Here is a 71718-nt window from a genome sequence, read left to right as displayed (position 1 = left end):
CCACATGCTCTGAAATATTGAGAAAAGTGATTTGGAACATCATTGAAGAAGCTTTTATTTTGTCAGTTTCAAACTTGCAAAAGCCCCCGGGGCAGTTATTATTCCGCTACTGTTTAGTTTTCAATAGACACGTTCGCATTGCGTTATTTTGACGCAACAATGCCCATTGTTCTTGCCGAACATTGCAACAAACGTAGTAACTTTGAATGGCAACAAATAAATATATAAAAATTGTCTAAAGTTGGGGAAACAGTAGACTAGCAGTTTTCAACTGTGTTACACCTATACTTTACTACTTGGTACTCGAGCAGGTTTAGATTTTTGCTGAGATTAGGAAATGTACAGCAACTTTAATATTATTTGGACTGGCTTTTTTTGCCACATTAATCTGCCTATTATCTAAAAAATGTGGCTAGCCCTGAGAGCGTGTTTTGATTCCCTTTTTTGGTGTTAATTATCACAGATAATTTTGAGAAAAAGAGCTTTTGAATTCAGTTTGTAGGCCTTAAATTACCACTAATTGTGACAATGATGTTAAATGGTCTTGTCAGACGTTCGCGTCGCTGTAATGTGCTACCTTTAAAAAAGTGGGAAAACGTGCGTAAATCGAAGTCAAGTTTGTTTCAGACACACCAATTTAAAACGTCCAATAAGCACTGCTCAATACAAGTGGCGTTTAAGCAGGCTCAATGACGTCAAGTCTCCGAGAGCAGCTTGTATTCACAACATAAGGCGCTTGGAAGTCAAGCAGCTGGCGCTTGCACAAACATATCGGTTCAACTTGGCCACTTTGAATGGCTCGAGGCGCGAGATTCAACGCAGAGGTCGCGGGGTCACGTGCTTGCGTCACGCACGCGCGTGCGCTCGCAATCACGTGGTTGATTTGTTGCGACGTGATGCATAGCAGAATGACATTAGGTACAGTAGCAAATCATTGGGTAAATAGTTGTTGCAGGTACAGTAGCAAAACCTTAGGCAAATGGTTTTGGTATGTACAGTACAAAAACATGTGTTGAATAGTCGTTGCAGGTACAGTGACAAATTGTGATGGTGGAAAGTAAGGTAGCAAAGCAGCTCTTAAAACTAAATTTAGGTACAGTGGCAAACCCATTGTGTGTCTAAGAGCGAAACAATCCGTAAGTCCTGGTTGTAGGTTCGGTTGCAAACTTGTATCGGCCGAAAGTGACCTCATCACAATAGTAGGATTGTTACTGTTTGATAAATCAGTAATGGTAGTTTTAGCTTAACTACGACGCATTATTTATCACAGCAACCTTTTTATAAAATAATTTAATTTACCAGACCTGAAGTAAGAATCCTTTTACATTCTATCGTCTGCGGCTAATTACTGGCACACGTAAGTGTTTAAACTATATTTTGATGTTAGCTAAGTTAAAGAATAATGAGTTGTGCTTGCAAGTTTTCAGTTCACTTTGTAATTTTCCAGCGCCATTTTTGCTGGTTTATTAATATTTTTAAGCTCTATTTATTTATTGTTTTACCCGAAGCCATTTAAACAGATGTAATTTAATTTACACAGACAGGCGAACGTTGATAATTGTCCTTGTAAATTTTCTCTGGCAAGCCTAGCTACGTTCATACGCCCAAGCAAACCAATACGACTTGCGTCACTGCATAGGTCAACATTGTAAATCACGCTTTCTTACGCTTGACGTTTTCATCGTTTAAATAAAACACTGCTGTGCAATTACGGATGAAGTCAGCTAAGGTGGAACGTAAACGTTGGATAGGTTTAGATTTATATATGATCCGAAAATTATTTAGTTACAAAAAGTATTTGTAGCACAGGAATAAGAAAATTCGAAACTACATTCATTTTTCAAAAAGAAAACACTTATGGTATAGTTTTATCAAAAAGTGTAATTTGTCGTTGTAACTAGCATAACGTTTCGTCATTAATGAATTTTTTACGAGTGACTCTTGGCAAATCAATTAGTAAATAACAAACAGCATTATTTATCGAAAAACATTGAATGATTGAAAAGAGCGCTAATCATTGAAATTCATATGAAGTTAAACACTTCTTATTAGCTATTTGAACGGATGACACACTAGTATCGGACGATAACCGATACTACAATATGGTATCGGACAAGTACGGATACTACCACATGGTATCAGTTTTTGCAAAAAAGATCTGGTTATATCAGACATGATCTTAGTTTCAAGTGGGACCTTGTGTCGCAGTAATATGGTTTACCACTTCTGGTTGATTGTCCAAAACCAAGAGAGTAAAAACAACGGCTTGCTTCCAATCCTGTTGTTGGTTGAAAGGTGCTCCAGAATTTCTTAGTAAGAAGTTTCCTCGAAACATCTCAACACAACGACAGGACCGTTGACTTTACATTGGATAGTTTACTTAAACACAGATTCTAGCTTGCATTATATCATGGCGGGATGTTTGTTGTACAAGTTTGGACGACAGTCTCCTAAATGTGCACAGATAAAGACGTTTTTTCCAGATACTTTATACAGGCGGTGAGCAAAGTACGGCCCTGACCCGCGAGGTTAATTCACCCGATTCTTGTAAAATTTCGTTGATTTAACACGGTTAATAGTAATCAGCGAAAATGTTTATTATTAATTTTAAAAAATTGTTAGATTTCAATTTTTTATTAAATTGTATGTTTAGTTAGTTTAATAGTATGTAGGTCAATAAAATGCAGCACAAATATTCGTCCCTTTATGAAAAGTTGGTGCTTTGCTTTATTGTAAAATTCTTTCATAAACCATTTTAAGGAAATATACGCCTTTATTAAGCTTATTCCTTATATTTTAAAATGTATTTTTGAACAAGTTAGTCTTGTAAGGCACCGTCACCTATTCCTACTCTTGCCAGCTTGTCAGAACAAGGATATCTAAAGCTGTCTTTTATACGATATCATATCTTGTTTTATTGAATATTTCTGATCCCCTTTCAAGACACGGCCCATCAAAACAATTTCTTTTGCACCCCCTGTCAAAAATAATTGCCCACTCCTTGCCAAGCACGTCACAGTTTTCATGGCCTTTGCCCAACATTCAGCCTTCAGCCAGTGTTGCCTAATGTCAAAATGTGTCGCGTTATTTCGATTGAATTTCGCGACATATTCACTTAATGCCAGTGCTTGTGCTGTAGGCGGCCTGTTGCAGCTTATGTAAGGATGGTGACACATTCTTTGCTGTAGCAATAATAAACGACCGAATGTATACGAGTGCGTTAGTTGTGACCCACGCTACATGCAGGTTACCACTAAGAGCTACATTAGCAGTGATTATGTTAGCTTTCCTGTAGCCACACGATAGTTTATGTAGGCCCACTTAGTGTTAAGAAGTTTTATTCCATGCGTGCGCTTTTACAGATAAAGGTCTCTTTAATTCCAAATAAGTTTAATTTTAATTAAAAAACACCGGAATCTTAATTTAAAACCAGTTTTCGTTAATCATAACCAAAAATCAAAGTCAATTTACATGGCAAGAAAGCAATATTCGCGTGTTTTTAACCGATGTTAATACAAGGCTTATCACGCTAAGTTAACAAGCGAACCACGACTTTTTAAGCAATAACCTCCTAATTTGGTACCGTTTCCCAATTTTGCGTTGAGATATTACGAAGTAAACGTACTAGGTTAACATGCCAAACGTGTCTAAAAATAGAATTCGCTCCACCAGGTAAATAGTTAGAATTCGCTCTTCTGGTGTAAACGAAATTATTAACCCGCGTTTTGGCAGCAGGTATCAGCTCACGTCATCAGGGTTGATAATTGAATTAATTATTCCACTTCAGAAAAGAATAACCAAAAGGTTTCACTGTATATACTTGGCACATCTACCCTGTGAGCTCGCTTGTTCATTGGATAAAAATAGCTCTTGGTATAACGAAGTATTGAACGGCGTTTCGGCAGCAGATACCAGCTGACCTCATCAGGATTAACAATTAAAACAAGAATGAATTAGCCAGCTTATATACTGTAGAAATAGTTTGTTTATAACCTCATTTCCACCAGAAGAGCGATTTTAGTTTACTGGTGCCAACTGTCTTCTAGTTGCATTTTGTGTGGTTGGTTTTAATGCTGCTCGTTGTTTTGCAAAGCTCGCCTCCACTGTGGCTTCTAAGTAAGATTTCCGATCAGGATGCTGCTGGACTGTCGCTGCTCACATTTCTTTGCAAAATCGAAGCCAGTCATTTGCATTTTATAAACGCACGCCTCAGGAAATCTGAAGAAGTTTGCTTAAACAGAGAGAATAGTTGAGGATAGTTTTAAAAAAAAAGTTTCTAAAATAGCTGGCTATAATTACTAGATGACTGCAGGATGTTTATTGTTACTGTTCGGATTAGTTTGTTACATATTTAAGCAAGATTGTTTGAATCTCGTTGATCAAATGTTAAGTGTGTATAAAATCGTTACTCAAAAACTTTATAATTCAACCAGCTAAAATCCCGCCTTGTATAAGACGTTTTGGTGCGGTTTTTAGTGTGGAACAAATTAGAATGTACAAAGATTTAGTGCAAAAATAGACAAATAGGGCAGCCGATTATTTAGACAGATATTCAGCTGGCTGGTAAGATTAAAAAAAACAATTTATATGCTTTATAACCTTGGCGTTGAAAAAAAAGTTTGATTGGAAGCTAAAATGTTTGGCGACTCAATTATACCACTAAGCTTTTTATAACCCAAAGTGAACAAAACACGAAAAAGATGTGTTTGAATTAAAGAACCGCAAGCGTATCATTGTGCTTCTGAAATTGTGTCGAGTTTGAAGCCATATAGCCCCAGATCAACCCCAATACATTTGTATCCACTTACAACCTTCCACAAAGGGCGATCCAACCACATCAAAAGGCAGGCAACATTTGGGGTAACAAGGCATGTGTTGTGGAGCAATGTACGTGGTTTTAGCGAGGGTGGTGAGGGGTGAATGTCACCTGATGCGAGCACTTAGCGCGTCTCATACCACCGGTGAGTTAAACTAGGTTGGCGCTTGTAAAACGACGAGGCCTTCTGCCAAGCAAAGCATTTCCTTCCGTCTATTCACGCACACACACTAACGCACACGCGCACACATGCACACACACACGCGCTGGTCGGACTTCTAACGGCTTGGCCGACCTTAGCACTTAGACCGATATGCGAGCGATGGAAGTTTTCCTCAGGGTATTGCAGGCCAGGTTAATCTATTAGCGCAAGTCGTTGCTGATGAAGTCCGCGCCCTAAATGATTCTTCTACCTTTGAACTCTATTTCCAGTTAAACTGAGGGTATTATACTTAACTTATAGGTAGGATGGAAAGTTTCAAAATCTTAGTGTTGTGTTACAGCGGTCTCTTGCTGCTCTGGAAAGATTTGAAATGAGCTGATTGATGAGTTTTGATGATTTGCGTTGCGGCACTTTGCAGTTATCATTATCAAACTTTGTACAACAGCACATTAGTGTTTCGTGGAACTTTTTGTAATTTGAAACCAGGCATGTAAGGCTTAATTGCGCTATTCATATGATATACACACATTAATCTTCTTGTAATAAGGATGAGTTATATAATTGTGAAAAGTTCCACTGCATTGCAGTGTTGCAGTTGAGACTAGCTTTGGCATAAACCTTGCCGTACCGTATTTAGCGATTCGGAACATTTTAGAAGACTTTTTTTGAAATCTTGAATGAAACCACTCCAATTATCCGTAATATACCCTTGTGACATTTAGCAATATGTTTATTGAATGCATTTTGCCTCCGGCCCGCGGTCTACTTCCTTAATATTCATAAAATTTATTTAAGTAAAACTTTGTCAACTGAAACATTTGTCGGATGTGAATCTAAGCTGTATTTTGATAAAATTTCAAATTAAATTACAAAGTTCCTACTTAAACACTTACGCCCGCACACACACACATACACAAACGCGCAAAAACGCACACGCACACACAATATGTGTATTCAATACGTAAGTATTTTACGCCATGCAAAGTAATCCATTCCCTTGACTTAGATGCCAGCGGCGATTTCTAATCCACGCCACCGAAGCGATAGGCGTGTCCCTGGCCCATTAACATGGCCGCTTTCAAGGCCAACTTATCCAACTACAACGAACACATGTAAAGGGATCCGGCTGCTTTTAAAACGGCCGAAAAACTTGGCTGTAATGTTGAGGTGGGGATTTAGTTTGACGAAGGCGTTGTAAATCCAATATAATCCAACAATGTGTGATCTTCTTATTGGAATCGCAATCCGCATATTAAAGACGTGCTGCTTAATGCTGTGATATTTACTTTCTACCCGTGAGCATCAAAGGCTGAGGTTGTTCAATGCTTATTCTTTAGTAAAAACGTGTATCAGATAGACAGCTCTGTAGGTACTTTATACTGCAGTGTGAGTTTGCTTCAGAATATAACGCGGCTTTAAGCAATTTTGTTTGGATACACTATGATCGGTTGTGTAAAATTTAGCAGAATATGAAGTGATAAAGTCAGTCTGGTGTGTAACGCTGCCCTACTATACAGGTTTTATTATAATTTGTAAGACTCAACTCATTGCTGAATACGCTATATTAGTGTTTCTCAACCTGTGGGTCGCGGCACAAATTGGGTGGCCGACTGCAGTAACTCGCATGAGATTTATTGAAAATGGTGCTGATCAAGATTTGTTTAAAATTTTTTTAAATTCCGAAAGCAATGTGAAGACCCATCTTTTAAATTAAAACTTTTTACCTCTTATATGTCAAACCACAATTACCCTCTTAAGTGTCCTTGAGTGTGTTTAAATTTATTCCATACAAATATGTAGCGACCCTGAATAATGGTACAAGCAACAATCGAAGCTTTATTAGGTCATTATCTCGGCCTATCTATTTTTGTCTATGATGTATTTCAACTAATGGCGACATAGCGGCTTTTTTGCTGAGTAATGCGCGTTTTTTGCGCAACAATCACTTGTTCCACGGCGTGCACCTTTGTTCATTGTTACGTCACGAGGTCGACAATGCATCGCGAAGTTTGCTGCGTCACAGCTTTTATAAGGCATCCTGCCAAAAATGGTTGCTTGTATAGATAGTTGTGTGGTTTACATTTTGCTTAAAAATATTTTTCACTTCGGTATCGACAAAAATGTGTCTTGCGAATGTTTGTTTGGCTAAATTAAAAAATCCCTTTTTTTGGCATCGTTCGATTTTATAATCTTCATTTTTTGCGGCATTTACTTTATTACTATCGACAAATTAGCAATGGTAATAACATTAAACGGTTCAAACTTCTATCTTGTTAAGCAAAGAAACTTAGTACCTTTCATTTTATTAATAGTTTTTCCCAAAAAAAGTTGCTGTTTAAGATAAAAATCCATTATATTTTATCGTAACATCATCTCTAATAAACGTTATCAAAACATTTAATGTCTGATTTTCGGTTGAACACCATTCAATGTCCAGTTATCAACGAAACCAAACTGTAGTATCGGCAACCGTGGTGAGAAACAAGCAGATGTCTTATGTAGCATCATAGTTGTAGGTAGTAGATAGACGCAGAATGATTGTTATCAAATCCATAATGGTCATATGGGCTTTGGAATTCAATCAACAGTTATCTTACGTTTGTGCATTCAGTTTTGTCCGACATTGAATCAAACCAAATAAGTTGATGGTTCAATTCAAGGCCTGACACTTCCAAGAAGTTTGTGCCAAGCAATCATATCAATAGGATGGGTTTGATTGAATATGCACCCAATAAATGCTCAAGTTTCTTGCGTTTGTACGAACTAAATGCTGCTTGTGTCGTAATTACGGTCTTGGTGAAATGACTTAATTTCCAGTCAAGGCATTTCTAAAACAACTTGTATTTTTGAATAATTAACAGGTCAACTCCCAGTCAAGTTATAAGTAGAGCAAGCCAAGCTCTTGTTATAAAATTAAACGTCTAACTATTAAAATTGATAAACTCGTCAGATTAGAATTATTAACTCAAAAAAATACCAAAAACGCCATATACAGCGAGAAAAGTTGTTTTGCGTGCAGAAATTAGGATAATATTTTTTTTCTAAAAAAAATACCCATGAAAACACTCAAGTCATTTATCCAAAATACTCAAGTCAAATCATTTGAAAATAGTGACTTAAATACACCACTGCTTAATTCACAGCGTTGCCAAGAGTCGTCTTGTTGACGCGAAAACCCCCGTTTGTTAAGGAGATAGGTATTTAGTTGGAAACTTCCTTCCGTGGTTTTAGTTGCAGAATAAGTAAGCAGGTTTAAGTCAGATCACGTTTTGTCATTCGTGTGACCAAAACACTTCGGGTAGGCGCCAAGAAATGCAAAGTTTGATCGAAACCGCGGCGGAAAAGCTTGTTGGCTGTTAATTTAAGTGTCTTCATACACTCAGCTGACCAACAGATGGGAAATGAATCCGGTTAATTAAGGAAGACAAGCATTTCGTGTAGATATTTATTTTGTTGCTGTGATTGGGCGAATGTTTAGAACAAAATTGTAAATTTGAATTTGTTTCGTGAAACGCGCAATACTACGGCGCAAAAAAGCTTGTGCTAAACCATTGGTAAAAATTGATATTCGGTTTATTACAAATCCGTTATGTTGACTGCGTAACGGCACACGCACGTCGCATACACACACACACACGCACGCACGCACACACACACACACACACACGCGTGACCTTGTAGAGTTTAATAGTGGAATCACACAGCCAACTATAAGAGGTCAGTTCAGGCATTTAACAGGAGGGGCTGCATTTAAGCCTTTTGTTTGGGACAAAAAAGGAAAACTTGTTTGGGAAGTGGCCTTCAAAAAAATTGAGGAATGAGGTCTTAAAGTTACGTCAAAACTACTTTTTGTATTAAAACGGCGAGAAACAGTCGTGATCAGCGCAAACATTGCCACTAGTATATTGTAAAAGTTAAAAAAAAAAAAACTTTCATTTTCGAATGTTCGATAAGACGCACGACGTCTTGGGTTAAAACCGTTTTCTCAAAATCTGCTAAGACTTGTAATAGAAACATAAAACATTACAAATTTTGTGGAAGGATGGTCACGTGTTATGCGGGTTGTCCTGAACACTTGGCAGCGATGCGGTGATGCGTGTTTGACTTTCTCGTAGCGTCAGAATAACTTCCGAGTTCGTTTCCATTCAGTCGTGCGTGTTCACCCGTGCGTGACGGATTCGAAATCGATATGTGGCCAAGTCGTAGTTTTGGTCAGACATCGCTGTTGGCTCGATCCTAATTTAGAAGCAGCTGAGAGTTTATGTGTTCAGCATGTTTTTCAATCATGCTTGGTTGTTGGTTTTAGGTGACTCATTTTTTTACGACAAAGGATTTATTGGAAGGAACTTTTAAACAAGTATTTCAATTGTTTAAAGTATTTGAATTGATTTGTGTATTGCAGAGTGCAGTTTGAGGCGCAGTTATAGGTTAGATGTTAGAACAAGGACCGCTAAACTTTTTCATAAAGACCTAGATAACTGTGAGATCGCGGGGCGAATGTTTTTTTTTGTCGAACCTTAATAACCTAATTATCGTTATACAAAGGAGTTAAGTGTGCCACAAATACTGCTGCGTTCCTTAATGAATTGTTTATCAAAATTTCCGTCTATCATTTCATGACCCTTGCAAGGCCAATGCATAATTCACGCGCTGATGCCACAGTAACCGCTAGACTTGGAGTAAAAAAAACGTTATAGCTCAGGCAGTGCAGAAAAACGATCAGGGCTTTAACTTTTGTTCGACGACCTTAACTTGGCTCTTGATTTCAGTTAACTGGATCGAATTGTGCCTAGATCGTTGCCCACGGTGTTACCAAACACTGCTATTAAATCGATTGTACTGGGTTTACAAATTTTAGAGCAGGGATTTACAAATTTTACAGTCTGCGATCACTTTTACTTGGTAAATATTTGGCGATCGTGTAGGTTTGTCTGCGTATGAGTTTTTGTATTCCGTTGGTTTTAAGTTTGTATGTCGAAAGTCAAATCGTACAATTTACGAAGATTTGTGAGAAGGTCTGTTAGATAGTGCGACTGTCCTGCTACGCTATGGCAAATGGGTGTATTATGCGTTTTACACTGAACAGAGTGTATTTTAACATTTTTTAAGGGAATAACTTTAAGTTATATTGTTGGTAAACCACTGTTTAGTTTGTCAACGATTTTGATAAAAACGATGCCTTGTATGTTGTAATTTGCTGTAAATTTAATTTAGCCCTGTAGGTCTTTTTGAAATGCGCTATGCCAAGTTTAAGTAGCACTTAAAACAAACAACTTTGGAACCATCCTACAGTTTAAGTCGGTAAACGTTAATCAGAAATCTTTGTAAATTTGTTAAAACTTTGAAGTAAGATATGTCGTATACGTAACCTGGCCTTTCTAGTGACAGTTGTTCCCCGTGAAGTAACTGAGGTTGGTCCTACCTCTACAAGGTAGTGACACCAACTGTCGTAAGGAAAACTATATAATGTCATGGCAGCATGTGCTCAGTGACTTTTGACCGCAAGTAAAAGAATGCTTACACAATTAAAGTAGTTGTAGATCACTTACACCATAACGCGCAAGGTTAGCACTGTATTAAAAGTTCGGTCAGCCGAGCTGCGATATCACAGAGGGAGAGTGTGTATATAGTGTGTGGGGTTGCAACGTTGATCCACAGTAGGAGAGGAAGTAGGCATCACGCCACGAGCTATGTGTGCACCAAACACCGCAGCTCATCATGTTGCTGTGCTGCTTTATCCCACACCGGTTAAGTTGGACCCGGGTTTACCACTGAGGATAGTTAAGTCTCAGTTCATACGACGTTCTTAAGGTCCAAGATGATGCATCAAAGGAGAAAATTAATTGTTTTTCTATCCACCTGTTAGTAGTTTTAAAAGTCGTGTTGAAGCTTTCTAAATCGACTATTTTAAGGGTATTAGTGTATTCACTAGTGGGTTGTTTTGTTGTGAGATGATATGTAACAAACAGTAAACAAATTAGATGGTTTATTGTGTCATTTTTCAACGAATATTTTTGACAAATGTGGCGTTTCAGAGTGTCTTACATGACAAATCACATGTATAATTGCTTGGCTCCTTTTGAATGCTTTCTGTGCTTAACTTATTAAGTATTATTGCTGTTAACGTACTTTATATTGGCAGTATGATCCGTATTTGTGCCGGCGAACTAACAACACTGTGTTTCTTGCAAAGTCCAAATGTTACCGCCAAAAGAAAATTATTTTTTTTATTAAAAATACGTTAAAAAACAAATTTTTAAAACATCAACCAGAAAGTAGACCATTGTGTCGTATGTAGTACTTGACCCAAGGTTTTACTCACATGTAAATAAGTGCTAACAAGACGTAGTTTATATTCAGGGGCAGTTGTTAGTCAGTAATGAAGAATGTCTATTTAAGATAACGACAAGTCTTGACGAAACGCTAACCATAAACAGCCAATGAACATGTATACAGAGAATAGACTGTAAACAAATTAAATCACACTAATGGATAATGGTAACAACAACCTTTGCGAAACACGTTTGTTTATCATCTATTCACCATATACCTTTCCTATGTAAACAAGTAATACAACAAAGCTTAATAAACGTCTAAGTGCAAAATATTCACAGTTAATGTGTTTTTGAAGTTAGTTTATGTGAAAAAATACTACTAAGAGTACCAGAACTGTTTGCAGTTTAAGTACGCCGTAAGATAATAATTTAAGGGTTGGTAACAACTGGTTTAAATAGCCACTTATCGTATAAAGAATTGTAAGCAGAGTCGAATTTTGCTGAACCAACGTATTCCTTTTCACACAGCCATATGTGTTAGAGCAAACAGTGTAGAAACCATGTGAGCGTGTTGCAATTTGTGTTATCTGTGCATCGGCTTGAGTGTTGTTTGTTCGTTGGGCAATGTTTGCGTGTTAAGTCACCTTCCGTGTGATTTCTGTTGTCAGAATTCATGCCTGTGTTGCCCTGTCCTTGATAATTCGGCAAGACATCTGTTCAAAATATTCAATAAAAGATAAGGAAAACATTGCAACATTTTTTATATTATAAAAAGTATTTGGAAAATAAATCTGGCTTGTAAAGCATCCAACTCCCAATTAAAAAAAGCGAAAAAATTATTATAAACTTGGAAATATGTGTATAAGTGGCAAAAAAAGTGAAAAAATGTTTATGGTTTACGAAAAATAAACAAATGCAGGAAATAAATCAAGAGTAAAAATTATCTAAATTGTCAAACGCAAGTCTATAAGTATGTTTTCATGTAAATATTTAGCAAATTCACATTTAAAGCTGCTTTTAACACTAAAGATAAGATAACCGTCACTATTATGGAGCTAATGCAAGGTCGGTAGAGAAACGATGATAAAAAATCGATTTAGGATAAATATCTATATACAACTGTAGGTACCATTTTGTGAACGCCTCGTAAAATTCTCTATTCATTTTAATAGTGTGTGCTTTGACGTCCATTATACGCCAAACTACAAAATTCAGCAATAATGTTCCAATGTTTAAGGTAGTTGACAATAGAGGTATGTAAAAACGGGTTACAACTAAAAGAATGAAGACAAACTTTTCGAACACAGTCTTTGTATATGGCCGTATTTGTCTAATTCTAAATAGAGGAATCAGGTGGCACTGTATAGAGACAAATTGTATTGAGTTATCACCAAACTTTCGCACAACCTTGCTTCATCAGGTCAAAGTATAAATAGAAGTAGAAACCTGAACAATGGATCTCACTTTAAGTAAATAGTTCATACCTTATAAGCAGCAAACCAAATGTATCTTAATATCGTAATATTGGCGCCGTTTTTCCAGCTTTTTTCTGTGTTTTGCACGATTTACAAACCAAATCTTGGAAATCGATTGCCTCGGACGCTGTATCGCGTTATTTGCGTTAGAATCTAATTGTTGTCCACCGGAAATACAAAAAACGGGATTGTTTAATCGGCAAATCGATGCGATTCTCGAAGTGCAAACAATTGCTTCGCGCTCGCGCGCTTTGTCAATATCTGGGAGATTTCTGTGTTTTGTCAGACTTTTTCTAAACCCAATCAAAGTCAAGATGTTCAAAAAGAAACATGCTTGGCTGAGAAATGAGATTGAAGTCGTTAGAAAAACAAGGATCTTTTTAAAGCAAGGTTTGGTTTAAAGCTAACTGTTTAAGCCAAGGCGAAGTCAAATTATATAAAGGGAAATATAATTTATCCAATAGGTAAATAAGTAAACGTGATAGAATGCCTTTAAATGGATTTTACTCGATTTATAGGAGTATCACTTTTATTGTTAGTCGGTGTGGTCATCTGCGAAGGCGGTTTGTCATATTTTGAATAAACACTTGATAAGCTTTGAATATCTGTGTCCAATTGACTTGTTTAGCTTTGTGACTGAGCTAAACCAATTAGACCTTTTTACCTTTTTCAAGTTTTGTAAGAATTCATCCAACAAATACAGAATTAGTTATGCTTGTTTGGAGAAATAATTGTATTTATACAGCATCTAACATTAACTTCCCTTGTGCGTATGTCAAGCTTCGCCTTTGTTAATTAAAGTGAACGTCCAAGTTAATAGCATCTGAGCACCGGCTTTGTGTATTAATGTAAAGCAGGCTGTGAGGTGCTAACCCCAAGAAGGGTCGTGTGAATGGGAGGATGTGAGCTGAACATTGTGCACACCCACAAACTGTACTGCTCATTAGAAAAACATTATAACTCAATTCACTTTTGCTGCTAAAATTTCGATCAGCTGCGTTAGAATTCCATTCCTTTGCTTCTTGTGTTAGGCTCTGTTGTCTTGTAAATAGTATTTTATGACCATGTCGCTAATTTGCGGGCATTATAAGATTAAACTAATACAACTATTCTCGACCTTCTACGATTAACATTTAATATTTACCACATCAATACTTAATTGACCTTCATGTGGAACATTTAACGACGTTTTTGCTTTTTATTGTGTGTGTTTAGAATTGACGATTTTGTTGTGTTTGATAAAAATCACACAAACTGCTTCTACCTCCCGAAAAGCTTATTGGAATAATGTTACCAACACCTCAAATACTTATTTACCTTTAAATGAACATTCAATAGCAACTGGTAATATTTGCCAACCGCTTTGTTTCAAGTAAAACATCGATTTCTTAGTAATTTGCTTGTTGTGTTTAAGTTGCTTGTTGTGTTAAATTTGCTTGTTGTGTTTAAGTTGCTTGTTGTGTTTAAGTTGCTTGTTGTGTTAAATTTGGTTGTTGTGGATTGGAAAGATTGGAATGTTGATTGTATTTTGTGTATTGTAAATGTGTCTTACCACAATAGGAGAGTTAGCGTTGTATCTAATATTGCGGGGTGGTGACTAATCCATTCGCGTTTCCGATTTTTGTTTTCATGTATGTTGTGCTGCATTATACAACTCACTAGGTACTTACATATACATAAAGATTACCATAATTTATCATTGTAAGGCTGGCTTTGTTACTTTCCAGTGCAATGTTTAAGTCCTTGTGTATAAAACAAGTTGATTGCACGTCGTATGTTAAAACGCAGTTATATACATAAACCTTTGTTAGATAAATCAAACAAACTTTAAAACAAACAAAAATCTTTAGTTCTCTTTTGTAAAAAGTCTATTTTGTTTAAATAATGTGATCGACTCTGTTAAAAATATCATCAGGTCCGGCACTAAGTGGAAACTAGTTTGCAACATTTTGTTCTTCAGTAAGATGACCTGGTGATATTTTGAGAGAATGTTAAAATAGCACAAAATTTGGCCACTGTCGCCCCTTGCTTACCACAGGCGTGCGCATGAAAAATTAATAACTGCCTTCTGTGCTGTTGCACGTATAAACCCGCTCGATTATGACTGAAATCGAACGTTAGGCGAGAATATGCAAGTTCACTGTTTAGGTAAACTTCCCCACATTGATTTTTATGATTTATTGATTTTGTTTAAGCTGATGACTTTTCTAGAAAGATCGTTAACGAAATGTTGACGAAAACCAACCGGGAATTAATTAATTTTTTTGCACTTTAAATAGAGATCCTGAAACTATGTTAAACCTAGACTAACTTGTGTTTACATAAAATGCCAGACCCCATTATAACAACGCCATATTGCATTTTGGTGGTATCTTTAAGAAATTGTGTGACAATGTAACCTAATGACGACGCATTGGTTGTTGACAAGTGCATTTCTAACTCGCACCAACTTTTCGTTTTTATCCTGTTCATTTGTTTATAAATATTTTTTCGTCTAAGAATTGTTGTTTTTGACGAACTTTCTCTCAGTTAATGATAGACAAACTAAAAGAAAGATACTTCTGAAACGTTATTTTCTAGAGATGTAGCCAAAAAAAGTTTTACTTTGAAATTTACGTGTAATTTTTATTTTGCCGGAAGAACTCACTGTGTTTGATAAAAAATGGTCACTGAGAAAGTCCCAAATTATAAAGTATTTCCATTGCATGGTAAAAGTTTGATGTTTTTCACTAAAAAGTTAATTTCTCGCCCGGTTTAACAGAAAGGTCAAAATAATTTTACATTTTTCGGCTTGACCATAAAAGCCCAATGGTCAAGGCATTGAGCCCATGTGTCCCTTTGCTCACCACTATGACGTAATAACACGTGGCCAGTGACGTCAGTTGAGACTTTTCGTCGGACCAGACGCAATTTGACCTTTCGTGACCTTGGTTCCTTTGTTGTTTGGCGTCGCGCGGCCATTGTTACTATTCGAAATACAACAATAAAATCAGTTATTTTCGAGGTCGATGAAGTGTTTTCACCCCTAACAACTCGCGGGAGCTTGTTAGACCTTATTATCAGGGGTGTCCGATGGTACCGTATCGAAGGCGATACTGGTATCGTTACTTGCCCGATACTTAATCGATCCGACGCCTTTTTCATCTGCAAGATGTTTTACTTTTTGCAAAATGAGGCTCAACGAACGTGCGTTTTAGAGTTTTTAGTTGAGAACGTTATCTGTTTTGAAGATTTAGTAAAGGTTTTGAGATCTTATTAAGAAAATATTTCAAAGTTGTAGAGCGGTATATGAACTTTGCTGTTTTTACGGATAATTGAATATTTGTATTTTTGTCAATCTTGACTTTTGTGAAATACTTTGTGGTATACCAACCATTTAACCATCTCATTGTTTTATGTTGTTACTCACTAAGGTTTGCAATATGGCAATTATTTGGTAAAAAGCAACAAGTGCTTCAGCTTAGGACAGTTAAACAACAATAGCAATAACATGGAATAAAAACGGATTACTGTTGAGTAGCTTTCTGGAAGGAATACAAGTCTGGAAATACACTTTTAAGAAGAGTTACTCATTTTCCATAAGGAACCTACTCGACATTTTAGTTGGATTATTAACAAATTCGAAAATTTGCTCACCGATGTGTTGACTTGCCTACTTAACTGACGAGTAGAATGTACTCGTTTTGAAGATAACACTTTGACGATTTGAAACCAACTTCGATTCCAATATTTTCTACTGTTTAAGCGACTTGAACTCACTCGTACTCGTATCTACTCGTGAACGAAGATGGAAGTTGAAACAATGACAGCGAGTCCAACTCCTCAACTCGGCAACTGTCAAAACGAGTCACCCAGCCACCCGAGTAACGTCTACCTCAACCGCAAAAACAAGCCTCCCAATCTGAGTATTTCACTGAACGAAGATAGCGATGACAACTCGATAAACTACTCGCCCACAGTTGAGTGCGACTCGCCCTATGTAACTCTACGCAAGCAGATGGTGAGTAGCACCACAGCTGCCATGAACTCGCCTGTCGTTAAACGGGTATCAAGACTCGAACAAATACTTGACATACCCGACGTTGCGGCCGCGCTGGTGCATGACGAAGGATACGAGTTGCTGCTGAAAACTCGTAGAGCGAGTTCCGAGAACTCGACCGCTACTCGCCAGCAAACTCCCGGAGTTTCGGGGGAAAATGGCAAGTTTGTGTTCGACGAGTCGCAAGCGGACGCGGACAGCGAGTCGAACTCGGGCAGTGACTCGTCCTCGCTACTCAGCACCGCCGACTCGGCCACTGCCAACTCGGACAACAACAATAAGAAGAAGCAGCTGCGTCCGCGTTTGGAAGCGAGCAAACCCGAACTCGCCAACTCGCAGAACGTGTACGATCGAATCGCCGACAGCACGAAACCAGCAGAGCTGTTCGAGGAAAGAAAACTCGAAAAAAACGAGTTAGAGCTACTCGAATCAAACGACGATAACGACTCTTCGGGTACGCCGAGTACTCCTGACCCGGTTAACTCGGGAAAGCGATCTCTCTTCTCGCGATTTCGACTCTCTGGCGTTACTCGAAGTTCGAGTCAGCTTAGTTTGCAAGGTTGGGACTCGCTGACCCGCGCACTCGCACGAGTTGGCGTCGCTTCGTCCCTACTCGTCGGACTCGACCTTGACTCGTTTGAACTTGACCCCCAACTCACCCCGATCTTGAAGCGGAGATCGCGATGCGAGGATTTTACTGGAAAGGTGACCTTGAAACGACATTGACTCACGTGGAAGAGTTGTTTAGTGTTTATAGTTTTAACTATAAGTCTATTTTAATGGTTAAACGAAACATCAATTTAGTTAGTCTACGAAATAGTCTAGGTGCAAAAGTATCATCTCTAACATGGGCTTTACTTAACATTTTTGACCCGCCACATAAAACACCTGTTTTACCTCAAATTGTATCTAAAGACTTAATTTATAAATTCTAATGCCAAGGAGACTTGGCTGTAATATGGAGGCTTAATCCAGAAAGTCAGATTAAGTTTGCTTTTAAGATAATCTCCTGCTAACTTGCTGACAAGACTGCTGTAATATGTGGGGTGTTGTGATTTCAAATCAATATTACATTGATATTTTGTAAAAAGTTACTATAATGAAGTAATAAAGTTGGTGGTAACATAGCATCCAATTAAAGCATAACGTCCATGCATTGAACTTCATTGCTTGTAAAGTATGTGGCGTTATATTCGAACAATTTTCTACTTTTAAAACCATAAAATTAAAAAAAATTTGATCATTTTTCAATGAAAGAAAAAATGTGATTAAGTTGCCACATATTCCCCTCGGTAGTTTAATCGTATTTTTTTGTATCATTACATTAACGGTGCATTTTGGCTAAGCCAGAAAAACATGTTATTTAGGTCACGCCGTCATCAAAAATTGACAAAAAAGAATAAAAAATACCACAAAAAAATAGGAAATTCACCAACAAAAATATGTAATACAGAAAAGTAGAATAACAAAAATCCAAACATTCAACGGTTTTGTGTTTTTCATTCAAAGCCGCGGTAGCTGCTTGCAGCCTTCTATGGCTTGTTTATGATCCTACAGAACCTGTACAGTGCATTTCTCCGTAATCAATACACGCGTACAATCAGCCAAGCACGCTCTTCCAAATATCACCGGCAACTTCATTCAGTAATAGTTGTCCTTGGGAATTGCTCTGTCGTGCACAACCATCAATAAGGCTCGAAATAGAACGGAGACACTCGTGTCTTCTCGGCCAGACTGCTTCAAATGTAGGCGGTTTTGTTTACCGTGAATTCGCTTAAGTTTGCTGCCAAGCTAATTGTTTTTTACCAACCAAACCGATTTCAACTTCCATTTTTAACCATGCTTCTGCTTAACTGGCGTTTTTTTGACCAAACTAATGGGTGATCCCCAAACAGCCCTGTTAGTTTTTACTTATACGTATTTTCATTCTGTCCAACCACATCTGCTTGTTTTAATTCCAATACTAAAGTTTATAATCAAACGATGCGCGGAAAAGCAGCCGAAAAATTTGCCTTGTCTAAGTTTTCAAATTTCAAAGAATTTTAATCTAATAGTTTTTCGAAAACATGAAGTGTTCCTGGGGAAAAGTCATTTTTAAGCACTTTTTATTGACAAAGAAGCAAATAAATAGAAGAATTGGGAGAAAAAAATGCCAAACCTCTATTTAAATCAGTTGATGTCAACTTTTTGGTCGTAGACCACTTAGTGGCCTTTCCTGTCGATGCTTCAAACTGCTTTCTAAAGCCGAAAAAACGACCATGTTCAAAGAATAATAACACACTTTGTGATTCCTACTCCTTTTTCACCCGAAAATTGGTATTTTTTTACAAGTGTAACAGAACATTTGTAGCGAACCATTCAAGTCCTGTTTGTAACTGTTCAGGAAGAGATTTTACATCGTTTAAAAATGACGTCACGTTGTGTTGTTGCTGCTTCTGCAGCTGAATGCATGACGCATGGTATGATGTCATTTCAGGTCAGGATGTTTGTGGATTGGATGGCGCGACATGCACACGCGCACACACACGCACACACACGCACACACACGCGCACACACGCGCACACGCACACACGCACACGCGCACACACGCGCACACGCACACATACACACACAAACGCACACACTTTTTAAATTAAAAAATGTGGTTTATTGTAACGATTATGCAAAGTACCCATAACTTATATATGTAAACATCAACTTATCAATTTACAAGATTTCTAGATCGCACGTGCACACAAAGTTGTAAATTGTTCAGATATTTCGAAATACACGAAGTAATACTGAATAAGTACTGTTTTGGCCGAAAGTTGTGCACAAAATCTTTCAGTTCTCTAAAAACTTGCTCTAATGTATGACGAATCTCAAGTTTGACACGGTATGTCATGGATCGAATCAAAAGGCAAACTTATCTCAACTGGAGCCAACCTATTTCGGTTTTGTACAAGGTCCCAGTTAAACTTTTGATGTCTTGTCGGTTATTGTTCAACAGTAGGGCTTTAGAAGAAGTTATGCGTTTGTCTGTGAATGATTCGATTATTTCTAAAACTATTAAAGGACTTTTGAATATCAATTCAATATATAAAACGTTGCTACCAGGCATTGTAATAATATTATTCAAAAACAGATCCTCTGGTAATTATTTTGATTCTCCAACTTTTCGACAAATTATACAGGCCGCCTTCTTCAGGGCGAATGGCGCCGAACGTTCGTAAAAGTGTATTATGGGTGACAAAATGGTTGTAAATGTTAAGTTTGACGTTGTAGCCACGGCTTGCAACAATGTTAGTCAAACAACTTTCCACTTACAGACAAAGGCTGTGTGGGATAAGCATACTTTCAGAGTGGGCGGCAAATATTAAACGCAAATTGACAAAAAGCATTTGGTTTACAGCCTGTGCGCAAATAAGACACATGAAAGAACCCGTACATTGTAAAACAACGCTGAAAAGATATCCAAGAAATTTAAATCGTCAAAAATCTTGTGATGTGTTTTACGGTCTCTTATGTTTGACATTTACAAGAATTTATCGCCTAAAATTTCGAACTAGTTTCGGATTACTGGAACATTACAACATATGTGTATATCGGTGATATAGTTCTTTCTAAAGTCGTACTGACAAACCGTAACTAAACACGTATAAATGTAGCAATCAGGTGGCACTGTATAACGACAAATTATGTTGAAATTTATCAACAGTACACTGAAAAATTACCAAGGATTCATACAAGAACAATTAAGGCTGTAAAAGTCACACATGTTAGGTTGGCCTCGTTAAGTCGCCTATGATTACTGAAGACAACGCTGTACCTTCGGATTACTTGGAAAACTGTTGCAAAGTTATGTGCAGACTGAAATCAATATCAGGCGAGACGATTTGGACGGATCAATCAATAACTTCTCCCGTGTTGGAACAAAATTTCCCGACCGCCCTAATTTGCAATCCTATTGGACTTTTCTCGATGTTTCTTTAAATGTTTCATTCAAACATGACTTATATCAACACCGGATCACAGTAGATTTCCATTTAAGCAGTGGTTTTCCAATCCTTTTTCCCTCCTACCCTAATTTGAATATACCGAGACACCGGAAAACGCAACACATGAATAATTAATCGGTTGTTCACAGTTTGACATTATTCATCTTATCGAAACAAACTAAAAGGTCTAGAATTATACAAAAAAACAAGTACAAAAATATCAAAAATATATTTAAAACAATTGCGCAATAATTGGAAAATTGTCACAAATTAGGACTAAAACGTGTTTTTTTTTTTAGTTTAACAATTGTGAGTTAATAGTTAGAGTTACCTACATTAGTAAGAACACATAAATTGGGTGTAAAATAACAAAAACAGTAAAAATTGCCAAAAAAATCAGATAAAATATCTACAAAAATATGCGAAAAATTTCTCTAAAATTGGTCAAAATAAGATGTTTTTAAAGCAACAGCAACCCCCTAAACATGAGCTTACTGATAAGCGAAAAAGTTGCACCAAAGTATTTCGAAATAAGAAATGTCAATACAAAGGTGTTTTTGAAGCAGAAGCTAACCCCTAAACACCCTCATTTTTGCTCCACAGGAACCTGGCAGTCGACCCACTATACGCAAGAAGACCGTGTCCTTCAGTCGACTCCCAAGCGAGGCATCGGTCAAGAACTCATCCGATTGCATAGCTCTCATGCGCACTGGACACCAGTTTGTTAAGATGAGATCCAACTCCAGGGTCTACAACCGACTCTACTGGTTTGACGACGTTTCAAAGTGAGTTAGAGATGCTTTGTAGATGCTTTATAGTTGAAATAATTGCTAATTTATCTAATAAATCCTAAGTTAAAGATTTTCTCTCATTTTACTAGTTTTTAGACAGATTTATTTGTTTTAGGTAAATGTTATTTTGCAAATATTTCTATTTAACCTGTTTAGAAAGTAAAAGGTTTCGATAAATTACGATTTAAGGAAGTTTGTGATTTTCAAAATAAAACGTATTTCATTTAGAAAAAAAAGTATCTATTTGTGCTTTTCTCTGTCAAACAATTAATAGTGTTTTCAGAGTAATGTGGCTGCTGGGTGATTCGTCAGGCCGACAATACCCATTTACATTCACGTAAAGTCCCTTTTTTGAATAATATCCTTTATTCTCAACATTTGCGCTGATACGAACTTTAAATTTATTTCTCACGAAGCATTAAAGGTGGAAATAACCTTTTAATCGTATGGGACAGTACCGCTATTTGGCACATTTTAATAGTGAAACTTTTTTATAATGTTTCGCAGTTACTTGAATGTTAAATAGGTGAAATAATACATTTCCCACAGCATGTTTTACTTTTTATCTAAAACAACGCAATGTTATCCGAATCGTGCTTTTGTATATTTCGTGAATAAATTAATTACATCAGCAACTCGCCTTCATGACGCAAACACGAGCCAACTAAAAGCCGATATTAAATCCCCGCCTGAACCCAACAAAGCACTCGGATGCATGACGTCACAATGCGGCATTGTTTGCGGTCGCTCGTGTCTCGCTGCTGGTGACCTTGGCCGCGACCTCTGGGCACGTGCACGTGTATTGGCGCAGACGACTTACGCTTGTGGCTGTTTCAACTGGTTGACTGCTGTATGAGGCTACTTTAGAATAAACAAAGAACACTAGCATTTAACTGTATGCACGCACTTACTTCAACGACTCCCAACATTTGTAAAAAACGTAATGTGAATCAATAATGGAGGCATCACACATTCTAAGCCACTTTTTTGTGTGTTTCTTGTGTTTATTTTACCGAGTTATTTAAATTAAGAAGTGGCTCCGAATTTGACAAAAAATATGTTAATTTGACAACTCATTTCGTTCGTGTTGCTTTTTTTTCAATTTTATTTCTGCTTCAAAGGCGTAAGGTCCTTTTCAATCATAATTTTAGGTTTTCTTACTTTTCCCATGTTTTCAAGGCCTCGTTAACAGCCGGTTAGCTTATACTGCTATTTTTGGGGATATGAGGCCGCTTTGAAAAGGCAAGACTTTCTTTTTAGCCAAAATTTTGTAGGTTTCTATTTCTTAGTTTGTATACCCTTCGTTTTTTACAAGAATTAACGTATTTTTTTAGAAGAATAAATGATATGAAATGTAAAAACAGGCACTAGCTGTTCCGTAATAACCACATTATTGCCGTGTTTGATGTTTCTTATTTCAGAGTAGAATATAGCTCCTGTTCATAAAAACAAAACAAATCTTCAAAATTGTCAATAAATAAAGTCCATTATTTGGATAATATTCCATAAAGTGCAATCGCTGTTTCGAAATTACAACATTTCCGCTTTTTTACCAGTTGCCTTCGCTGGGAGCCATCGAAGAAGGACTCTGGTAAAGCGCGGATCGATCTTTCCTCGATCGGAGAAGTTCGCTCGGGGAAGACGACCGAGCTCTTCGTGTCATCCGACATCTCGACCCACTTCCCTGAGGAGTGTTCCTTCTCCATCATCTACGCCGACGGGAAGACGCTCGATCTGATCGCAAACTCCGCCGACGACGCCAACGTGTGGGTAACCGGTAAGTTGCGGAACTTTTAACTAATTTGCGAATCTTTTTATGAATTTGGGGAACTATTTTCCTAATTTACAGATCTTTTTATGAATTTGTGGAACTTTTTATGATATTGCGGAACTGTTTACTAATTTGCGGAACTGTTTGAGGTTTTGCGGAACTGTTTACTAATTTGCGGAACTATTAACTAATTTGTGGAACTTTTAAGTCAATTTGCGGAACTATAACTTTTAGGTTAATTTGCAAAACTTTTAAGACAATTTTCGACTTTTACTTGTTTTGCTGATTTGCTGGGTTCTTGTACTGTTTTGTTTTAGATTTAAACATGAGAAATGATTGAGTTTCAAGTCTTTAGAAACCTATCATTTTTGTTTGAAAAGTGTGAATTTTTTAAACATGCCGCAACCCTGCTCCAACTCATTTTTCAGACCCAGAACTTTTTGCTTATTAACCTTCGAAATATTCATTTTCGTAACTTCCCCTCAAAAATATATTTTTTTTAACCCCCACAAAATATTTTTCTCCCCTAGGACTTCGGTGCCTGATGTCGGGCCAGGACGTGGAGGGTCTGCGCATGCGCAGTGACGCTCGTGACACGTGGTTATGCGCAATGTTCGACGGCGCAGATATTAACGGCGACGGTTTTTTGGACGAGGATGAGTCACTCAAGCTACTTACGGTAAGTTGTGGCTTAATTACCGGTCTTTGCGTATTTAAATCTGTTTTCCATTGCGTTGAGAGTTAAACCACTCAAGGTAAGTTTTATGTTGTTTAGTGTTGTGTGCATGTTACGTAGACCAATCTTTATGGAATTGTGCCATGTAAGAAATAAGAAAGAAATAGGTCAAAGAGATTTTCCAAATAATTTTTAAATTACGGCGTGAAATAGTTGGTCATATACAAATTCCTAAAATCGTGTGGTGACGCGTACTGGTAAAACATCATTAACTTATCTTTCAAACGGCGGTTTGGGACAATAGAGTAGATTAACCCCCTAAAAAATTTTTTTTGTCGATTTATTGTTCTTGCATTGTTATCGACCTCCCCCATAAAATACCTCCATTTATGTGCATTTATGGAATTTAATTTTACTGTGACGTTAATGAACATTAACACATCTCCAATAGGTGAAACACAAAAACCTCACGAAAAATATTGTAACTCAATTTAAAACACATCTATTTGTTTTGTAGAGTTTAAGCGATGGGATCCGGGAGCTCCGGATTAAGCAGAAACTTCAGGAGCATGTTCAACTTAGGGGAAGCACCGACCGGTCGCGACTCAGCAAGGACGAATTCGTCGAGATCTTCAAGGTCAGTCGCCGCAAATAAATGACCTTGAGACCGAGTTTATTTTGTTTTTTGTTCTTTTTTGACCGAGTAACGAGTTTAGTCAAAAGGGGAGTAAAACATGTCACAAATGACAAATATTTTCTATTTACTTTGCACTAATTTTTTTATTAGTCTTTCATCAAACTTGATAACTTTTTATCTTAAACTAAGTTTCTTTAGTTTAACCAACTTAAAAAGTAAAGCCTTTTTCTTTAAAAGTTACTTTAAATTTTGACAAATTTGTCGCATTTTAGTTATGTCTAAACTTTTGAAGTACGAGAATTTATTGCGGTAAGTTTACGAGAATTACTCTACTCGTGAGTGATTCTCCTGTTTCCCAGTTTATTGGATTCAGCGAGTAATTACTCGGCTTTTGTTTAACGCAGGACGTTGCAACTCGGCCGGAAATCTACTTTCTACTCGCCCGATTCGCGAGTAGGGACGACCGACTCACCGTCAACGACCTACTCGTGTTTCTAGAGTCGGAGCAAGGTACTCCACCACTTCATATCTTTTTAATTATAAGCGTATTTTTTTATTGTTTAGAACTGTGGTTCTCAACCTTTTTAGCTTACGGACCGGTAAAATTTCAAAACAAATTTGTGGACCGGTGGACCTTCAAATATCAAAATCAAACCAAAATGTAATTACGACAAAATAATCTACTTCAAAGCAAAGAATGGAAACTTTTATTAAGCCTTCGGCATCTTGCATTTTGTAGTTAAGATTTAAAATTGTAATATATTTGGCGGACCGGCAGGAAAGTGGACGCGGACCGGCGGTTGAGAACCACTGGTTTATACTATTTTTTTATTGGTAAATTTAATTTTTTTTTAACTTTTATTAGACTTATGTCGACTTATAATATTCGTTACAGCGTTGTCACAAAAGCATCTTTAGAATGTACTTGATTATCTTTCTATTTTACACTAAATTTGCAACTCTGGCATGTAACACACATCCAACTCAATAAAACAAGGCAGATTAATTTATTATTTTAAATATACTATTCATTCAAAAGTCTAGATCACTCTCGCCATTGATTAGTTAAAAAATTGTGTTTGATTGTTTGTGTGTTCGATTCTACGCCAGGTGTAAGTGACGTAACAGAGGAGATGTGCGAAGAGTTGATCGCGAAGTTTGAGCCTTCGAAGTCCCTCAAGTCCATCCCAGCCCTGGGAATCGACGGGTTCACAAAATACCTCATGTCGGACGCTTGTGGGTTGATGGATCCGCGACACTTGCAGGTTGGTGGCCACATCACCACACAGTGTGGCTGATGTCTGGATATTAGGAAAGATAAATATCTATAGTTTCATTACACAATGTAACAATATTAAACATGATAAATATCAGATCGGAATCTATACTATATAGCATTTCATTGAGGCCGTCCTTGTCCATGCTAGGATGGTACTCGTCCGATACTAGGATACTTCTAGTGAAAGCAAAAAAGAACATTCAAATAATAATTTCTATCCCAATTTCTAGTTAAAATTAAAAAAAAATCAAAAGGCCAATGTTTTGCTGTTTAGCCTTTTAAAATAGCTTCTCGTATCATTATTACCCCTGTAATTTTTTTTAATATCGTTTGCGGAAAATTTTTACACCGATTTTTAACCATTATTCGAATTAGTAAGAAATGGAAACGACTCTACTTAGCGAAATGCATATTTTTTATTGTAATTTTTTTAACACCTTAATGGAAAATTTTTGTTGAAAGCTGTGTCCATCAAGTTAAGAAGCACTACTATACACTAGTAAACATTGTCTACAACGTGTAGGTTTGTGAAGACATGACGCAACCCTTGTCGCATTATTTCATCGCATCGTCCCACAACACTTACCTCATGGAGGACCAAGTTAGCGGGCCCAGCAGTGTCAGCGCGTACGTACGAGCCTTACTCAGGTAAGAAGTCCTTTTCATCAACTCGTATTTACTGGGATGAGGAACTGAAACAAAACTCGTGTTGAGCCCTGTAGGGTCTAAGTCTTTGCTTCTTAACTTGGTTTGATCACAGACTGCGTTAGTTAGTATGATTGGTTGACTTTGTTGTGCTTGGTTCTAAGCAAAGATTTATTAAATGTTACGAAAGATTGCAGAAGGAATACGAACACGCGGCCTATATTTATTAAGCTATAATTTAAATGCTGTCGTCTTAAATGTGTTTTGTTCATTTTAAAAGTTTGGTTGACACAAAAAAAAACATTAGTATAAATTGGATAGTTAATTATGTTGTTAAAAATGTCAAACATTTAAATGGCTGGTAATACAATTTGCTAATAAATAGCGTTTTAATTATTTGTTTAATTAAACCACATTAAAATTCAAACCACTTTATTTTGGACAAACTCGGACCGTTTAAGGCCCACAATATGCCTTTGCTAGATTCGCTCGCTTTTGCCAGCGTTAAAACCCGCGTCCGTGAAAATGTGAGACCTTATGCTGAGTTGCATTAACCGCCGCCTCACTTTTAGATGCTGCAGATGCGTGGAGCTTGATTGCTGGGATGGAACCGACGGTGAACCAGTCGTTACGCATGGACACACACCAACCAACAGGTTTCAATATAAGTTACTACAGATATAATATCGTTATTGTGGATTATTCTTCTGGTACCACGTTTCTAAAATATGGACTTGCGCAAAACTCGGTCATAGTGTCGGTAATAGTCTGATGCCTCGTGTTTTATCGGTTTGTAGGGTTTTGGTATTGTTACTTGTCCGATGCCCGAAGCTTGATACTCGATATCAAATTAATTCGGCAACTCAAGTTGCTAGAGATTGAGCGATAGTACCGTGACAAAACCGATGCTAGGTCGCTGCCGAACCGATCCCAAATATGAATTGCTGATATTTTAACGCCTTGGACGCCAACAAATACCTAGTACACCTCTCTGCCAACTGCATTTCTGCACCCTTGTCGCATTTGGTACATGAGATGTATTTACAACAAAAGTAGACGTTTTTGTTGAAGTTCAATTGCCATTCATATAGGAATTATTCGTTGGTTCAACCTACTTCTACAAACGTTAAACTATAGTCTTATTTATAATTTACCAAAATATGCTTTATCTTCTACCTTTAACATGCCTTTATAGGTCGTTAATAAAATTTTGTTTATATGGCAAATGTAATGAAAGAATTGGGTCGGATCGGACGATGTATTTTTTACAAAATAGTCAGATCTACGTTTTGGAATATATACAAAGTATCGAACATCCCGCATGAAAACCTAATCTGTTTTAAACATCTATTTGTTTCAATCCCTTTTATTTAAACTCGTGTTTCCAACCGCTATTGTACCGCGTAGTAAGTTGTGTGTGAAAGCTTGTGAGGCAGCAATCACAGCCCTCACTAAATGCCAAAACCTTCCTTCGACCTCAATCACAAATCCAATAAACTTTACAAGGAACGTCTATTTTAAGATCACGTTTCCCGAGCTAGACTAGCTGCTCATTTTTAGTTTTCTGCTTTCAGTTTTTCTTTCTAAAAAAATGTTGGGCATGAGGCAATGAGATAAAAATAAAATGTTATAAAGGCCTTATCTTTGTTTTTTTGTTAAAAAATATTTTCTGTTAAATAATGTTTTTAGGGTGGTCTACAAATATTAAATTTCCTAGAGACTGATACAAGAAAACTGTTTTTATAAGATTTATGGATTATTTTTCTAGAGCCGCCTTTTGCTTTTGTCCAACTTAACCATTTTATCTATTTCCGGTCGCCGGTTGTCCTTTTTTTCGGCTCATGTCAATTCCCCCTGTTGAACACTCTTAACGATTTTTTTCCGTGTGTTTTTTTGTTTAACAATAGTATTTTCCCTTCATCGCTGTTTTCGGACTTTTTTTGCTTCCCTCTAAAATGGACTTATATCTTTGTTTTTTAAACGTTATGGTGAAAATCCTCTGTTTTTTCTGTTAAATAAGCTTTTAAAAGGTGAACAAGCTTAAGGGTTGAATTTTGTATTTGTGCGAGTAAACGTAATTATGTGAATTGTTTATAGTGACTGTTTGTATTAATTATGAAAAACTAGTTTTTCTTTGGAGCATAATGGTTGGAGGTTGGAGTAATATGTAATAAGAATACCAAAGCCCATACACAATTGAGTCATTGATAAAGTTTTTCCGCTTTCCTGCTTCATCGCGTTTTGTTGCTCTCCTCAGCATCCCGTTCCGTCAAGTGGTGGAAGCCATCGGTGATAGCGCCTTCCGCAACTCTAGCTACCCTGTAATTGTGAGTGTGGAGAACCACTGTAGTGAGAAGCAACAACTCTTGATGGCAGAACATCTAACGCAAGTGCTCGGCGACAGGATATACAAAGAGGTGAGTAGATAGGCTGGGGATAAAGGGTAATGTTCGACCAAGGCAATATAGTTATTAACCTTTTTTTACTGTCGTTATTCGTCAATTGAACAACTTGATTTATTTAAGATTTTTTTAATTGGATCATTTTAGGTTTTTATGAGAATGCTTTTAGCTGGGGCTAAGGGAAATGTTCGCTCTTGGGCCATATTATTAAATTTTACGGTCGTAACTTATCACTTGGACACCTAAATTAATTTTAGCGTTTATAAAACTGGAGCATTGCAGTTTTTCATGAGAATTAACGGACTTTTAAAAGCTGTTTTTTTGCTGAGAACAGGACATACAAAGAGGTGTGTGCATTCCCTGGGGCTAAGGGGTAATGTTCTCTTAAGGCAGGGGCCATATTGGTTAATAGGGGGTCGCCAAACTCGGTGCAGTTTGATTCTTCAAGCCCGCGGCATATCTTCCTAAACATCTCCAATTAAGTTCTGTTATTTATACTTTATCAACGGAAATGTTGCTAGATACAAAACTAAGCTATAACAAATGAACTTTAAAACTAAACGAAAGATTCATGGAGCTGACTTTACATTTTTATATTTTTTTATGATTTCTTCGTTTAATAATAAGTCAAGTCAAATATGGTGAATTCAAAATGTATTCCGTTCCGCAGTACTAAACTCATCATCCGGTCTCATAAGCTAAAGTGTATCACAGGTTTCAAACTAATGTTTAACTCTTTACTCTCCACAGGCACTTGTGGGCGACCGAGATCTTCTCCCTTCACCTGAAGATCTCAAGAACCGCATCTTGATCCGGACCAAGAGGCTCCCTCCCGGATGTAAGGATGACGTCGGTTACGCTTCAGAGGACGATGAAGGTCAAGAGGTCGAAGACAAGGTGAGGACAATTTGCGGGAGCGGAAATGTTTGCATTTTTAGGGCGACGGAAATGACTTTAAGGTCGAATTTGGTTGTAGTTTCGATTTTTAAGGGACGTTTATTTAACAAAAACAATTTAGTTTTGTGATTTTTGACCAAAAATACAGCAAATACTTTAAGAAACTTAATTCCAAAAGAAAATAATTTGCGGAATGGATAAATATTTCTGTACAAAAACGACACTTTACTGTCTTTTCAATTCTTCAACTTTTAATTTTACTTTGAATCAAACATCCAACACTATTTTGGACAACTGTGACAGCCATTTGAGTCCTATTAAAAACTTAGAAAGTGCTGTTAAACGGTAAATTGTATTTCACTTCTGACGAGCTTTCGCACAACCGTGCTCGGTCAGGCCAGAGTAAGACTAAAACTGTACTAACGAGGAAAGTAAAAGGCGGTAAAATGTAGACGGTCAAAAAATGGTGGGTTTCAACAGAAAAATGTTTGTTTTTTTGCATAAATGCCTGTTCATAGAATCTAAAACCTTGACAGCAGGTTTTTGCCTGACAATCACCGCTTCAACAAGAGTTAGTTCCTATGTTAATTCCTCTGAACAAATTTCGATTCTATGTTTTGCTGTTTTTTTTTCAAGTTGAGTGCTTGTTTTTTGCAAAGCAACAATTTTTAATTGCACTTATTCTATTTAGTAAAGTTTATTGGAATACAAATTGACATTTAAAAAATAACAAAACCTTGATTTTAAAGTTGCCTTTTTATTACAAATAGTTGTGTCTTTTTTTTAATTTTTCGTCAATTTTAGAATTTACGCTTACAATTTCATGTTCATTCGCAAACTAACCAAAATGCAGCGGAAAGTTTTATTCTAATCCCGCAATCGCATATTTCCGAAAGTTGTTTGTCGCGTCGCGCTGCCCATTGTTATCGCCCTTTGTTCGATCGGAAACCCATTGTCCTGTCACAATCGCCGCAAATTGACCTTCAAACGACTCCCAAATGACCTCGTGACAACCGAGTGACGTAGTTGCTTGACCTTGTGTGACGTCATTGCCCTTGAGGATTAGGAAGCGCGGCGCTGAGCGCGATTGTTACAAAACAAACAAACACAATGGCAAGTCGTGAAGTCGATTCACGCCAAGAGCAAAAACAGTTTAAAACTAAATAAAGATGCTTTTTGAAAACTAATGGATCCGATCCGATACTGAAGTCTTTATCACTGTGCACGTACAGGAATTTATTAAAACACGAAAAGGCTTAAACAAGTGGATTCCTTATTCAAATAGAATTCAATACAAAACAATGTTAATAAAACAGAAACAGAATCAGTAAGTCAAACATCATTGCCAAACACTTACAAGTAACTAACAAAATGAGCTCCTACCGCGACAAGGTAGTAACACAAACTGCCGTAAGGACAACTACAAGGCACCATGTGCTCAGTGACCTTTGACCGCAAGTCATAGAATGATTACAAAATTAAATAGGTCATAAGTAAAGTTTTGATATTTTAAACTGTTGGATATTGCAATTAATTTGTCAGAAGGAAATATCTATATATCGGACAAGCTACTTTCGACTGATCAACTTTTAAAAGCACTTCGACTTTTTGGCAGATTCATGCACTCCATAAAAACGGCGATCTAATCATTTTGAGCTAGTTTGCGTAGTGTTGGGAATTAATCATAAGCATTTCATGAAAAATCCATATAAAGTGTTTTTCGATTTTTTTCCTTTTTTTTAATAAAGTTTTTTTTTTACCAGATCGCTAGTTCGATGGTTGACCTTCCGGCGCCTGTTGACCCCCCACCCCGGCCCCAGCGCAGAGGGGTACTGGTGAAACCCCTCTCCGACCTGGTGTCCATCTGCGCATGCGCAACTTTCGGTGACGACTTTGAGGTGCATCGCGACGTGAATAAGTGAGTTGGAAAAAATATAAGAAAACGTTTTTTTTTAATTTGAGAAAAAATTCGGAAAAAGATAGTACTTATAAAAAAATAAAGTTTAGTACAAAGCTTTTATAAAATATAAAAAATTAAAATAAAAAATTGTTTTTGAAAGGATTAAGTTGGTTTGTATGTTTTTTCAAGTTTCATGGGATATTTACAAATCGACCTGTAATTATATTATTTTCATTGTTCGTTTTTTTTTTCGTTTTCAAATTTCTTTAGGTTCCTAAGTCTGTTGATCAAGTGGTCATAAGTAGTTGCGTTAACCTTGTTGTTAAACATCTTTATATTGTTTTATTGGATTTGGTAGATCCTATTTGGTATGTTGGGTTGTTTTTGTGGCCTTAAATTCGCCGTTTATATCGTTTAAGTAGCAAACAGACTCGCCTCCTCGTACTCATGGTAATTTATATGTTGTTTACTATATCCAGTTGCTCAACCACTTGCTCGCTCCATGAACAACAAGCCACGAAGTACGTGGAAACCTGCCCCGACCAATTCGCCATACACAACCAGAAGTAAGTTGTTAAAATAAAACTGCAGCTGGGAAAATTGCCAGCAACTTAAAACACAAGTTAAACATCACTTCCAAACACTTACAAGTAACTAACAATATCAAATCAAATTCTTTATGACAATATGAGCTCCTACCGCGACAAGGTGGTGACACCAACTGCCGTAAGGACAACTACAATGTCAAGACACCATGTGCTCAGTGACCTTTGACCGTTTGACCGCAAGTAATAGAATGCTCACACAATTAAATGGGTCATAAAGCGCTTACACCAAAATGAGCAAGATTAACATTAGTGTCTTCATATGTCAATATAATGCACGTGGTAGCAGCCCCGCCTCTTACACGCCTCTTTTTTAAGTTCAACACCTGAATTTTTAGAACGTGCAGATTAGTTGAAGAGCAAGTAGATTTTCTGATAGAAAACCGTATATACATGATGTTAACACTTTCGGAAAATTAAAAATCTAATTATGAGATTTTTCTGTATGTTAAAACAACGTACTTAACTTAATGGCCCCGCCCCTAACACGCCCCTTTTTTCCAGGTACCTGACCAGAGTTTACCCGAGTGCTGCCAGATTTGATTCAAGTAACTTCAACCCACAGGATTATTGGAACTGTGGAGTACAGATCGCCGCGCTCAACTATCAGACCCCGGGTGAGTATATACTCGTTTTAAAAGGTATTAAGAGGAGTTCGCTATACATCCTAAATGTAACACGAGTTTCTATTACTCATTACTTGTAATTCGAACTCGCACTAAACTATTTTTGTAATGCGAGTACGAAGATACTACTTGCTACTCGTAATCTGTATTCACAATATTCTGAAAAATGCGAGTAAGAATTTCATGCTTTTATGTCCAGCATAGTGATTCAATTAAGGTTTTAAAAACTTATTAACTTTCTTTGAAATGCATTTCATTGTCTTTCAATTGTTTTCCAAACGTGTGGCAACCCTCATTAACCTGTATGCGTAATGCCAGTGTTGTAAACAAGTCATTTTGAAATAACTTAAGTTCCACTCAAGTCTTAAATAAATAACAAGTCCAGTCGAAGTCAAGTCATAATTAAAGCAAGTCAATTCAAAGTCTAGTCCTTGTCAGAAAAGCTATTAAAATTGGCTAAACTCGTCCGATTATGAGCAATACCTTAACTTAAAAATACCAAAAAGGCAATAAAAGGCAAGCAAATTGTTCAATGTGCAAAAATTAGAATAAATAACTCAATTTTACGATAAATTCCTGATGAAAATACTTTTTTTTAACCCAAGTCATTTGCAGAAAATACTTAGTCAAGTTATTTGAAAACAGTGGCTTAAGTGCACTTAGGTCAAGTCATTGACTTAAGTCATTACAACACTGCGTAATGCGACAACTAGTTATTAACATATGTTTCCACTCAATACGAGTTTACATTATATGCCATTCAAACACTGAGTTTGTAATATTTTTACGCGATCAACTTTTCTTATTACTTGTGCTTTTAATTTACAAAACCGCGTTTTGACGAATATATTGTTTCTTAGGTTTAATGATGGATATTAACGACGGGAGGTTCTCAACCAACGGCGGATGCGGTTACGTACTCAAACCTGACGTCATGAGGCAACCGGTACGTAATATGACGTCATCAGAGTGTTTTACTGTGACCTAGCTTTGTTTTACATAAAATAGATTTTTTGTTGTAAAATATGAAGACATCTCTTCACGATTACTCCAAAAATAGACTTTTTCTTTTTTGGGCTATTTAAATAACATACTGGCGATTGATATAACAACCATCCGTTGTAACTCACAAACATAAAACCACATTATTTAACTTTTGGTCCATACCAACTATAAACTATATTTGTTATTCCTTTTCACCACCAGATGGCGTACTACAACACCCAGCACAATGACGTCATCCCAGGTGTGACGTCAAAGATCCTCCATTTGCGCGTCATAAGCGGACAGAACTTCCCTAAACCGAGGGGCGGAGGTGCGTTACGTAACAAAATCCTGAGTTTCATCTAATCGATAATTTTACTGCTTTGTAAATATTTTATTTTTTACACTAGGTCCCCTAAAAACGGGATAAGAAATCCTTTTACTTCTAAAAAATGATTTAACTGTAAAAGGTTTGTGACGTGTGACTGTCTCACTGTCTTTCTTGTCCAGTAATTTAATTATCTGGTAAAAAATAAAAAAATGGAGATTTGTTTCTTACACTAGAATTTTTTAAAACCCAACTGCTAAGAAATCTTCGAAATTCCAAGTATATGACTTTCAGTCTTTCAAAATTCCAACTGGTAACAAAAGTTAAAGCAAATCATTGTAGAACTACAGGTATTTTCTTAAAAATCAACAGCGCTGTGTTTAATGTAAAACTAATATTAAATAAATTAGCTTTATGGTGTTAAGGTAATGTTTTACCTTTTGTCCAGTTTTTCAAACCTCTTGGTAATTTTCCTGTTACTAAAAGGAAAAATGCACAATTATCGTAGAACTAAATATATGCAAGTTTACTTTAAATACCCCAAAACAATCCCGTGCCCCATTTAAAAAATCATTGCACTACAAGATAGTAACCACAACTTACGTAAGGAAAGTGTCGTGGCACCATGACCTTAGTGACCTTTGACCGCAAGCAATAGAATGCTTACACACACAATTAAATAAATCATAGAACTATTACAGTAGTGTTTCTTAACCTCTGGGTGGCGACCACATTTCGGCGGACGTTTGATTGGTTGATTCACCGACTGCAGTTCTTTCACGTGGCTAGATTTATTAAGAATAGTTCTGGAAAAGATTTCTCCAAATTTGGGAACATTTTATACAAACACATGGCTCCCATTAACTAAATTCGCACTGATAAGTCGCCAAATCTTCGGTGTTAAGCTAACGCTTAGTATTTGGATCGCAAATGGTTGAGAAATGCTTAGTTTTCTAAAATACGTTAAGTAAACCATTACTCATCATCGCATTTTACACCAATCACAGGCGCCAAAGGTCACGTGATCGACCCGTACGTCCTGATCGAGCTCTTCAGCGTTCCGGCTGACTGCGCAGAGCAGCGGACCAGAACGGCGCCCAACAACAGCGGGGAATCCCCGGTTTTTGACGAGTCGTTCGAGTTCCGACTCACCCTCCCGCAACTCGCGCTCGTTCGATTCGTGGTACTCGATGACGAGTTTATCGGCGACGAGTTTATTGGTGAGTAGTTATACGAGTTCAATTGTGAGTCAACACAATTTCATTTGCTGATTTTAAGGCTCTCTAGTACTTCTATTTTCTGCGCATGGCTCTTCCATTGAATACATTTTCCCACCCCTGGGCTAAACAGTCCACCATTAGCAATACTGCTAGTAAGTGTGCCACATTGTGTCTTATCTTTTAGGTGGGTGACCTTAGCATAAAGTTTGTGAAGCACTGCACTAACCATCCACCACTGTGGTCTTTCTTCGGCCTTCTGTTACTTACGTTACTTTCCCGCAGGTCAATACACGATTCCGCTTGAGAGCATGCGACCAGGATACCGACATCTCCGACTCCGCTCCATATTCGACGAACCACTTGATGACGCTACACTGTTCATCCACGTGTCGGTCTCCCCTTGCGACACCGTCGTCACTCCACAGGGGGGTGCTTATATGACGTCACAAGGCGTGCAGTCAGGCGGAACGCTCAAGAAGCGCTCATCCGCGTCGCAGCAGAAGCGATTGAAGAAGACGCGATCGCGGAGGGACATCGACATTGTAGTCATCCGCGAATGCGCGATCCCAAAGTTTGACGAGATGTTTCGTCGCGCCGACGCCACGCTGCTACACGCGACATCGATGCGCGATGCTTACCGCGTGTCGCTGTCCAACTTGCGCGACGCGTGCGCCCTCGGGACAAACGCAACGGTTAAGCAGTGTATCCGCACGGTGGCGCAACGCTCCCGGGGACACGACCTCGTAAGGACTCCAGGACACGACCTTGCGAGGAACAAGAGGTCTTGGTCGGTTCCGGACGAGTCCGAGCTCGAAGGGGAAGACCCGCGGAAGAGAACGGCCACCAGTGACGCCGCCTTTCCTCGACGACACACCCCCGACCCCGCCCCCGAGGTGGCATTGTTACGTCACGAGCGACGCATTCTTCTCGAGGTGCGCGGCGCCGGGTCAGAAGTGACGTCATCGGTTGGAGGGGAGTTTTGGCGCAAGGTGGGTCCGGCCCTGGACGCCCTGGTGTCCGACTGCCTGGCCCTGCTCGACAGCGCCCCCGAGTGTTGCAAGGTGTTGACCGAATTGCTTCGATCGGTCCAAAACATTTACAAGGTCAGTTCACTTTAAGTAGATTTGTAATAATTTAGCTTTTTGTCTTTTTGTTGATTATATTAACCCGTTGTTATTTCCTTTCTATTAAACTTCCCTATTTATGTTTATTATCCTTTTTATTGGCGCAGTAACTTCAAGAGTAATTTTGGGGAGATTTTTGAAATATTTTATTTAGGGAAAGAGATTAGATTTAGTTTTAACTACATTTCCTGGAGAAATATCAACTTTTTAATGAAACCATATAATTAGATACAACATAAAGACATCTGGCGAAAAATTCATTTTAGTTGTATTATTATAGATTTTTTGGATAAATATCAGTGTTACAGCCCTGCTTGTCAACTAAAGAAACATTTAAATCGCCCTTTCCCAACTTTCTAAAACGCGCATTTATTCCAGGACATTCCGAAACTTCTGAACGGGGGCGATCCGGCCGCTTTGGCCAACGCGGAACCCGGGCCCCTCATAAACGGGGCTTCCCCAGCGGCCCCGGGGGCCAAGAAATCCGGGGGCAAATCGTCGCAGAAGAAGAAGCAGCAGCAGAACTCCGGGGAGAGCGAGCGCAAACGACGACTGGCAGCTCAGGAGAACGTAAGGTGGAACCACAGCGCCATCAAGGGACAGCTCGAGCTGCTCGAGGCGTGCCGCAAGGAGGCGGTAGAGTGCTTGGAGCAGATGTGGCAGACCGGGGTCCGCTGCGGCATCGCTAAGGAAGGGCAAAAGGCGGAATCCTTAAACGGACTCGACAAAAAAGCGGAATCTGCGGACAACCGGAACGGAAACAACAACTCGGGGAATCCCCCGAAACCCAACGGCACTAAGACGCGCTTCGGGGTCACCAAGCCCCCGTTTTCAAGGTCACGCCCCACGCCAAAGCTGTCCAAGCACGAAAAAGGTGTTTCCCCTGAGTTACCCTTCACCCCGTTGTGAGTGGGGCCGCTAATAACCCCAACGGCGGGGTGGGTCAAGTTCCGGGACTTTCCCGAATCAAATGGAGCCCATGGCGAAATATTTATAGTTTAAAGTGTTTATTTTTACTTTTGGCGCAAAACGATATTTTTGTGCAAATTCCGACCAAGACTTGGTGCGAAATGACGTCACTCGTTAAACATTTAAATATGACGTATCTACTTTAGCAGTTTTAAAATGAATTCCTTATTTTAACAGGTTTTGTTTGAATCTCCAAAACAACATTTATTTTTGTTCCGGTTCAACAAATCGCTTTTACGTTTTGTTTGTTACGTCACAAAAGCTCTGACGTCAGCGCCTGGTGTGCGCTTTGTCGCCCTCGTGTGGCCTACCTTTCTTATTACCCACGCCGTGACGTCATAGAACATGTCGGTGTTGCTCTAACACGTTCGCCCAAATGAGAAAAGGTATCGATTTAATTGAGAAGGCGTTTAAAAGACTTGAAAAATCAATGATATTGAATCATTTTTCTTTAATCTAACTTGAATAGAATTTGGTAAAATCTGTCTTTTACTGAATCATCTACAAACGGCCATTGGTTCTGCCTTGGTGGTTTTCGTTTTGTTTTTTCCGCGTGCACTTTTTAGTTTTATTTGCGCAGATGTTTTGTTCGGGTGAATGTTTTGACCAACTTAAAACCAAGAAAAAATAAGTTAAAACTTTTTTTTATAAGATTGAAATTAAAATCGAAAAAAGGTAAAATTGAAAAGTTTCACGACGCTGGAATTCAGAGTTCAGGTACTTTTAGTATTTATCCGTAAGATTCAACAACTTTCATGTCGAATAATCACAAATGCGAGTTGAACCTTGCTACCCCAAGTGCAGTGTTTGTTTTCTTTGCGTGACTTTTTTCGTTATTTTTTGTCCGACCGCCAGAAATGACCAAATTTCGATCAAGATTTAATTTCCTGCCATTAGATTTTTCGCGAATCGTTGTGAAGTTTTACTCTTATTATTATTATTATTATTGTTGTTTTCCGCGTTTGAGAAAATGCACAAGTCTATATTTCTGACGTCATGACAAACACGGGGACGAAGTAGATTTTGACCCCCTCATAAATTTTTTACGATCCCTGGATGACGTCACAGCCACGTTTCTGATCGTTCTTATTTTGTTTTTTTCTCTCTTTACTTTTCTTACCGCAGTTCCCTCTTAATTAATCCAAGGTTATACAAAAGAAAATCCTTACGTCTCTTTGTCCTCATTTCGTCATAGCTTAGTGGGTTTTTCGTCAAAGCCAGGAGAACTTGGTCCTAACCTTAGTATAGTTTTATCACTGCTCCGTTGCCGAATTAAGAAATAGTGGCAGAATTAAATTTTCAAAAGGAAAACAAAATATAGGCCTTTATAGCAGAATTAGTTTTTTTTTTGTGGTTTAAAATTTTAGCTTTTTAAATAAAAGATATTTTGTGCGAGTTCGACAACTGAAAACATTGTTAAAATCAAATCTAGAACTATATAGCATGTACTAGTGCTCTATGCTAGAACCTTATTGTTAGACGGTTTATGGAAGCCTAATATTAGAAATACGAAATAAAGAAAAAACCAGGGACGCCGGACCGATTTCAGGGCAAGGGGGGGGGCGACTTTTTTGGTAAGGGCAACATAGACCGCAGGCGAGCGTAGCGAGCCGAAATTTTTGGGGGGTCCGGGAGAAATCCCCCGGAAAAAAATTTGCGGCCACGCCCTCTAGATTGGCTTAAAATGGTACCAAAAATGTTTTAACAAATGTCATTTTACGATTTTTTTTTTGCATTTTTCCGTAGCTCAAGCCCTACTCCTGTCGGTCGCATAATATTTAACGTTTGAAAAGCAATTTATCATTTTTCATGAAAAGGGTACTTCCCCCCTTGCCCCCCTTAGCAAAGGGCAGGAGGGGAGCCTGCCCCCTCCCCCCACCGCGCCCCCCCTCCGGCGTCCCTGGAAAACACACATTCCGTGCATAACGAAGAAAAATGATTATTGATTTTTTTCCACTCGAATCTTACACAATACACATACATCAATTATTAAAAACTTACCAATAAAGCAGCCCTTGAATTTTGGAGGAATCTAAAAATCCCTGGGTAGGAGCAGATGTACAAGAAATTTAAAATTTGCGCTATATTAAGAATATATAATCTTGTACCTCTATACCCCAGGCAAATTTGTTAATACTTTGCATTTAGAAATAACGATTCACTAAATTATTTGTAACCACCAAATTGGTATGGGCGATTCTTAATATTTGTTAGATCCAATTTGTTCCGCAAGAGTAACCACGTAAATAAACAAACCAAGAATGTGTTTTTTCCCAAGATCCCTATTAAATTACTTGTATCATAGAATACTTACAACTATTCTGAATTATTTTGTAAAGAAAGCTCAAAAAAAAAATATAGTATCATTGCCTGGGAAACGTTCAACAATTACACTCCTATATCTATAAGCGTCTTTATAGTTTCGTTTTAGCAAATCTCACTTTTGGCATAAATCCTACTTACAAGATTATACAGCGATAAACCAGCAAAGCGTAAAATTCCGAAACTCCCAATATCAAAAACAGAAATAGTTATTGTCAAAAATTAACAAGCAGTAAACAATAATTTCCCAATCCTTTAATTTTGTAAATGATAATACTTCCAAAATTATATTATTAGCTAAATTAGCACTGGCCTAAAATCCCACCACAGCCTACAAACAATTATTAAATCAACTCAAAATATTTGGGTTAGGGTGTCGGTTTGGGTGAGGTGTGGGACTGTGGGTGAGTCAAGTATTATTATTTAATAATATTACTTAACCTACCCAAACACAAACGCTAACCCAAATAATGTTCGTTGTGGTAGGATTCTAGACCAGCATGACTAAACTGACTATTGTTTACGATATTGAACAATTAGTGAAAGAAATGTGTGTTTGCTTAACACAAACGTCGAAAATATTAACCAGAATAGAAAAGCTTGTTAAAGCAAACAGTAGGCATACCACTTAACCCTTTCATTATACGTCTGAACGGGGCTTCATTATAGATAAATTTTATTTTGTGTGTAAGTATAAAAGCCACTGAATTAATTCTGCATCTGCATTTATACTTTAGTTGTGAATATTAACTGTTTTACAGTAAATATCATCAGACGGTTGACCTTCCACTTAATTTTTTAAGGTTTGGCCGTCAAATAAGTTTTTGCTTCTAATCAGTGATAGTGATACTGTACACAGCCGTATGTCAAGCTACTATGTTGATTATACAACAAGCATATAAAAATACCCTTTGCTGTTTTTGATTATTATTGTCTGCTTTGGTGTTGCAACAAAAGGAAAATAACTAAAATTCCATCAGGGTGTACTTAATATGTGTTTTTTTAACAAACAAATTATTTATTTTTTGATGTTTAGTATAAGACTTATATTTGCAAAATTTCAGTTACGCTTTACACACAATATTGCAATAGAAAATGCTCGCTCTTTTTCAGGCTTAATCGTTTGCAAATTTAGGCCTTTTTTGGTTGGTTAGGTGACAGAGTCGAAACCTATGATTTTGCGTGCCTGTCAATGAAAATTACTACTTCAAAAAACCATATTAATTATCTTGTGCTTACTGACTTGCGTTTATGCAACCGCACAAATTTCACAGCAATTTTACACAAAATGCGGTCTGCAGCTGCCGAGTGTGCAACGGCTTGTAACAACGAAAGATTAATTCCCCGGGCAGGCTTTCCAACCTGAATTTATTGTTAACCAGGAATTGATTTAGGACTCTTGCTTATTTAGGAATACAATCAACTTATGCATACACTGTGCTTTTATGGACATTTAGATGATCGTAAGAGATGGATTTTACACTTGGTGTTGCGATAGTGTGCATCGCCTTAGCATTATTACTTGATTTTGTGTCCTTGCTTACAACAAGCTGGTTCATGTTTTCAATTGGACAAGGTTCTATTCACATTAGTGGGCTCTATCAGTCCTGCACAATCTATGGATGCAACATCGACTGGGGTTAGTGTTTTTACTTCTTTAAATCAAGAGAGTTGGTTACAGGCATCAAAATCGTTTATAAAGTCAACTTTGTTTTTAGTTTCTTTAACTAGAAAACATTCAAACCCTCTTTATTTACAGTAAATGCAATTAAAATATAGATTACAGCATGTCAGTGTTGGACCTGTATAGAACATATATGTAATTTTCCTGAACCATTTCACATTTCATCAGAGGATTCCACTCAGATACATTTGGTGTAATTGAAAACGATGTATTTTTTCGAAAATTTTGTTGATTGAAAAACGTACTTTTAATATGATTATTTACTCCCTTAAATCTCCCTTAAATTGTCGATTTGAGTTTACCAGCTTTAATTTTTGTGTTTCAGTTTGCAGTAATATTTTGTTATTTTTATGTAGAAGAGCGCCCGCTAGTGTCACAGATTATACTTTTTGTGTTCGCCGGCTCACTTCTACCAATTCTTCTCAGTGGTTGTTCCACCGCTGCGGCAGAATTGAAATCGTGGAAAGTATTTCTATTTCTTGCCGCTGCTTTTGGATTTCTTGGAGGTGCGGATTTTTATTTCAAACTAAATCTTTAAAAAAACTAAAAGTCCTAGATTTAGACTGTGCGATCCAAATGTTTTTGAAGGTTCTGTTTTGTTTGGGTTTTAATTATTAGATTTTTGTAAACACTAATAGATTTTTTCTCCCAAAGACGTATAAAGTTAACTTGAGCCTAAATCTCCACAAACCAAGTTATAAAAAAATTATTAAGTTTTTTTATTTAAATACGAATTGGTGTTTTATATATTTTTGTTCTTAGTACAAGTTTCTTCCTCTACTTAGCTAAAGTGCTCCTAAATAGAGATCGACCGATATCACTTTTTTGGACCAATACCGATACCGATTTTTTTATATACCTAGGAAATGTTCAAAACTTGAATTAATTGAAAATAAAATCCCAATAATGTTTAGTTCACATACCTTTATTAATTATTAAACTATTATTTTGCATATTAACTTGACCTGATGCTAAAACCCAATTTGTTTTTTCGATCAAAAAATGTGTACGTTGTTTGTTGTACAGGAAAAATTATATTTTTGTTTTGTACTAAAATATCGCCCGAAGTATCGGCCTACATTTACCGACATATCGGTAGAGGCCAAATATCGGTCGATATTACCGGTATAACGATATATCGGTCTATCTCTACTCCTAAAAGTTTATTAGAAATGTTTATTTATGTCTAAAAAAAGTTTTTAAAAGACAATATTATGTCTTATATCTGAAAAATTTAACTACTTAACGTGAAGTGTTTTGTTTGTAAATTTATTCCTTTGAGCCCACCAAAACAACATACGACCAACAACACCGTGTGTTTTTCAGGTGGTATGATTTGTGCCGCAACAACACTTTACACGATCAGAGTTAAACAAGAACTGAGTCGTGGAAACTTGATAGGAATCCCTTCGTACAACTATGGCTACTGGCTTGCATGGACTGCTTTTGTCCTGGCTATCATCAGCTCCACTATAATGACAGTTAAAGCTATCAGAGCACTTTATCAAAGTAAGTTGCTTCGTTATTTGATTTAAACAAAAATTCTGTGCGATTATAATTTGTGTGTTTTTTATTTTTTGCTAGGTTCAATTACTTCTGTTGAGGAGCTTTAATTTTTCAACTGACCATAATCAAATATTATCCCTTTATTTTTAGTAGCATTGTTTTGTTACATTTTTTCCCACTAAAACTGCATGGGGCTACCTGGTTATAAGACAAATGTCTTAAAAAAATAAGAATAATGCTTTTGAAAAAGTACAATGCGAGTACAATTTGTTTGCTTTTTTTATTTTTTGCTAGGTTAAATTACTTCGGTTAAGGAGCTTTAATTTTTAACTGGCCACAGAAATCAAATATGAAATCTGTTCATTTTTAGTGGCGTTCTTATGTTAATAGAATTTTCTACTAAAACTACATGGGGCTACCTAGCATGAGATGCATGTCTACTGTCTAGGGATAATGCACTAAAAAAATGTTATATCAATGTAGTTTTTCCTAGTCATACAAAGTGTAATTTGAAGTTAAACATATTCTACCGACTTTCAACTGTAGAATGTGGATTTTATTGAAATCAAATTATTTGGCTAACTTAGTACAACTCTTGTTTGATAAGAAAATTCACATCCCTACAACGTTTCTCTTACTTTCCCACTGATTAAATGATTTTAGTTATAATGTCTGATTTTCCAGTTCAAATAAGCTGATACTAAATAAGCCAATTATTCTATATTATGTCATTAATATAACCACATTAATGACATAATATAGAATAATTGGCCTATTGTATATTTTATAATGAAATGTTTATATTAGATCAATTTTTTTAATAGTAAGAATCTGTATACTGTATGGAAATATATATAAAAAAGTATAATACATCCTTAGTTTGTTGTGTGTGATTGTTCAATCCATTTCGTAAAACTGCCATCCATGTATGCATGTTGGACAACTTTTGTCTGCAATGATTGCTGCTGTCTGTACATTAAACCTCTTGCTACGTCAACAGTTGCTATCTACTATGCATGCCTTGTCTCCTTGCTTTGAATGTATTTTCTGCATGCAGGCTGCCAGAGCACCAAAGCCACTAAAGTTGATTGTGTTCCTATGGAAGAGTTGGAGGAACCAATGTTAGAAAGTAACAATGAGAACAACCTTCAAGAACCTGTTTACTAGATTAAGGTTCAAGTCCTGGGTTCATGACCTCAAAGTGGGTCACATGTTAGATTGAAAGCACTAAAGGCTTACATGTCATGATGTAAAAATGAAAAAATAGATCTAGAAGTAAGCCTTCTCAATTACTAATGTTTTTCTGTTGTGTAGATTTGACTTGCCATTTGTAATCTTTTTTAAAAATGTCTATTCTTTCTAGCCAGCCCTCCTAAACTGCTATAAATTATATGGATTTTTGTGATTGCATTTTTTCGATTTTTATACCTTTTTTCAAATTCGATAATTATTTAAAATTATTAATTTATCACAGTTTAAAACATTATTCGCCTTCAGCATACACTTGCTGCCACTTTTGTTATATTTGATTGGAATTAGCCGTTCTTGCCTTGTCACATTTTTAACAGACAACATAACAAAATTTGTATTTTTTACCACATTATCAATTAAAAAAGTTATTTTATTATCAACAGTTGGTGGCATGAAATATGTTATTGAACTTTTTATAGACAACATTTAGATATTGCAGTCTAGCATTTTTATATATGGACTAATCATAAAATACTAGAGATACATTTCTAAGTGATTTTATTGTGCGTACATATGCTTTAAGAACAATTGCATTTATTTAACAAATATATTCCCCTATGCACTCCCCTGATGTAGTATCTTGGATTTTTAAACTTTATTGTTGTTTCAACTTTACTCAATTTTGTTGGTGCTACAGTCCCGTTCTCCACGATTAAATCAGTAAAAAGAGTAAAGCATCAACAGTAAAACTTATGTTTTAACAATACTAAACTTTTGGTCATACCTTTGAAATTTAATATTTGTAGTGATCTCAGCAGAGGCCGTTAAGACCAGATAGGAAATGTTTTGTGTCCAGTTTTCTAACAACCTAGATTTTTATTTGTAAGTATAATTGTGAAATTATTTCTTCAATTTATTGAAAAAAGCATGGCCCTTATAGTTTTTTTGAAGCAACTGTTTTATATTGATGGTCATATCTTTGTGAAGCAATTTGTTTGTAACTTTTATTGTTCTTCTTCTGTTTTGAGTTTATATATTTTTTACAAACGCTTCTATTTCTGTTGTTAAAACTGCATGTAAAAAAGTTTATTTTTACTCTGCCAGAGTGGCTTAAATAAAAGTAAAGTTCATAATATTTTGTTTGATGTACTTACAAGCTGAATTATTTTCTTTATCAAATTAAAATGAAAATTCCATTTCTGATACCAATTACTAGTTAAAGTTTTGAACTAACGTTCCTTTTAACACTCGATCCGTTAGAAATAAGGGCATTTCTAAGCAAAAAGGTCTACGACAATCAGGGCATCCAATGGCAGAAAAGTCTAGACTTTTAGACCTTGAGGTCCTGGCAATGCACTAATTTGGACCTTTAGGTAAACTCCCGGCGTAGATAAATTGAAAATATTCGTTGAACATTCACAAAAGATTACAAAAAGTGAGAGATAGCATTAATAACACTTGACCCACCCTAACCCAAATAATGTGCGTTAATGTAATAATTATTTGAATGCTGGTGAAAAAGCCCACACTCGGGTGGGCATAAGATAGTTTCTTGTCTATGGTACCATAGGATTGTTACGTCACAAATTGAGGTATTGGAGTCTAAAGCGTTTTATGTAATTATTAATTTAATTTACATTATTTGGGTTAGGGTGCTGGTTAGCGTTTGGGTTTAGGTAGGTCAAGTATTATTAAACTTAATCTTTTGAAGCACATTGTTAAGTCAAATTAGTGCATTGTCCGAGACCTCAGTCTAAAAGTCAGACTTTTTGGTCCTTTGGATGCACTAATTGTCGTAGACCTTTTTGCTTAAATGCGCTAATTTATAACAGATCGGGTGCTTTTAACCAAAAACATTATTTTGCCAAATAATTTTTTTTAGTGCTCTTCAAATAAAGTATCTTTCTGTTTAAAAAGTATAACATCGACTTTGTTCTACCAATTTGTCAACTGACATTAACCTGCACCGGCACTTTAATCTTGGGGTAAAAAAAGATAAAAAACATTTTTTTCTGCAAACAAATTATATAATATATATACTGTATTTTTTACAAAACATATGCGCTTAAAAAAACAAAGTTGAACAGTTTACATTCAGGCCTCCGATATAACTGGCCCCTTTATGTTGGGTTTATTCGGGTTGTTGTCGATCAGCCAATCTGCAAGCCACGTCTGCAATAAATAAACGTTGGTTTGAAACACTTTGCAGGAAACCTGAATCCAACCACTTTTTTACAGTAACGAAACAAGTTGTCAAAAACGAAATTGCAAGTAATAGATAAATACAGGAGAATAAATATAAAAATAATATTCGACCTACATGAACCCAAATGATAACTCGCACCTAAACCAAATAATGTTAGCAATATAAAACCCCAAACGCAAATGTGGTAGGATTCCAGACCAGTGCCAGTTAAAAAAGACAGATTTTGGTTTTTACTAAAACAAAAATATTTTGTAAATACCTATAAAAAACTGCGTTAAACGCTAGGTGGACATGCATTGCCATTACCATTGTTGATACTTCAATAAGGCTAGTTACAGTCATACACATGTGTGTTAATGTTTTAATATGGTTATCAATATTAAAATATTAAGTGTTTTTAACAGCAAACATTTCTTGTTGCTTTTCCATAGTGTGAGGCTAGCTAATACACAAGTTTGCCAAATAGAAAAACTACATTGTTGTGATGATCCTTGCTTAAAGCACTTACAAGAGTGAAATATTTAGTCTAGCAACAAGCTTGAAAATACATGAAATCAAAAGGAAATTGTGCGATTCCATATCTGCAGTGTGGTAACGAGAGTGTGACAGTGATTAGGTCACCCTCTAGCTGCCAGCAATTATGCTGGAAGGAGACTGCGTGCATTGAGTCGCCACACAGCCCCCCCCACCCCCAGAAGCAAGCCAAAAATGACTAACAAGGATAACAGTATTGTGCCAGTGGAAAATCATGTCTATGGGACCTTGAACATGACACAAAACTTTAAAAAACAAACTCATAAAAATTACTACAAAAAGTAGATGAGTTAGAAATACTGAAATGAAAGTGAATAGAGAATAATCTTACCACAGGGTCTCCTGGTTTCTTTTTGCACAATTCTGTGAGACCTTTCAGCAAAGTTGCATTCACTTGGTGGCTCAAGTAATCCTTTCCTGCCTCACCAGCAGCAATTGGCTCGATAACATCTGGATAAAAAGTAACCCACTTTTAATCAAGAGTGGATCTTGTTTACTAATAAAATACCACAGTGAAGCAAATTTCAATATCTCTAAAAGCGCAACAAAAAAGTTGCTTAAGTTAACTACTACCCTTTTAAAAATCTTTGTTTAAAAATGATACCCTTTCTCTTTAATTATTTTTTTTTAACTTCACTAATGTTATGTAGGTTATGATTCTGTATGTTTAATGTTAGATGTAAACAACCACATTTAAGCTCATGTGTATTGAACATTTGAGTAAAATTCACCATCAGTGCCTGATCTTATTCACAATAAACTATATTTACTAAAGTCTACTATGATGTTAAAACTGGCAATTTTATTACCATTAACATAATATTAAGAGAAGAAGGCAAGCTGCATAAGTAAAACAAAACCATTATAGATTTAGTAGCACACTTTTAAATCATGGCTTATTTTTTCCCAGATGATGCTATTTTTTATTGAATTTTTTTATTATTTTAAATGGTATTAGTGATATAATAAAACAATGCTACAATTTACATCCCCTATTTTGAACTTTTCCATACACATTTATATGGGGGTTCATTTATTTTAAATAATCAATTTAAATCAACTACATTCTATAGAGTAAGCAGATACGCTAAACAAAAGGCAAATATAAAGGTTTGTTTTACAAAAAAATTATTTGCTTTTTAGTAAATCGGTAATTTTTTTAGGAAATAATACGTTTTTTGGCGTCAAAATGTAGTTAAGCAAAACTTACTGTCATGAAACATGAATCTTATTTCCCTCTCTGCGGAGTAGAAGCTGTCACTTCCATGAACTGCGTTGCGCGTTTGATCTTTTCCGTACGTGTCCCTCAGACAACCAGGGTGGGTTTCACGAGCCTTTAACAAGAAAAAAAAAAACTTTTTTATTTGATCAATGTTAAGAGCAAGTACACCTAATGATTTACGACTATTATGAATTGATTATTTTGAGAATTTTATTTGTTTGGATCTAATGTTTTTTGATAAAGTTTTTGCTACAATGAATATTATAAACAGCAAAACCATCAAACATATCCTTGATTCTGTTTTAGCAACGGAGTTACAACATTTAAAGGTCTCAACAAGAGTCGCCTCAAGCAGCTTTTATGTTAAACACTACATTCCAGTTCAATGGTGAGTTTTATAAACAAATAGATGGTATAGCAATGGGTTCTCCAATAGCACCCATGATGGCAGACGTTATGATGAACCACGTGATACAAAAGGCAATCGACAAGACCAAGCGGATCACAGGCCTGAGCTACTGTGTCATTATGTTGACGACATGTTCTTGGTGTTTTCTAATGCTAAATCTCTGGATGTGTGTCTTGACTGTATTACCTCAATTCACCCCAGTCTATTCTTCACTAGGGAGCTAGAACACAACAATACGATCAGTTTCCTAGACGTTTTAGTGAAAAATACCACCGGAGTAGCCCGAACATCGACATTTAGAAAACCAACGCACACAGGTCTCTACACTAAATGGTGTAGCTTTACATAAACGCAATTTGTTTTTTTCTCTGTTGCAGAGGGCTTACAAGATCGCTAACTCCTACAAGGTTATCCATATGGACATCAACAAGATCAAGCGAATGTTACTACGCAACGGATATCCGTTGGAATTTCTTCGACAGATGCATCGAGCAGTTCTTTAATAATAAACTCGAAAAAGCACCTTCAGCACAGTACAAGGAAACCCCATTACGTTATATATTGATGCGGTTACCATACTTAGGCCCAGCCTCTCATCATATACGTCGTGAAATACACAGGTTTGTACTCTGCTCTACTGGTGGCAAAGTTGGGTTTCGGTTAATTCATGACACAACTAAGATGGCAAAATGCTTTGCAATCAAGGATCGCCAAGAACATTTACAGCGATTTGGGTTTGTGTATTAAGTTGTTTGTGTGGTGCTTCTTACATTGGCCAAACCCGACGGAACCTGTTAATGAGGGTCAAAGAACATAGGGTCGATGAGAAATCCGAGGTTTGCAGGCATCTGCTGCAACATTCCGAGCATAAGGTTGATTTTGACAAACCCAAAGTTCTCGGATGGGCTTCAGATGTTTTTAGATTGCGGCTACTCGAGTCGCTAATAAATAGCTGAGCACTAATGACTTGTTTTTTTCAATTCACAATGAAACCACCCCTAGGATATGCCTGGAATATGAAGCTCAGTCATTAATGTAATTTGTGTGAATATGTCTTGTTGATAGAAATTCTTTAAGGGTGATAAAGGTAAAATGGGTAACATAAACTTGACATGGTATTATTTTCGTCTATCAATACTAAGCAAGCTCAGTATACCTTTCGTTGTTTTTAGGGACACCTGAGGTTAGGAATCCTACCACAACTCAATCTTCTATCAAAATTAGGTCTGCAATTTACTATCCAGGTGTGCACAAAAATTAATTAAAAAAAGTTTTAGGTGTGCACCTGCCACAGAATCTAAACTAAAAACAACAAATTTAAATGATGAAATTGCTTTTAATTTGTCCTGGTTTAGCCTATTTTGTTGAACGCTGCAGCATTTACAAGCGTTTTAGAGGGTGGTTTAGTAAAGTAATAGTAGATTAAACGGTGTTTATGGATCGTGTTGCGGATAGCATATGTTTTTTTAACCTTGAAGTGGATCTAGGTTATACCGCAAATCCGCACCTTGCGATCGAAACGATTTGCCAAATGCTTTCGCGCTAGATATGATAGTAACATAATAATGCACAACTACAAACCTTGAATGGGTTTGTAGGCCCAATCAGTTCTCTCCATGAACTGATAGCTTTGTCTTTTGCGATGGAAAACACAGTGATTGGTGCGCCGCTCATGTAAGCGACCAGGCTGGGGAAAAACATCTTGCCGTAATGTTCGACATAGAAATCGCTCGCTTGTTCTGGCGATAGGTGAACTTTTCTTTTCTGAAAGCAACAATATTGGTAAAATTATTGATTTGTTTGTTGAAAGATTAAATTTATATTTAAACAGTTGAATCCAGAGTTGCACAATTCACATTTAAAAAGATAAATATTAACCAAATAACATTAGTATTTCAAGCCTAAAAAAATGTATTTGCAGTAAAGCACAAGTTGGCTCCTTTCTGATATAAAGGACATAAAGGGCGCAGGTCTAGAATTCTAGCACAGCGTTGAAACAATTATTGACCCAAACCCAAATCCGCACCCTAACCCAAACAATGTTCGTCGTGGTCTTGGCACCAGCGCCCATAAATAAGTTTAACATAAAACTAATGCGTCGTTTCCACATAAATATGCCGAACCTGTAAGATTGTAAAACCGTTTCTTAGGATGATTTCCTCGATTTCGGCGGCTTTAGTAATGGCGTCTGGTTTCACGATGGCCAGTGTCCTTTCCAGATAAACCTGGGGCGGGGGCATTTGTTGTTCCATGCTGTCTTTTGCTTCTGGATCGCTTGCAAAAGTGCTACCACCGCTAATGCTTTAAAACAAGGAAAGTTTTTCGACAAAATTTTCACAAAACAAGAATTCTTTCTAGTTTGTGCTCGGTTGCTATGGTTCAAAATATCCGGGACCGCACAGCGTATTTTTCTCATGAATGTTGAAGAGTGAAACTAAAGTATTTCTGTATTTCTATGGCGATAAAAATTACCTAGGTTTTTAACTTTCCAGAAATATATTTTACATTAGCGATAAAAAGAGTTTCGTTTATTTACAATTCAACTTTTTCTTTAAGGAAATTTATTTTAAAATTTAAATTTATTACAAGCCACAAATATACTTTGGACTAATTTTATTTTACATGTAAAAAAAATTTGTTTGTTTATCGCGTTCTCAAATTATGGTAACTTCTAAAAGGCCTTGAATTTTATTGTTTTAGAACGTATTTGATTTCACCCCTTATTCAATTAAATCATTACGTCGATTAACATTAATTCATTTACTTAAAGGCAGTGGTTCAGAAAGTTTCCGTTACAAAACTATTTTCCAACCTGCTTAATCCACTCGCTGGTCGATTATATTCCTGCACATCTTGCTGGAACATTGTTAAATCATCGTCGTCTGTTGTGTCAGTCGTCATGTTCTAAAGTTCCTATCACTTCTGAATATAAAGCAATGGAATAAAAAATGTAAATGGCTAGGCCGGGTTGAAGGGACATGACGTCACGGTAGAGGAACATGACGTAATGACGATTTGTTTTTATATAACTTTCTGATGACATATTATGACGTACGGTAACTTTGTGACGTCGTTTATGACAGAGCTTATGAACTTGCTATATCGTTACGAAGCTTATCTCATGTGAAAATGGCCCCCAAACTGTATTTTCTGCCTATTTCATATAAGTAAAAGCCTTTTTTTCTCGCCCGCGCGAGCGTGTTTTCCTTTTTTAGTTTGTCTCAATAAATTTGTTTTATGCTAAAGCATCTCATTGCACTCTCGAAAATAAACTTTAAAACTTTAGTAATTTTATGGCGTTTGTTCGCTTTGTGCGGACCATTAACCTCTTTGTGTAGCTTTTATATTAAAAGTGACACCTTTTCAAATAAAATCTTCAACAAAATAAACCAACTGTGAAGTAATCTTAAGAATACTTTATTATTACGTCACGTTTAGATGTAGCTTTACGCCATTACGTTTGTACGTTACCGTATAGCGTGACTTTGTGATGTAATCTCTAAAACTTGTGATGCAGTAAAGGTTCCTCTCACAATAAATTGAGTTTGAGTTATATTAAATTTAATTAATATATTACGATGAGCGATCGAATTTCTTTATTTATTTAATCATCCTATCAACCACCCAATGTTGTACATTTGTTAAAAAGGCCAAAAATAAATGACATAAAAAATGTTTGATGTAGGCCCAACAAAGCCCCTCTTACTAACAAGAATGATCAATCTGAAACATCATTTCCTTTTATTTTAGGCTAAAGACTGACAAACCTTTCTTATTTGAAAGGCGAATGAAATGGCACTGTAAAAAATAAATTTTACGACAATCTTCTACTATTAACTAAACCGACATTGAAACTGTCTAACTTACGATAAATCATCTAACTTACGATAAGCTGCGAAAATTATATTGCGACAGTAGCGAAGCGGTTCTTGAAATGTGATTGTATCAACTGGTTGTCAAGAGACCAGTAACCCGACCCCATATTAAGTTTCCAACGGGCCAAGCTTCAAAGAGAAGAGGCTCTCTCACAATAGAGATCCACTTTCCCTAATTTCATTTATTGTGTCTTGGGCTTTGATGTCGCTAAAGACTTAATCGGTTAAAGATAACTTGAACATTCAATGAAATAATTATAATGAGGCGAAAGGATGTATGGCATGCATTAGAATTTTTCAAACTACACATTGTGATAAAAACGGGGTTTTGTGATATTACCCGACAAAACTTTAAGTTTGTTTTTCCTTGTACTAAACTGAAAAACTATCTGGTACAACATATATCATCATATTTTGCCAAATCGTTAACTAGATTACGACCTTTATAAACTTGACAACATTTGTCAGATTGCCTACTAACTATAAAAAAACGCATTTTGTGTGAATTGGTGGTAACATTTTAAATGTATAGTCTGTCTATCATTTAATGTTTCAACCTATAATTACCTGTTAGTATTTTTCTTCCCATTTGATGTCATTCTTGCTCGTTAATGGACTCGCTGTTGGTAATTGACAGATTTTGCAAAACTAACTATATTCATTGGGTAAATAATAAAGTTTTATTTTTTACCATAGTTGCCCAATGTTCATTATTCTTCAATTTATTAATCAATAACATGTGCAACAAATATAATTGTTTCCTAGATTTTTTTAAAACATATTTTTTTGTTTATTGTAACCTCTGTTGAGGAAATAGACCTAAATTTTTGTGGTCCCCATGTGTCAAAAGTTGTGCCGCTGGAGGCAGTGTTGTCAACATGAAGATGTGAAAATTTTATTTCTCTCTTTTTTGGATGCAGAGTTGAGTTGGTACGTGCTTCCATCATTTATCGCTTTTAATCAGCTTTGTTTAAGATACTGAGGCGATATTGCGAGAAAATTTAACGAAGTTAGGTATTTGGCCAACAAATTCTTGTCAGAAATAACCAGAAACATAAAGCTAGGTTGAGAAATGGAACGGTAAGATGTCGGTAACTTGGGTTGAAATTTTGACCAGGTTTGGTCGCCTTACTTGAAATAAACCGACAGATTGATTTAATAAACATGATTAATAACGGTCGTTTCAAGTTTAAAAAATATATACAGCTCCTAAGAAAAATATGCAAGTTTGTAATGTCAAGTCATTCAAATAAATATTTAGTTAACTTTTTGATTTCATTTTGTATTTATATTACTTAACCGTGAGCTGTTGCATGGGTTTTTAATGTTAGCTTAATAAGGAATAAAATTGCTCGAGGTTTAATAATTACTAAATATCTTAACTTTGTTAAATTCTAAAATCAGCCAAGACATTATATAAAAACAGTGCACCTCGGCCACTAGTCACAAATAGGCAAATTACAATGCGATACATTAATAGTATAAAATACACTGCTCTAGAATCTTAGTATCCTACATATTTGTCAGGGCCTTTATATTGCTAACATTACTTGGGTTAGGGTGCTGGTTAGCTTTTGGATTGGTCAAGTAATATAATTATTATATTTATTCCTTAAATAAGCTAAATAGCGTTTTATTTTTTATTGCAGTATCCGTCATCATGGTTCGGATGAACGTGCTAGCCGATGCTTTGAAGAGCTTGTGCAATGCAGAGAAGCGTGGAAAGCGACAGGTCCTCATCAGACCTTGCTCAAAAGTAATTGTCAAATTTCTGTCGGTCATGATGAAACACGGTATGTGACAAATTCCTCAAATTCAAAAGTGTTTGTACAGTAAAAATTTCGGCCTGGTCTAGAATCCTACCATGTTTTTGTCTCGGCGTTTATATTGCTAACATTATTTGGGTTAGGATGTGAGTTCGGATGCTCCAAGTTATATTATTATATTTATTTTCCTGTAATAATTTCTTTCTTGCAATTTCATTTTTAAAAACTTGTTTCTTTACTGTAAAAAAAATTGGTAGGATTCCAGACCAGCGCCGAAATTTCAAGTATAAAAACAACTACAAACCTTACTTTAATAATGTATTTTTGTATAATGTACTTTTGTATAAAGTTTTTAACTGTCAGAATTACTCATATTTCAAAGCCGGGTAGGGTACCATTGTGTGAAAGATTAAAAAAAAGGAGCCCTTTAAAAGTGTAGGTTTTAAATAAGTTAAATAATTATGAATGTAACGTCGGTATTTAGATGCTTTTAATTTACTTAAAAAATGTATTGTACTATTTTGTGATTTATTCCTTAGATTGAGGTTGTTTCTAATAAAAGTAATACACTCCTCATTATTGCTTTTGTAATCTCCTTGAAAACTATATATTTTTTGCAGAATTGTTGTTGATTAAATTTATCTTTCACTTTAAAAACAATCTTAATAAAAATGTGTGTAAAGTTTAAAATATTGTTGTTAGTTTGTAGATGCAGTCATTTTATTTATGCAATGAACCAAATTTGCCATAATTATTAAAACCTTTAGCCTTGTCCAATTTTTGGCCTTTTCCCTGTTTTTGGTTGTGTGCTTGGAAATGATGTTAAAAGCGTGGAATCTCTCTGAATTACTCTGATGAGACAATTGCATAAACTGATCAAGCACAAAACTTAAATTGTATGATGCCATTGAAATTTAATGCTTGGTTGTCAGAGATTATTCAAACAAGTATCTCGCATAGGACAACTGGACATACGCAAACCTGTACCCTAACTCAAATATTGTGCGTTGCAGTATGTAGTATTTTTTTTGTTTTTTGCGTTACTTTTTTCTGTATCAAAACAAAATAGCCCCTTTATATCTTCGTAACAATTTAACTTTTGACAACTCGATTCCTTAGTGCAGTGTTTCTCAGCCTTTTATGGCTAGCGGCACCCCTCAGGAATAATAAATTGATTGCGGCACCCCTTACAAGATTTTACCGTTTCAATAATACAGATTTTCTGCAGTTATTATTAATTTGTGGAATATAAAGCTACACTAGTGCTTCACAATCGCCCAGGTTATTTACACTTGAACCTGATATTGTTTCCAGGTTACATCAACGAGTTTGAAATCGTTGACGATCACCGAGCCGGCAAGATTGTTGTTGATCTTAACGGACGCTTGAACAAATGCGGAGTAATCTCTCCTCGATTTGACGTCAGCATTCGCGACATGGAAAGATGGACAAATAACCTGTTGCCGTCGAGACAGTTTGGGTATGTTTATCCACAATTTTTTGTGGTGAAGCTAGCATATTTAGTTTAAAATTACCCAGCATATAGCAATAGTTATTCAACTTTTAGTTCTATAATGCTACAGCTACATACAAGAACCTTTATGTCAAACTTATGTGTGTAAAAAACGAACCCAAACAGATAAACTCAAAACTGCTGGTTTTTAAAGTTGGTGTGCTTACTTTATGCCGAATAGGTTCAACAGATTGTTGGTAGATTGGTGTTTAATAAAAATTCATAATAGTCACTGTTTTTACTGATAACGTTTTGAGCACCAAATTACTCATTAAACTCATTCCAGATAAAATTAAGGGAGATCCATGTTTAAAAAGTGTGTTAACATCTGGCCCCAACTGCAAATCTTGGTTCAATAATAATGTAATTAAAACTTAACTTGTGGAAGCGATGTGCTTGGAAATGATGTTAAAAGCGTGGAATCTCTCTGAATTTAACTTGAAAGAGAAATGCCTTGACTGATCAAGCACATAAATTAAAAAAAAACTTTTTAAAAGATCCAAGAGTGTGCCTAATGGAGTTGACCTTATACCTTCGACCTGATTTAGTGCTGCTTTTTCCAAAATGTCCGTGAAGTTTTAAATTATGATTTATAATGTACATTACAAACATTTATAAACCCAACTTATCATTTTTGTGTTATTTTATAGTTTGTAAAAAGAAAATGTGTTGGCACTGTATATTAACAAATTGTATGTAAAATGTTGTTGGAGCAAAACCATGTTTTACCTGGTCAAAGTTGGATCTTGTTTTTAATTCAATTTGATGTTTAACAGTGTTATCTGATTTGAACATAGAATTCTACAAATGTGGTTATCAGCAATTTTTTTTTATTAAATTATATTTCACCTGTCATAAAGACAGTAATCCTTTTCACCAATGTTTTTAGTATTCTGTAACAACATATTAAAATCTTTTTTTTCTGACTTTATGTTTAAAGATTGCCCCCAGTGATATCATTTAATTCATAAGAAGGGTTTACCAGGCTGAATGCCTGCCATAAATATTTTCTTTTTTTGTTTATCTCAGTTTCAACGTGCTAACATAGTAAAATATTTTACTTAATAAAATCCCTTTAAATTTTTTAATTCATTAGGAGGGCTACCGGCGATTTATTTCACTATTTTTTATGTTCTCAGTTTTATCATGCTAACATAATAAAATCCTTTGAACTATGATGTTTAATAATTGTTTATACTCCAGGAGCCATTATTAAATTTATAATTAGGATTAAAAGGCGATATGTTTTACTATTTTTTTTGTTCACTTCAGTTACATCGTGCTTACGACGAGCAGTGGCATCATGGACCACGAGGAAGCGAGGAGGAAACACACCGGAGGGAAAATACTTGGCTTCTTCTTTTGACGATGAGGAGAAAATAAAATAAAACTAAAATCCATCGTTGCTTTGTGAAGTTGTGGCAGATTAAGGGAAAATTTCAACCCAGAAATAATAGAAAAAAATATCAGCTTGGTATTGGACAATAGCACCGAATATATGATAATGATTTTGACCCTTGCGAGATAATTGTCAACCGCGATTTCTGATCGGTAATAGCAGAATACTGAGCAATTAAGGTCAAACACGCAAAGATGTTTAGACATTTAGCTTAATACTACGGATTTTGTAGAACAGTTTGCACGAAAATTCTGTTATATCTAACGCCCCTGTCAGTAATTCGTTTTTTCACTAAATGTTAGGGCAGCAAAACTTTAAATTACCTGTTAATGTTAATTCGAATGTCGGTTCAATTTAAATAACTAAAAATTGGATTGGCAGGTATACTAAGAATCAATAAAGCTACAGGAAAAGGCAAGTTTCATTGTTTTCTAAAATATTTGGTTATATTTCGTTATTTTTAAAATACCAAAAAGTGAGTCACTGAAAATCTACAATGAGTCGGTGGTTTTCTAAACTAGTCGCCAAATCGCGAAATTGCTGAAAGACGACAATAGACAAAAATACTAGTCGTAATAAAGGCAATGTCGGGACAGCATGTGGCAATGTGGCATATTTTTGGGATTTTAACATAGGGCTTGGTTAACATATTTTTTTCCGGGAGTCAAGACTTCGTTAACAACAGTGAACTCTTTGTGTTGATATCTTGTTGACCGCTTGTTATAGTAAGTTGTGGCGTTTTGCATATTAGCAACAAGAATGATTTGTCAAAAATGCCACATTAGTTGAATAAACCTCGTTAGAAAAAGCCCAGATGGCAGTAACGCATAGTATTGGATGCCCAATCTATAGCCACAGCTATAACTATCTTGAACTCAACTTGCCCACGCGCTTTTTAGTGATGCATGGAATAAAGTGATGACATTATCATACTACTTAATTTTGTTTGTTATTTTTCGAAAATTTTCTAGTTCTACTATTTTTTCTTCTCTTCAACAACAATAACCATTGTATCACAGAAAATATGCGAAACATCAGATGTGTCTGTGAACTATTTTTTTGATAGTTGATGGAAGGTTGTATTAAATCAGCCGGGAGCCGAGAGTTGCCCAAACATGCTGCAAGCCGAATACCACCACTTGCCTTAAAGCTTGTAGCTTGATTAAACGAATTTAAAGCGCCTTGTAGCTTGATTGGCTATAAAATAAGAAAAAGAAAAAATGTCTTACCCAAGTGCTGGAAGAGCAAACGTAGTTTCAATAAGAGCTTAGTGCAGTTGGTGGTTTAATGGAAGCAAGTTTTCTCAGTCTTTTGAGTCTTTTAAGTGAACCTTAGCAAAATATAACAAGAACAATATTTTTCAATATATGGTTAAAATGCCATATTATTGATTGCGCGATTTACTAAAATTATTATTTAGTTTGTAAATTAGTATAAAATTAGTTAAGAGGACTGTTTAGTTTGCAGTTTAGTGGTATTTGATTTAGCTTATAGCAAATAGTTTGGCAATAGTTGGCGCTGGTCTTGAATCCTTGCACATTTTCGCCCGGGGGTTTATATTGCTAACATTTTAGGTTCAAGTACGGGTCAAGTATTTTCATTATGTTTATTCTCCCATATTTATTTATTTAAAAAATGTGTTATGTTTCTAGACCGGCGCCATTTATTAGGTTTTGTCAATTTCAGCTAATCTTTATGTGACGCACACTATAGCGCGTATATGTCAAAATTGTATCTCAACTTATTTTATTTTATTGAAGATTCGGCGGTGGAACGGGTGGGGAAGTCCCGAAAATGGAAAGAAAAGGAGCATTTTCGTCGAGGTGAGTTAAAAAACATGGGAATATCAGTTTAAAAGTTTAATATAACTTTAACCCGCACAGCAAAAATGACGGAAATAACTCGCAAAAGGCAGCTAATTTGTCGACTGAACTGGAATCTGATTACAACCAGGAGTATTTGCGGAAAATACGTTTTATTAAAATTATGCTACCTGACTGAATAAAACAGCGGTAAACTCGCGGCAAGCTTAATTATATTAGTTTTTAGGAGGTAAGGGGCGTTAAATGCAGAAACGAAATATGCACAAATATTAAAACTACTTTGTTTCAAAACTTTCAAAATCTAACGAGTTTCGCTTGCAACCCTAACTTAGAAACTCTGTGTAACAAAAAGTTTTCGTCCGCCTTATTTGGAATTACCGATGTTAACATATGTTTTTGTTTCAGAAGTGGGAATATCAATCGGATTACGTCATCACCAGATGACATATGTCATCAGAAGACACACGTCATAAGGAGGGCCACTCCAGCACATTAATCAAGCGCGTTCCTCCTATGTTGGATCACGGTTAGTGAATCTGTAGTTTCTTTTGTTACTAATGGCCGTTTAATGATTTTTAAAATTTCGGATCCATTTCTTCAAAGTTCGGTTAATTTTTCTTTCAAACAAACCATATGTGAAATGAATGTTTGTAGCAATGCTTGAAATGCCACGCCTTAACATTAATAAATCATTATTCTTCGTATTTATAATTCGGGTTTACTTACCCTAATTCCAAATTTTGTTATATCCGTTATAGAGTACGTGGATAATATCCAGACAGAGTTTGGGTCATAAAGCTTTTTTGGTTTTAAATCCCAAATTTTTTGTCACGTTTCTCCCAAATCACAAATGCGTTAATTTAATCTCCAAACTTTTCTTGTTTTATTCGAATACTGATATTAGTTTATTAGATCGATTGTACTTTTGTGCAGATTCCGCCCACACGTCATTTCACCGTCATCATTATTACGTCACAACGAGACCCATTCTATTCATCGCGTGTATCCAAGTGACGTAACAATTATACTATTATTGGCTGAGCGCGCGTCAACTTCGATTGTCGGATTTAAAAAGTTTTCCAATGTTTGCAATTTTCAAACAAAAAGGATTTCCATTTTTTTAAAGCGGCGTTTCGCGCCAATGACGTAATCATCTACGTCACGGTTTGATTTAATGAGTTTTATATCGTATGACGTAATCGCTGTACGTCAGTTTTTAGCGGTCGAAAACTCGGCGGGATTCGCATTCGGTATAAGGTTATTTGCAAGGTCAAGGTCAAGTGCAATGTTAAATGTCAGGTTTGGTCTAAGGTGAGGTGAGGTGTTAGGCAATTCAGGCGTTTAAGCTTTCGTTAAAGAAAATCCAATTTTACGGTTCACAAATAGTTTAACGTTACTTTAATATTCGTTTTTAAAGATACAGCATATAAGCGTAATCTGCTATGTTTACTTGTAATGTCTCTCTATGTGTTTTCAAAGGAAATCCCTCAATCGAAGTTGACCCTAAGTACAAAATTTAAAAACGTATTTTTCCCAAATTTTTTGCTGTATTTGCAAAGAGAATTAACTGTTAAAGTTTATTTAAATATAAAACAAGTATTTTTACGCTTAAAAAACGTGCTACAGCCATCCTACATTATAGTTGTAATAATAGTTTAGTATTTTTAGTTTAGAATTTAAGGGGATTACACATTATCCAAAGCTCTTGTAATTTTTGTACACAAAATCTGCGGTTAAATGATAATAAATGCGCTTGTAGATTTATATAACCAAGTTTATTTGTTTTCTGCTAAAATTTAAAACTAACTAACCGATTATGTAACTTTTTAAATTAATTTTCGTCAACTGAATTGCTAGATAAATCATCGATATATTTATAAGCCCAACAAGACTCTTAATTGTCTTAAATTATTTCGCCTTAACCAAAAATATTCTTGTGGTACATGTTTAAGCATAATACGTTGAATAAGTCCACGAAAAATTTGTATCAGTGTAAATTTTTTACGTTTAAGGATAAATTTGCGCTTACATTTATTAAGCTATTCAGGGCAATAATGTCAAAGGCAGTTTTATTTTCAATATTAAGTTAGATTAGAAGAAGAAAAGATTTTACATGAGAAGAGAAAGTTAATGAAAGTTTTTGTAATTACCTAGTGGTAAAATGTTTAAATTTAAAGTTAAAGATGAAATAAAAATTTTAACGGATAATGTAACCAAACAGCAGAAGAATTTAAGATATAAAGAAAAAAGTTTCCAAGAAAGAAAACTTCAAAATGCCAAGTGAGTCATGTTGTTTTTTCCGTATATTTTATGCAATGTTTGACCATTTTTATTTTCTACAGAATCACAGCCCGCGCTCTACCGCCACCTGACGAATTAACGCGCACCTAAAATCACCTGAATTTTAATCCACACAAAGCACTGCTGGTAACAATATATTGTCATATTGCAATGTGGGCTAATGGCAATTAAAACCATTTACATGCCTTTTACACTTCAGTATTGTAAACTTTAATGATGGATGTTGTTTCCATAGAGCCACAAACCGTCAAGTTCATGGAATTCAAGTTGTAAGCTGACATCAGGAAACGGACAATAATTCAAGCTTGATCGGGTAAATATAAGGAAAACGTTTACCACTTTTATTTAAAGTAGTGTTTTTTGTTTTTAGATTGGAGCGGAATGTACGATGTTATGGAAGTCCAAAGAATCCAGTACAACTCCTCGAAGGACCTAAATTCGAAATCAAGGTGATTATAAATTCTATTTTTTACTTACTGTAATACCAAAACTACAAGGCCTTTGTTTCGTCACATTAACCTTTGTTATATTACTAGGGAAATATATAATAATTATTATTATTCTTTTTATGTTGAAAGCTTCTTTAGTTTTTAAGGCGTTCTTAACTTTTCGTTCAACTGTTTATTTATCCACAGGACTTTAGCACCTATTTTTGTCCAGGTTAATATCATTTTGTTACAGGAAATAGGTTTTAATTAATATAGGTTCAAATAAAAAAAATGACACTCTTTGTGTTAATTAGGGTTGGTTAAAATGACGCTGTTAATTTAACAGACAAATGTGATGAAAATATAAGGTAAGTGGGTTATTTAAAACTTCAAGTTTGATAAAACCTTGCTATTTACGTGTTTTGTTTTTCAGAATGTGCGATGTCAACTGCCTTATACTTCGTACTTTGGAACTTTGAAACAAAATAAATACAAACCAATTGTACAATCATTGTCGTTTATTTACAATACTTTTTGTATATGTTTATATCATTGATCACATTTACAAAAAAAGAATCACTCAACATTTTTCAGTTGATAGAATCAACATGAGAAACCAAAAATAGAAAACCCATACTTCGAATGAATATCAAAATATAAATAAAACCACAAAATATAAATAAAACCACAACAAAGTATAAAGAATGGCATAAAAATGCAATTCGGAGCTAAATTCTTGGAACTCCAGATTTATTTTATGCGTAAGAAAGTTGATTTAAACAAATAAAATTAGATTATGGAGAAGTTCTTTAAAGTACGGATTACATTCAATTTGAATTTTAAAGGAAAAATATTTTACGCTGTTGTAATTTTTTAAATCTATTTTTGCCATTACCAAAGAGCACGCTCTCGCACAACCTTGTTGGTTTAAAACTAGATACTTTTTTCACGTTTTTTTAAATAGGCCAAACTTGTACAAAATAATAAATGTTATTGTACGATATATTTGGATGTCAACTAAAAATACAACCACTGGATGTTTTTAAATAAAGGTTTAGCTAGGCGGCGCTAGCGAGCGAAAAGCGTAAACTTTTCGATAACTTTTTGCGGCCGTATTGAGAACTAGTGATCTGTTCTTCTGAAATTAAATTGTGTTTTTTAAAAGGAAAAATGGATATCCTTCTGTAGAACAGTGGTTCATAAACGCCAAAACAATTATGTATCCGTTCGTTTAGAAACTATATGTTTCATAAACTTTCTGCGTAAATGAAACATTTTTAGTATAAAATTAGTTTGTAGTAGAATTTAGTCTCCTGTTGTAGTTTGTTTAGCCTCTTTTGGGTAAAGTCAATATTCAGCACAAAAACGTCCCGAATAGGCTATATTTGGTGGCACTCTAGCTCTAGATTACTTAAATAATAATTTCCCTAGTTGTCTCGGTAAAAAATTGTGCCGTACATTCTGATTACCAGTCCTTCGACCTATTTTCGTATTTCTACCCTCCGCAAGTGTGAAAAGGTTAAAAAGAACTGCATGACGCCAATAACACCATTATTACCAAACTGACATACGTGCGAATCCTCTAATATAAATAAACCATCCGAAATATGATCACACCAACACCTGTCCAAGTAGCACAATTACCAGCTTAGAGAACAAATTGCAATTTTGACGAACGGTTAGTTTGACCACAGCTTGCAAACATATGACAACACAAGCATGTTATGGCACGGTACGGTAAATTGAATGTCTGACTAGTAAAAACTAGAAGTAAATTTATCAAAAATAGTAGGTTAACAACTTGAGGTGACTAAACCTAACGCAAATAAAAAGAAAATAGATTTTCATTTATTTTTACCTGTTAAGTACAATAACAAATATGCTGTTGCTACCAGGCATAGTATATTTAAAACGGTTCCTCTGGCAATATATATTATTTTCTACCAACCTTTCGGCTTACTATCCGGCAAGCCTTCGTCAGGGACTGACACACAAAGCCAACAAGACACAAAGTAAAATCACAATAAGAAAAAAGGAGATAAAAATGTGCGAGACGCGTTCAAAATTCACAGCGATAAAACAACGTTCAAAATACAAAGCGATAAGACAACGCGCAATTTAGTGGTGATCTTTTAGCACCTGTCGGTACGGCGCTGGAAACAAAACGTCCGTTTTGATGTTCATCGTATCCGGCGTTCGGTGTATATGCCAGGATTTTTGCGAAAAATAAGTACAATAACGTCATTTTGGCATCGGGGTAAATAGCGATAGACCTACTCAGTAAACCGTTTGATATACGTTTCGCGAACTTCGCTATAATTAATAAATACATTAATGAAAACGATCTCGCACCAAAGAAAAATAACAGTTCCAATTGGCATTTTTAAATAAACAAAACGCAACAAAACGAACACCAAGGTTTTTGAAACTCAATATTCCTCTTTTTGTCCTCTATCTAAAGCCGAGACATTGCTGTAGTGATTAAAACAGTTCGCTACAAAGCAAGTATGTTCGACCCAGTTTGTGTAAGTTTCACGGGATTATTTCCCTTCATGTGCTTTGTAATTAGGCGCCGTTTAGTGACTTTACTTCATTAATATTTTATGACATATTGTCTACTGATACTCTTTTGTACAGTCGGCTAGCGTTTAAAATTAAGTTATCGTCATAGAGTACTTTACATTTTAGTATTCTATGCTGCTGGGTTCGTTCACGACATTTTAACTTTTTAAGGCAAATTGGATTTAGTGACTTGTTTGTTTCTTGAAAGGTATAAATAACAATTTTTACACCATTTTTTATTTCTATAAAAAAAACTATGAGAATTAGGAGCTGTATTTGGTAACCAAAATCAATTTGAGTTTTTCGGACAAGTAGTAACATTTTGACAAAAAAACTTAAGCTCGGCTCAGCACAAAAGAAATATTCGAAACTTTGGAACAGTTACCTAAAAACAAAATAACTCGGCCCAGCAACTAAAAGAGCTTCGTTACCAACTGGTTGGGAGTTGCTGGCATTAGGGCACGTGTGCTTTGTAAACCTGCGACACACGAATGATTCATTATTTATAATTTGCGGCTAATTATCGCCGTGCCCCAATCCTAGGTGCTGATTAGACTTTTGCTCTTAGTGCAATTGACTCACGTCGATGCGGTTTTATCTGCGATTATTGAGTTTCTGTTTCACTTGAGTTTGGGTTAAAAATGTGAGTTTGAGTCAGTTTGCCGGCTAACTTTATTCGCGTGAGCTTTGTTGTTGGTTCAAAGTGAAAAGTTTCGTAAAAAATTAGATTTGGCTCGATTTTCTTCAACCGTAGACTTCTAATGTTTCTATTGATGTTTGTTATTGTTGGTCACGACAAATCGAAAAGGCCAGAATAAGTTATTTACATACATGTATTATGTTCAATAGAGATGTGTGTCGTTGTCGTCAGTTGGTGCGACGTTAAATGTGTAGGTCCTATAAATATTCACTTGGGTAAGTACAAATTGGGCAAAAAACGACAAAGCACACTATAACTATGTAAGTAGTTTTGTTGTAGTAGAAATAACAGCGAAGGTTTTGACTGGCGGCGTTACCAAATTTGTAATTTATTTTATTCACAGTTCCTACAACACTTAGATATTTTACCCCATAGCATATAAGTGCTGGTATGCAAGTGTTTGTTTGAAAGAAATTGTGATAGAAGCTGTGTTGTTATTTAGGAAGTTTAAACCGGTGCTGGAAAATGGCGTTCTGGGTAAAAAAATGTTCCTTTTCCACCAAGCTAGCCCGCCGCTTCTCGATTGATTTTGGACCAAAATTTCAGTTGCATATTTGTGCAGGACATCGAACGATAATATCATCAAGTAATTTTGCGACGTCATTTTTAACTTGTCATGCGTCCCGGCAAACACATTTTTATATTTTTTATCGATATGTTAAGAAATTTATTCAACTTTCAACCCTAAAGCATAAGTCCTGAAATTAAAAAAATATTCTTCAGACCTCGGTTGTTAGAGCTTTACATCGCGTCATTTCATCAAGTTTTCAGCTGAGCTTAAGTGCTGCGAATTTGTAAGTGGCGTGAGACAGGTTCGATAGACGGGTAGATACGATTCAAGAACCCTTCCGGGCGATTTAAACTAATCTCCGACGGACAACTGTGGAATTTGTCAACACAGGCTCTATGCTATAGGTGGCTAGCCTAATGTTGTGCCTGTATAACAGGTTCTTGAATTTTTTAAAAATCTTTACCTTAACAAAATTGTCAAGGGGATAAACCTACTGCACATCAAATATTACTTAAAACCCGTGTTTTGAGTTTTTGTGCAAAAAATTCCATACGTTGTCACCTTATATCTGCCCTAGATTTATTTTTTTCAAATAGTTTAGTATAATGACGTTTTTCAGCTCCTAGTCGCGTAATATCCTGTTAAAACTCTACAAATTACTTTGTCTATTTACCATTTTACCGTTTTTTGCTAACTTTGGGATTTGTCTGCTTCCGACGTGATTATGATCAATTTCATTAATATTTTTATGTGAAAACTATGATCTTTTATACGTGTTCATGTTTTGAAAGCCCAAATTTAGTTTATTTAATCAGTAATTTTTTGTTTTGCTAAAATTGGGTTTTTCGTCTGCTGGCATAGAGTGAATAGAATTTATGTTTGGTTAATTTTGAAAAGGCAGAGAGTAAACAAACAATTGCTGTTTATGATGAAGAAAGGTGGATGAAACAGGCAGTGGTAAAAAAAGGGATTTAGTAGAGAATGGTAACAACAAAAAGGCGAAAAAGCAGTTTCCGTTAACTTGTGGTAGCAGACTTTGAGTCATTTTCGTCGAATCGTGATAATGCATTGTCACGTCACATTCTAGAACGTCTCTCGTCGACTCTTGCACTGTTGCGTCATAGAGCGTCGGCGCGGGAGTTGGAACTGCGTTTCAGAGTGGCCGAGTCGTGATCCGTTGTGACGTCACTGGTATGCAAGGCCACGCAGAATGGCGCCTTTAGTGGTGAACTAAAGACTAGAACAATTAAAGCGTTTCCTAAAATGAAATTATTGAATTATTAAAAATCTAAATATTACATAAAATCTTAACTAACAATCATTTAAGAAGGTAAAAGTCAATAACAGTACACGAAGATTGATAGGTTTACGGGCTGTTTTATTCCCTTGTGTGTCTAAAACTTAAAAAAACAAAGAAAAAGGCCTTCAGATAAAGTAGGGGATTGGGTGACATTGAAAATATTTAACTATAAGGTAAAAACAAAATATGTGAAAAGTTCAACATCGGCAAAATTTTAAATATGTTGTTAATTTACCCAAAGACTGACAGGTCGCTCAAAAAATGCCTCGATTATCTAAATAAGAACTAAAATAACAATATAGTGACAACCGATACTCGATAAAATAGTTATATTTTGCTTCCTTTCCATGTTTAAAACTACGTAGGCATGCTTAATTGATAAGGCGAAAATGGAAATGGGAAAGCGCCCTCTCGTGAGCAATAGAGCACAAAACTAAGAAATTTACCTAAAAAAATTGGGTAACTAACTCAAATGTGTGCTTTTATTTCTCGAATCCGCCAATTTTGCCCAGTTTTTAAAGCAATTTTAAATTGTCGTTGTTCCTTGAACGTCGATTAGCCTTTGTAGGGATTGAGCAGTAGGGAAGCAGAACTACCCATCACCAATACCACATTTCGGCGAACTGCGGGGCCTTATGCAAATCGCGTCTATTTTCGTCACGTTTTTGCTTTCAACGAGCGGTTCAACCAAAATTTGCTCCCTTTACTTACGTACAATTAATATCTTAGTCTTTAACGCCCAAGCATGTAATGATAACTCGTTTTTTGTTCCTTGAGGTAAGAGCAACACTTGGCATATAAAAAAATAAAATGTTTCAAACTTCTATATTGCTAGTATTTAACAGGGATAATATGGATTAAAAAAGTCGACATGCTGACAGAGAATTTTCGTTCTAATTATTTTCATTAATGATAAAACATTAGTTCTATTTCCGTGCGTTTTAGATAGTTCTGGCATGCATTTCCTAAATTGTTTACCAAGACTATGCATAGCACTTTAACCAGGAGCGCCCGTTTAAATCATTGTTGTAGTTGAAAGCGTGTGTCGGTGACAATTTGTGTAACAATTTAATTTGCTTTAATCTTTATTATTTAAAAATAATATCAACAGAATGAGTCCAACAGGTCTGGTTACAACAATTAATTATTGCTTAAGGCTACTCGTTAGTCTGGCGAGTTAAATCCCATCTCTGTTTAAACTGAAAACAACTTTTTATCACCAAAATCTAGTGTAATTGATTTAAATAGCGGGACTGTTGTGTTGCAAGCGTAGCCATACATACAGCTTTTTATATACAATTTTTTATAGCGGTTTACAAAGGCAGAGACCAATTTAGCAATAATTTGCCTAAAATATCCTTAACAATCAGTTAAAAAAAAGGCTGATGTCATGCCACGAAATCAAATTTGTGTTTAAACAAAAGATACAATTGACAGCTAAATCACTGCTTCTAAAGTCTAAAAAGTCCATTGTTATTATTTAGCGCTTTACAAAATCCCTTAAATTCTGATAACAGACCAATCTACCATACATACTAAACTAATGTGCAGTGCATAACTATTTTGCACACATTGAACTCTTACACAACAGTTTAGTGTCGTTTTAAACTATTATGAGTAATTGTGCTTGATCAGTCAATGCCGCAATGTTTATTTCAATACCCGGTACAAATAGCATTTTGTGCAATATGCGCTGTCAGTATGTTGTGTTATAAATCGTCACAAAAGCAGGATTTTTGTTGAACTTTTTTGAAGCGAATTTCACTAAGGCCGAACATTTTAATAACGCATAGACAATGCAGGTTGAAAATATTTGAAATCTATTCAATAAAAAAATAATGTTTTTATTCGGATATACCTGTTCCAACACTAAGTTGTTGATCTTATACATTTCGTTAACATTCAAAAATAATCCACAAAGAGTACAAAAAAAAAACTTTATTTAAAACACAGAATAATGCCGTTGCGCCATCAAATGACATCATCAGCTCGGCTCAAATCTTCTATTGAATGAATTCAAATGAATAAATGTTGCATTTAAATCACACTTTTAAATAGAAATGGTGATGTCTTTTCTGGCGTAACTGCATTATTCTCTGGTTGAATTCAATTGTTTTATTTTAAACTTTTTAGAACTGTGTGGTTCTTTGTGGAATTTCAGTTAAAATCCAGTTGTAAATCGTTTATTTATTACCGCAAAATGTACTGACTGAAATTAATTTGGCGAGAAGATGTGCAGTTGAAGCAAGGCGACATTAGATTTCAGTCGAATTTTGAGGCGATGAATAAAAAGTATAATCTGTATTATTCTGTACGTTTCGTGTGAGAACAATGTAGCGCTATAACCTTTATAAGGTAACTTAAAGCAAGAAACTAGATGAGCCGTTTATTAGGATTGTGTTTGCTTCGCATTCTACAATAGGCCCAGCTATACAAGGCAATTTGGACACGCGATTTTTTATTGTTGTTCTTAACTAAGTCATTTAAAAAAACTTAACATTAACGACGTCCATAGGCGTAGCCAGGGGGGGGCCTGAGGGGCCATGATCCTCCCCAAAATTTATGAAAATTTTACTCTTAATAATTTGTTTTTTTAGCATTTATGAGCAGTACCACATCAGTCGATCACAGGCATGCTACACCTTTAATTGTCATGCATTGTTACGTCACAAACGATGTAGTTAATATAAAGTTTACTATACATTAAGGTAGTTTTACAACTTTTAGACAGTTTTTGCTCTTTTAATGGTTTTGGTTATTGCGTTTAACACTCAGTCAGTTGCTGCTCGAAACGGTTTGCTAGCATTGTTTTTGTGTTCGTTACAAAAGCTAAACAAAAAAGTCCAAGTTTTTGACACTTTTTTGACACCAAAAAATTTTCGTCTGGCTACGCCACTGCGACGTTGTAGTTTATGTCACTCTGGTGCATCAGACTCCAACCAAGCGTGACATTGCAACCGGAACTGAACAAATTTGCAGCAATAACAATGCCCCATTGTGGCGTAGTTGAAGGTCGTGAGACATTCTTTCAAGGGCTCTCAATATAAATTCAATATTTGCATTATAAATAAGTGTCTAAATTATTATAGAATGCAATGACAACATACAACTAAACTTACAAGAATAAAGTTAAAATATACTTTGTTTCTCGTGTAAAATTTATATGCGCTATGTAAGTTTGACCTTAAAATAGTTAAAAATATTCAAAAAGCTCCAACTTTTTGTAGATTAGTAAACACTTTAAACTTTTTTTTCCGGGGTTTAGTTTTGCCCCGAATTATTTACTCGTATTCCAATGAGCTTAGAACTTGTGTTAGGGTATTTGTTCTAAAAGAGCTATTTTATTTATTTAAATTTAATCGAAACAAAGTTTTGCTTTTAATGGTAAAAAATTGCGCCAATCAAACCCGTTCCACTTTTCGAACCCTCACAAGGTGTTATGACGTCATAATGTGGTGTCACGTGCGTTCAGTGCATCACGAGTTTCGGTGCATTGCAGATATTTGTGCTGGATGTGCGGCAACCTGCAAATATGCGCCGAATCACTGAGAAAGGCTCTAATTTTACCCGTGTTTTTTTGGGGCTCTATAAATGGGGTTGAATTACCTGGGTGCGTTGTTGTGGGTTTTAGGCTCACGGGACTGGTCATGGGGCTGGTCATGGGGCTTGTCATGGGGCTTGTCATGGGGCTTGTCATGGGACTTCTAGTTATTTGTGCCCTCCAAATCTTTACATCAGGGGTGTTCAACTGAAACATGCCGACGTGCCAATTTTTATCTTACAACTTCTTCCCGTGCCAAAGTTTAGCAACTATTTTTTTTTCTAGTATTAAAAGGGCTTTTATAGAAAAAATAAAATAATATAATGTTATAATATTATAAGTAATTGTTTGTTGTCGTGATTGCTGGGATTGTTTTGTATTGTGATCAAACAATGACCATTGGCTGATGTATAACAAGATTTCTTGGCAATTTGCTGTATTTTTGGGGGGCTAACGTGCCATTTTTATTAGGTCGCGTGCCACGTTTGGCCTCACTTATGTTGGACACCCCTGCTTTACATTTTAACAGTATTTGATAATTACCAAAGCTTCCCTTAATCTTAAGTGTAAAAATAGTAACACCCAATAAATTATTCTACAAATGCGTTTTAGTTTTATAAATGCGCTTTATACATTGTTCTCATTTTACTACTTTAAAGGTTACAAATTGCTTGCTGAAAATTATGTGGAAACTCCGGGATACTCTATTTTAAAATTACTTCTTTTATCCACTTTGTTTTTTATGTAGTTTCGGATTGGTTTGGACTTGCACTTGACGCTTTGTGCGTTTAGTTGAGCTTGCATGAAATTATTCAAAGCATTTAGTAAAACGTGTAGGCATAAGTTAAACCAGGGGTTCTTAAACTGGGGTCTATGGACCCCTTGGGGTCCGTGAACTAGTTTTAGGGGGTCCATCAACGTCTAATTGAAATATTAGTGTATGTTTTAGAAAGCAATCAATTTATCAAAGAGAACAATTTGATTAAAAATAAATCGGTTTTACACTGACAGTAATAAGACTTCATTTCACTTTCAAATTTTTGGACCAAAATTAGCAGATTTAAGTCTATTTGCATTGTGACGTAAATTTATGACGTCATTTTTTTTAATTTTTTGGCCTAGCTTGGTCCGCGCGAGCTCAACAAAAATTTTAGGGGTTGGTGGTAAAAAAAGTTTAAGAACCCTGTGTTAAACACTTTATTTTTAAAGCTTTTAGCGTACTTTTAATCATTTTGAGTTGTCAGCAGAAAAACAACTAATTTTAATTGTCAGCTTTGAGTTTGAAATAATCTTGTAGCGGCTCGAACCAGGATTTTTCGCTTATA

General features: G+C 35.9%; 4 protein-coding genes across 5 annotated transcripts; 3 read left to right on the top strand and 1 right to left on the bottom strand.

Annotated features, from left to right (window-relative positions):
* The first annotated feature begins 16154 nt into the window (after positions 1-16154).
* Positions 16155-38341, top strand: LOC146146415 (inactive phospholipase C-like protein 2). Its single transcript, XM_083390423.1, has 19 exons — positions 16155-17438; positions 21348-21531; positions 23094-23314; positions 23839-23987; positions 24502-24621; positions 25026-25131; positions 25732-25886; positions 26424-26548; positions 27118-27201; positions 28803-28962; positions 29698-29844; positions 31608-31762; positions 32224-32310; positions 32854-32966; positions 33836-33921; positions 34182-34290; positions 35295-35507; positions 35790-36610; positions 37010-38341. The coding sequence occupies exons 1-19, from the start codon at positions 16517-16519 to the stop codon at positions 37538-37540; spliced, it is 4488 nt and encodes a 1495-aa protein (XP_083246549.1). The 5' UTR covers positions 16155-16516; the 3' UTR covers positions 37541-38341.
* A 3010-nt stretch (positions 38342-41351) lies between these two features.
* Positions 41352-45426, top strand: LOC146146414 (peripheral myelin protein 22-like). 2 transcript variants are annotated; one of them, XM_083389934.1, is made up of 4 exons: positions 41352-41561; positions 41963-42112; positions 42933-43115; positions 44170-45426. In XM_083389934.1, the coding sequence occupies exons 1-4, from the start codon at positions 41393-41395 to the stop codon at positions 44277-44279; spliced, it is 612 nt and encodes a 203-aa protein (XP_083246060.1). In that variant the 5' UTR covers positions 41352-41392; the 3' UTR covers positions 44280-45426. The 2 variants fall into 2 exon arrangements, with proteins under 2 accessions (XP_083246060.1, XP_083246061.1); XM_083389935.1 differs by having other exon boundaries at positions 41353-41561; positions 43191-45426.
* A 906-nt stretch (positions 45427-46332) lies between these two features.
* LOC146146413 (nucleoside diphosphate kinase 5-like) lies at positions 46333-51598 on the bottom strand. The gene is made up of 6 exons (XM_083389966.1): positions 51487-51598; positions 50798-50975; positions 50256-50438; positions 48254-48377; positions 47375-47493; positions 46333-46475 (listed from the first exon to the last, which is right to left on the bottom strand). The coding sequence occupies exons 1-6, from the start codon at positions 51573-51575 to the stop codon at positions 46398-46400; spliced, it is 771 nt and encodes a 256-aa protein (XP_083246092.1). The 5' UTR covers positions 51576-51598; the 3' UTR covers positions 46333-46397.
* Positions 51599-53426: 1828 nt separating this feature from the next.
* On the top strand, positions 53427-57228 carry LOC146146412 (small ribosomal subunit protein uS8). Its single transcript, XM_083389565.1, has 4 exons — positions 53427-53479; positions 54199-54342; positions 55630-55795; positions 57101-57228. Exons 2-4 carry the CDS (start codon positions 54210-54212, stop codon positions 57192-57194), a joined length of 393 nt encoding a protein of 130 aa, XP_083245691.1. The 5' UTR covers positions 53427-53479; positions 54199-54209; the 3' UTR covers positions 57195-57228.
* Positions 57229-71718: the final 14490 nt, after the last annotated feature.

This window comes from Ascidiella aspersa, chromosome 5 (genome assembly GCF_963924565.1).
Source record: "Ascidiella aspersa chromosome 5, kaAscAspe10.2, whole genome shotgun sequence".
NCBI lineage: Eukaryota > Metazoa > Chordata > Ascidiacea > Phlebobranchia > Ascidiidae > Ascidiella > Ascidiella aspersa.
The sequence above is the reverse complement of the archived record's forward strand: the minus strand, read 5'-3'. Positions and strand labels throughout refer to the sequence as shown.

What these genes read in the sequence shown, in the direction of transcription:
- LOC146146415 (XM_083390423.1), top strand. Translation starts at nt 16,517, where the DNA reads ATGGAAGTTGAAACAATGACAGCGAGTCCAACTCCTCAACTCGGCAAC. An exon ending in CCAACTCACCCCGATCTTGA is followed by an intron (nt 17,439 to 21,347) that starts AGCGGAGATCGC and finishes TTTTTGCTCCAC; the next exon opens with AGGAACCTGGCAGTCGACCC. An exon ending in TGGTTTGACGACGTTTCAAA is followed by an intron (nt 21,532 to 23,093) that starts GTGAGTTAGAGA and finishes CTTTTTTACCAG; the next exon opens with TTGCCTTCGCTGGGAGCCAT.
- LOC146146414 (XM_083389934.1), top strand. Translation starts at nt 41,393, where the DNA reads ATGGATTTTACACTTGGTGTTGCGATAGTGTGCATCGCCTTAGCATTA. An exon ending in TGGATGCAACATCGACTGGG is followed by an intron (nt 41,562 to 41,962) that starts GTTAGTGTTTTT and finishes ATTTTTATGTAG; the next exon opens with AAGAGCGCCCGCTAGTGTCA. An exon ending in TATCAGAGCACTTTATCAAA is followed by an intron (nt 43,116 to 44,169) that starts GTAAGTTGCTTC and finishes TTCTGCATGCAG; the next exon opens with GCTGCCAGAGCACCAAAGCC.
- LOC146146413 (XM_083389966.1), bottom strand. Translation starts at nt 51,575, where the DNA reads ATGACGACTGACACAACAGACGACGATGATTTAACAATGTTCCAGCAA. An exon ending in ACGGTTTTACAATCTTACAG is followed by an intron (nt 50,439 to 50,797) that starts GTTCGGCATATT and finishes TGTTGCTTTCAG; the next exon opens with AAAAGAAAAGTTCACCTATC. An exon ending in AGAAACCAGGAGACCCTGTG is followed by an intron (nt 46,476 to 47,374) that starts GTAAGATTATTC and finishes TATTTATTGCAG; the next exon opens with ACGTGGCTTGCAGATTGGCT.
- LOC146146412 (XM_083389565.1), top strand. Translation starts at nt 54,210, where the DNA reads ATGGTTCGGATGAACGTGCTAGCCGATGCTTTGAAGAGCTTGTGCAAT. An exon ending in GTCGGTCATGATGAAACACG is followed by an intron (nt 54,343 to 55,629) that starts GTATGTGACAAA and finishes TATTGTTTCCAG; the next exon opens with GTTACATCAACGAGTTTGAA. An exon ending in TTGCCGTCGAGACAGTTTGG is followed by an intron (nt 55,796 to 57,100) that starts GTATGTTTATCC and finishes TGTTCACTTCAG; the next exon opens with TTACATCGTGCTTACGACGA.